We start from the raw sequence: 61,555 nt of genomic DNA, 5'->3' as shown, positions 1-61,555 counted from the left end.
AGTTTTTATTTTTGAAAAGAAAATTATTCTGAATAATTTTTGAGAGAGTTGTCAGTCTGTCAGTGCCAACATAAGCATCCCTGTGCTGAAGCATTCGAGAAATTATATTCTGGAGCTCCAAAGCAGCTAAAGGGAGTAAAACCTCCCCTTTTCTTTGCTACTTGACTGAAAATGGCTTGGGGAAAAAAAAAAAAAAAAAAAAAAAAAAAAGTAGCAGCAATGTTAGTGTTGTTTGGGAATGTGGCTCTTAAATATCTTGGACACAAAGGAAAAGCCAAGCAGATAAACTCAGCAGGGCACAGTGTAAGGCATCAAGAAACAGCTGAAATTATCAAAGTCTTGGGTCACTGAGGAAGCTAATGGGAAAAAAAAAAAAAAAAAAAAAAAAAAAAAGTGTAGGGGAAGGGCCTTTTGTTTCTCACCCAAATCATCTGGTTTTCACTGAAAAAAAAATAATGCAGGACTACAGAGCCATCAAAAGATCCCTGAGAATATTTAGATTACAGAAGTGAGCACACATTTCACCTGCTGGCAGGATCTGATCAAACACAGGATTCCTTCTTCACCCATTGTCTGCACTGCAATGTTGTTATTAGATAATTGTTATTATTCTCTTCCAGGCTGGACTTTCTTCCCCCTTTCTTCTCCAGGACCTGGAAATTCTTTTTATCCTTATTTCCTTTTTTTTTTTTTTAACTGGCTCCTTATACCTGAAGAATCACCTCTAGCCTGAAAATAATCGGATGTGAGATATTTAAGGAGTTGAAAGGAACTTGCTTGAGGCCTGGAACATCAGCATCAATTAACTGCTGCTTAAAACAGCAAAAGAGACTGAGGCCTCATCACAGATTTTTGCTTAAGGACATGGGTGATAAACTTTGGTTGATGAGGGGATTTTTTCAGCAGAGGTATTGCCAAAAATCCAAATGTGGGGGAGAATTAATTTCGTTTGCTTTTCAGACTGATGATGCTGTTCCTGCTCACGTTCTGTGCACTTAGTTCAGCAATCTGGTGGGTGAAATATTAAATGCCACAAGATTTATACCTATTTCAAAAGTCCAGAGTGCAAAACACACTCGTGCTCAGGGATCTGGGCTGAGTTTAATGGCAGGAACATCCCTGAACAGAGCGCCTCAAACAGCCCCTGCATTCCCTGTCCCAGTGAAACCCTTCAGGCACAGCTGATTTCACAGCAGTGGGACACTCCTTCTCATCCTGTTGAGTTTCAGAGCAAGATTAAGAAAGAATTGATGGGATTTTGGTGTGTTTTTCCCACATACCAGACGTGCAAACTGAGCTGAGATTTGTGGTAAAAGCTCTGTTCAGCTTTTTCAGTGGTGGGACTGGAGGTAACTGACCCTGTATTCTGGAAAGGGGATCTCCCTGCTCCAAGTTTGGGTTTATTCATGAGATTAATCAGAAAGGCCACAGAGTTCAAAGGAGAAGAAAAGGAAAAATAATTGTGTTCACTAGGAAACCAGCTGGAACATCCAAAGGAGTGGAGATGATGAGTAAAGCCAAAAAGCAAAGCAAAACCTCAGGAAAAGCACTCTGATCTCACAAAAAATGCTTGGATGACAGTGAAAGGTCCTTAAAGCAGCAAAAAGTGCCACTGAAAGGAGGCAGTGAGCACCACTTAATGGGAAGGGGAAGTCCAGGGATTTCTCTTTCCTCATCCTTTCAGCTGGAGACATCTCGTATCTCAGAGCAGTTCAGGAGATGAGTCCTCATTATAAAGAGCCTGTAAAGCAGAGCTGACAGGTTTTCTGTAGCCATCAGCCCCGAGCAGAGCCCTTTGGCTGGAGCAGAGGAAGGTGCAGGAGCAGCCAAGGCAAACCCTGGGTGATTTCAGAGCTGCTGATTAGAGAGGACAGGGAGCTCTGCTCTCACTGCAGCCTCTGCTCTCCCTGTTAGAGATGCTGTGCCTGTCAGCGTGGAGGGAATGACACCACGAGTGGGGCACTGCAGGACAGCATCAAACCAACAGGAGTTATCAAAACTGATGAGGAAATAAATTGTAAATAACCTCCAGCCAGCTCTACAAAATGTGGGAAGTTTCACTGAATGCAGTGGGCTGGAGACACCAGATGAGGGCAAAGAGATAATCAGATAATGCAGGGAGAGGCTTGCAGCATCTTTTAATGAGTGCACAACTCTCCTCAGAGGAACTGCTGCTTATTTATACCCTCATAGAAGTGACCATGTGATTAATTCAGCTGCCAGCTTGATCAAACTGACTCCAAATTGTTGGTATATCAGCATTCAGTGATAGGAAATAACAGGATTAGCACAGCAGCATTTTCAGCTCCTGAGATTTTATCACAGGTCACACTATATAAAGGGTTTCTTTCAGAACCCAAGGCACTTGATCAGCTTTTATCAGCAACCTGCAGCCTTAAGGACCAGGAGCAGGGCTTGCAAAATGTGAACTTTAATGGTTCAAAATATCAAGCCCATTAAAAAAAATTAAAAAATAAACAATAATCTAAAAATCCTACATTGCTTTGAAGTGCAAATATCAGGGTCTGAGGATGCAATGCAAGAACTGGGAACTGGGGCTGGCAATAATGCAGCAAACACTGTGTGGCTGCACAGCTGGAGATTGCTCAGGACTGTCCAGGCCAGCTCTGCACTCTGACATCTCCTGTGGGTGAAACATTCCCAACAATCCAGCTGGAATTCAGCACAAGGGGATCAGATCTGTCTGCAGTGATAAGGGATCAGGAGTCTGGGCAAACTCTCCTGCAAACATCTGGGCACGTCTGCAAGGCTGGGCCCCACAGCCAGGGTGTAAACACAAAAAGCATCAGTGGGGCAGGAGCAATGGGACTGGAGCTGCTCTCACTGGGGAAAATTAATTAATCACTGGGCAGATACCCAGAGCTGGCTGGTTTATTTCAAAAGCCATGTAGTCACAGCTTTGAAAAGGGCAGCATAAAAATAACAATTTTATCAGTTGTGGACACTGAGTGGAACTCTGCAGTGAGGTAAACTCCTCACCTGGGCTTTCCCAGTGTAGTCTTTTACATCAGACACTAATTAATATCTAATTGATCTCTCCAAGAGCTCAGTGTGGCCATAAAGTTCATGCCCTGCCTCCAACATTTCCAGCTCTTCAAGCAGAAAACAGCAGGGTTCGGCTGAGGGTTTGGCTGATTTTGTCTGTCACCACTCTCCCTAAAGGAGGACCACACCACAGCCCTCAGAGTGCTGAACAATCTCATGCATTTCACAACCCTCCTGCAGCTGCTGTGCAGGAAATTGGTGAAGGTGCTGAAACACCTGCAGCAGGCTGGCCTGAAGGGTTAGCAGAGCGAGGGAAATTCATGGACAGCTCTTTGTCACACTGGGAATACAACAAACAGTGGCCCAAACAGGTGGAACAGAGCAGGGAAATAATCTGGAGCTGGAAATAATTCCACATGCAGCCATTTACACCAGGAAATGGTAAAAATGGAGCTCATTTGGACTATCTTTAGCCTGGTGCAAACACTGAGCCTCCATCAGCACAAATCCCAGGTATTTCCAGAATATTGCAATTTAATTGAATACAAAAGGCAGGCACAGAAAACAGAGAGCAGATCTGCTCTGCCAGCTCCATCCCAGTCCTAAATAAAACATTCCCAGAAATGCAGTGTTGTGCTTGGCCTGCCTGGAGCACTGGATTGTATTTTTAATGACAGTGACTGTGCATAAAGAGCCAGGAAAAGACCAGCTTTTCAACAGAGCAAAGCAAGCAAGGCAGAGAGGGGCACAGAGCCTCCAGTTTGCCCAGCCCAGGGCTGTGAAAATCCAAATTGACCGTGAATATTTTCATTAACAGGCTCAAAACCCTCCGAGTTCCATCAAACCCAAACATGTGCTTTTAGCCCTCTGGTTTAGACAGATCACTAAGTACATTTTGTACCTCGGATTTGTTTATTTTTTTGGAGACAACGGCAAATAATATCCTAAAAAGGAGCAGAATATTTCATTCTTTCAGGCAATTCTTTTGTATTGAGAAATTACAGCTCAAGGGCCGATTCGGGAGGGGATGCTCGAGATTTGAGAGTGAAATAACTTGGATGACACCTAGTGGGAAAATGAGCAACCACTGGGGAAATTCTGAACGGGGAAAACGGCAGAGGGAGGGTCCTCAGAAGAACAGGCGGGTGGAGAGAGAATTTCTTGATAAAATGGGTGGAGTACAGTTTAGAAGGAGAATTTCCTAAATGACAAGACTTTATTTGCCGGTGGAATGATCTGAGGAAACGGGATTTTTGATTTGACAGAGGCAAAACTACTTGAGGCAAAACCCCTTTAGGCAAAACCCCGATAAATGTGCAGCAGAAAAAAATAATGGACAGGAGGAAACTCTGAGTCCTCCCGTGTGGAAATGCTCAGGAGGCTTTGACAGCAACTTCTGCAAAGTGAAGTAGGGAAGAGAAATGTTTTGGCCTTCAGGCAGAAAGATTTGAGAGAAACAACAGTTTTTCTTTAATTCATTTCTGCCAGCAATATTCCTTGATGTGAGAATGAATTTTGTGATTGATTTTTTTTTTAATCCTTCTTCTCACTTATATGTAGAATTCATTAATTACCAGTGAATCACATCCAATTACAGAGATGTATTTTGGTCAGTCTGTTCTCACCAACCTATTTGAAAGTACAAAAGAAAAGAATTAATCAAGGTGAGAGGTTTTAAATGAGAAGCTGTCCATTGGCAATGTGAGGTGGGCAGTTTTTTCAGCACTAGAGATGGAAACAGTGCTTGAGAAAACTTTTGCATTTCTAGGTCAAGAACAGGTCACTGACAGCAATAAATGACTGTAACTCTTTAAAAGTGACTAGAAAAGATAATGGCATCTTCTGCCTGAATTTGTTCTCAGCAGGTCACACGTTTGATCTGCACGTTTATCTCCAGCTTGCAGCTTTTGTTCTGAAGCACAAGGAAAGCAAAAATCTCCCCTCCCTGAATAATCAGGCACCGAACTCACTGGACAAGCCAAGGCCTCCAGAGAAAGCTGATCCAGAGAAAAATGCTTTCAGGGGGTGGAGGGGAAGAGAGAAGGGTTTTTTTGGGAAACAAGAGTCTCCAGAAATCCCTCTCCACTGAGAAGACACAGAGCCTCTCTCATTCACAAAAACTTCAAATGGATTCTCTCTCTGTGGAAAAAAAAAATACTTTCATACTCTAACAAGATTATAGCAGATTATAACTTTTTTTTTTTTCCTCAAATTGGCTCTTAATAAATCCTCTTAAATGAAGAATCCTCGTTTGGCCTACAAAAAGCTATGGCCCTAAAAATCAGAAATGCCAATGCCTGGTGCTTCTGGCAGATCCTCTGGCAGCAAACACAAGACCCACCCCAAGCACTTTATGCCGTGCCATAAATGGCAGCTTGCCCTGGGGTGCTGCCCCATCCTGCACAGGAAAAAGCTGGGGAAAGCTCATCTTCCCTGCCACACTTCCTTGGGGACTCTGAGCACTCAGCCTGCACTGCCATCCCCAATCCAGCCCTTCAGCAGGCAGAGGGAAAAGGATCCAGAGGGATCAAACAGGGTAAGTGGTGTCACCCAGCTGTCCCTTCTGCCTTTTTGCCACAGTTCTTGTTTCTCTTTGAGTTTTAATATAGAGTCTTGGTGTCTCTATATTAAATCAGAAGAGATCAACTTTTCCTTAAATATCACTTCACTTTTTTTAGCCAGCTGTCGTAGTCTGTCCTTCTAAGATGTTCACTTTGGGGAAAAGAGCTCTGGTAGATTTCTTGAAAAAACCATAGATGAGTATCTGGGTTCAGAGCCAAGATATTCAGAATGACTCACTGACAAAGACATAGGAGAGGGTTAAGATGAGCATTTCAGCTTCAGAAAAAAAGATTTTTTGCATTTACAATTATTCAGTCCCTTAAGCTTCATTTTGAAAGCTGGTTTAAATACACAATTTTAACACCAGATCTGTGCAGATATGGAAGCAGAATAGAATCCTTTGCCTAGAACTAAACTGGTTTTTCCCATCATCTCTGGGTGACATTCTGTCCCAGAATTTTGATCAACAATATTTTTTTGTACAGTTATGAAGGGAAAACAATGAACCAGAGAGGAAAGGGAAGAATTGTGCTCCATCTTCAGTGTTTGTGCTGAAACTGGGGAGAGTGGCTCTGTGAGACATACAGAAAGCTAAATATTTTATTGCAGAAACCTAAACCTGGGAGAGAAATAACTGCTGTGCTTCTGAGAGAGGCTACCTGGAACAGAGGCTAGGCAGAGTTAAAGGAATAAAGTAGGGATTTATTAAAAGGTCTTCAAAGGATACACCTTGGGCAGTACAGGAGCCTGGTGAGGGCTATAACCAAGATGGACCCAAGATGGACACAAAATGGACTCTGAGTCACAAGGTTTCACATTTTCATAAGTTCTGGTCCATTTACACATGGGGGTTAATTGTCCAATTACACTTCAGGTTATGCAGTCCCATCCTCCCAGTTTGCTCTCCTCAATTCCCTGTTGTTTGCACTTTTTGGGCCTGAAGCTGCAGTGATGTCCTCGGGCTGGAAAAGGATTGTTTTGTCTGACTGAGCTGTGAGGAGAACTGGCTAACACTTTATATGAACTTCAGAGTTATGTACCAATGCAGTGCAGAGTCTGGAAAGTTAAAACTTAAGTCCTCACTTCTCTTCAAACCATGTTCATAAAACTCATTATTGTTGTTTGTGCAGCTGGAGATGGAGCTGCTGGCCGTGCTGGGCTGTGCCCTGCTGCTCCCCATGGTCCTGGGTGAGGATTGTCCATCTCCCTGCAGCTGCTGGTCCCTGGGAGAGGAGTGGGGGGCACGGGTGGACTGCAGTTCCCGGGGGCTGCTGTCCCTGCCCGCCCTGCCCCGCCTGACCCGCAGCCTGCTCCTGCACAACAACAGCCTGCCCTCCATCCCTGCCGGAGCCCTGGACAGCCTGGGCCACCTGCAGGAGCTGGAGCTCTGGGACAACCCCTGGCACTGTGACTGCCACATCCTGTACCTCAAGCTGTGGCTGGAGGATTTCTCCTTGCCCACGCTTGCCCGGCTCAGGTGCGCCAGCCCCGCTCACCTGAGGATGAAACCCCTGGGGCAGCTCACTGGGAATGATCTGGGCGTTTGCATCAGGCTCCTCCCGACCAAGTGTCTCCAGTTCTTCTGGAGAGACCTCGTTTTAATTGCTGGAGTGGTAATCACCTTCATTTTGGTGGCGTGGGCTCTGAAGGTGGCCAAGAAGCTGGTGTGCCAGCTCATCCTGGGATGCCGGCGGCTGAGGAGGAACATCCCCAAAACCCGCAAGGTCCAGTGAGCTCTGCCCTGTCACCAGCCTGACAGAAACCTCAGACTCCTCCACAACAAAAGCGCAAGAGCACTGGTAACTCTGGTCTGAATGCTGAAAAAGCTCAAAGTCTGGCAAGTTGGATTTAATTTTCATCCATAAAGAAGCTTGGTGAGGTTTGGACAGGCGAGTTTCATCCTGCTGCCATCTACTCATATGAAGAACAGTTTCTACATTTTAAAAAATCATTTAACGTAGCGTTTTCCCACTGAATTCTCTGCTCTTACAGAAAGAAGATTTACATCCCCACATCCTACACTCTTTAATATATGGAGATGAACCCCAGGTGTATTATTTTAACTCTTTTCTCACTGAGGCTCTGTGAGTTTCCAGCCCATCACCATCTCCTGGGGTCCCAGTGGGCTTGGTAGGACCATTCCTGTGTGCAGAACAACTCAGCCATCTCTTCCTCAGGTTCAGGAGCTTCCTGCCACCAAAACCACTGAGATTATATAGACCAGACACTGAATATATCCCTTATTGAATAAAGATGGACTGGTAATGAGAAGATAATCAGCTAGATAATTTTAAATCTTATTGAATTTCCTGGAGGGTAAACAATAATAAAGTGTTCTATGTGAAACTGAAATAATGGTTCTTGAACATCCATATTGACCCAAATTTGATCTCTTTCATGATTCCAAACATTTCTGATTAAATTTCTAAGGTATTTCCAGAACTTGTTCTCTGGAGATAATTCTAGAATATTTCCCCTGCACTGAGCTTTTTTAAAAGACAGTCACCATTCTGTACGAATGCAGAATATTACATGAGAAATGCACTCTGACATCCCTCACGGAATTTCCTACATGATATTTCTTGTTTCCCTAAAATGAAATAAATCATTAACACTAAAAGCTTATCCTTCTCTTCTGTGCCTATAAACCAGACATACATAGAATAGGAAACTGCTTTACTGCATGGCTTCAATATACAAATATTTTTAAGATGAGCAATTAGCAAACATTTCTGCTTACACCAACCAACACATCAAATAAGATGCACAGAATGCAGGGAAAAAAATTATTGAGAGAACTTTTCTGCCCTTATAAGAAGAAAGAGGAGGGAATCTCTTCATGGCAGTAGTTCCCATTCTACCAGAACAGCGTTGTATTTATAACTTTTCATCCATTTGCGTTTTATCTGAAAAAAAAACCCTCTGCAAAGGGAACTAACTGAAGACTCAAAAGCAACACTCAGTGTTTATCTGGCAGGGTCACTGTGTCATGCTTAAGCCACACACTCCATCAAACTGCACAAATAACACCACAGTTGCTAACAATGTGCAAAGGCAGGAAAATACATCAGCTATCAAAATGAAACAGGCAGGCAGCACTCCCAAAACGGGTCTGGAACACCCAGAAACTGTCACTGCATCCTGCAGGGCCAAGCTGCTGGCTGCATCGGCTTGCACAGTCTGGGAGCTCAGGTGTGACTGCTGGGATGACAAATAAAATAAAATAAAATAAAATAAAATAAAATAAAATAAAATAAAATGAGGTTTGCTTCCACACTGGACAGGACAAGTCATCAGAGTCAGCATTATTGACTGCTACAGCAGTGTAGCACACAGAGAAGTTTTGTGTGAACACCAATTCTGTGTAGACTGAAACTCGATTAATGTGAAGAACATTTGCAGGTTTCATTTATTAAATAACACAGTGTGTGAATCACCTTTTTGTCTATAAATTCTCTATATTTTGTTGACACTGGAGCAAAAAGCATTGCTCAAGCTGAAGGACTTCTGTTCAGCTTCCTGCTTGCTTTCTGCCAGGCTTCACTCAGAGTTTATTCCAGGTCTGTTGTTTGAGCTCATGCACCAGAGCAGTTCACATCATCACAAAATGCTGTTCTTCTTTGTGCTACAGGGCCACCATCCTGACAGAATGTGATTATTATGATCAATGTGCTAACACTCAGCTCTGGAGCTCTATAAAACACAGGGCAGCTCATTCCCTAAGAACCACCCTGTCTGAGCTCAGAGCAGGCTGAATAAAACAGCTCAGATCTACCCAGTGAAATAAAACAGCTCAGATCTGCCCAACGAAATAAACCAGCTCAGACCTACACAGGGAAATAAACCAGCTCAGATCTACCCAACAAAATAAACCAGCTCAGATCTACCCAATGAAATAAAACAGCTCAGATCTGCCCAATGAAACAAAACAGATCAGCTCTGCCCAATAAAATAAAACAGTTTGATTCTGCCCAGTAAAAGTGGCTCTGCCTTGTGGAGTCCAACTGTCTGGCTCTGCATCACTGATGTCACTCCTCTGGGTGCAGCCACTCTGGGGCTGATGCTGAAGTCAGCTGCAAATACTCTTTTCTGCACCAGAACGGAGGCACTTCTGCTGGTTTATAAGACAGGAGAATTTCCCAAATCCAGGAAGGAAACAAGAGCAGGATTGCCCTCGGGCAGCAGCTGCTGCTGAGGTGACTGGAGCTCCAGGGGAAGCACAGCAGGAGCAGGGGAGCCTGGCCAGGAGCTGCCCAAAAGATGCCAAGGGTGGAGCTGAGCAAGTGGGGAAAACAGTGGCCTGATTTACACCTGAATTACAGGATTTTACTCTCACTGCCAACAGGTGAAATGTCAGCACTGAAATATTAGCAATTCCCACCTAAGGACTCCTTTGATGGTGCTAGGTTTACTGCAGTGCTCAGGAATACTAAGTTAATTTTCTTAATGCCTTTTCTCTCCAGAGCACAAAACGATTTCCCAAAGTGCTGCGGCTCTGTTGCTGGGACCCACGTAAATATTTTGCCATTACATTGACTCCAATGAAATTCAGATTACACTCAATAAAGGGTGTGTGACGACAAATTGCTCCGGTTGCATAATGGCCACATGGCTGCTATTTATACCCAGCTCCTTCCCAGGGGCGATTTGCTCCTGACGTGGCCTCTCCAGTGCCTTCCCCGGCAGCACTTCCCAATGTTTATCCCAGTGATGTCACAGCTACTGCCTGACCTGGCATCTGCATTTTAGGCAAAAGAAATGGGATGTGACTGACAGAATTTTGCTCGGATTCCATTTGACAGAATTTTGCTCGGATTTCATTTGGCTTGGCTCCTCTGACCAGCAAAGCATCCAGTTCTCCTGCAGTCTAGAGTTGTTAAAATTGCACGGTGCTGTTTTGCATCAGGACATTTCCTGGGAAAAGTGGATTGAAGCCTCTTCCCCCAGAATACTGTTAAGGAATAGGGCTACAGAAATACAGAACATTCATCTTAGTCCAAGGGGGGAAAATTCAAATGAAGCCCTTTCTTAAATGACTTTCATCTCTAGGGGAGGGAGTGCCAGCAGCCTCCATTTTCTCCTTGAATCATCTTTCTTGTCTCCTCTTTAGGGGTCAAAAGGGTTTTACCCCTCAACTAATAATTTATTTTTTGACAAGGATTCATGGACTGCCTCTTACAGCCACGGAGAAGGGCTCTGGATCCTGACACATCCAAATAAAATCGACCTTTGCAACCCTCTCCCACCAGCAGCAGTGGAAAGCAGAGGAAGGCCGTGGTAGAGGCCACACCACCAAAGGTGCCCTCAAGTCAGCAGAGTTAGACCTGAGGGTATTTTTGACTTCCCTGAGTTTGCAAGGACACTGCAAAACTCAGTAATTTAATGTGCAGCTGCACTTCGCAAAAGCTGGAGTACAGAAAGACAAAAACTAAACCAGCAGTGATTTCAACCTGAAGGGAAGGGACAACAAAAGGACACAAATTGTGCACGGCAGAAATTAAGAGCACCCGAAGGGATTCCTTTGCCAGGCACTGCTTTGTCCGACTGCTCTGAAACTAGACCAACATTGGCACCTAGTGGCTGCTAAATTCGACAGGGACAGAAGCTCCCTGAAGTTTGTCACCCTTTCCAAGACCTCAGAGATGGGCTGAGATTTCCCAAACAAGCTACCAATTACTGCCAGCTCTTCCCAGAGCTTCCAAACAACTTTTCTATCCTGAAGTGTCAGAAAGTGCAAGACATAAATTGTTTTCTATTGGCAGAAACCTGGAGTTGTCCTGATTCCGGACACTAGGCAATAAAATCTCCATTTGTTTTCTTCACTGTGATTAATCATTTTTAGACATGCCTGGAATTTTCTGGTGCTACAACTCCCAAAGTCACAGCTCAATATTGATACTGAAACTTGACTGAGGTTTTGTTTCTTCTGTTCTCCTAAAGTCACAATGAACTTTGATGTAAATTCAAATTAGACTAACATCCTATCAAAGTGCAATAAAACAAAAAAGGGAAAAATGTAGATTAAGCAAGACAAAATAATGAAATCAAATCCCTTTGTGGGTCTTTTTCTCTACCATTCCTCTACCTAACTGATGTGCAGCATCATTATTTTTAAAGGCCGAAATATATTAAAACAACTTGAGCTCCCTCAGCAATCTGTACCAGGGAAAAGTTGCCATCAAAAAATCCAACTATTGTGACAATATCAGTGGGCCCCAAACAGACACGAGGAGAATGAAGGCTCAGATTTTAGGATGTCTGAGAAAAAGAATAAGGAGCCAGCAAATGCTGCAGATTTCCAGGTGTTTCTTTACCGAGTCTTTAGCACTTAGTGCAGTATTTCACAGGCACACAGCCTCAGGCCAGTTGGTAAATCCCAGCTCATGTGCTCTGACCCCACTGCTCTGTGGGACTGGCTGCACTGGAAATGTCAGGCAGGAATCCTGGTGGGTGCAAATGCTGTTGAAGGAACCCAAAAACTCCCTGAGCCTGGCCTCCTGAGGGTGCAGCTCCAGCCAAGGTGCTGCAGGTCACCAAGGAGCTCAGGGAACTGCACAGACACCCAAAACAAGGGGACTGGCTGTGAGGATTAGCCAAATAAACCGAGGGGGTTCGTTTCATCAGCCACTCTTCAGTGTCTGAGGCTGATTAGCAGAGGGTTTAAGAAATCATTTCTGTAATTGACGTGGCGCTGGAGGGGGGTGCGTGTGTGTGTGTGTGTGTGTGTGTGTCCTCACACCCCCTGAGATAAAGCCCGTGCCATGACTGTCTTCCATCCTCTACAGAGCACAGACCAGGAAAAAAGGATGGCTGACTAAGATTGATAAAAGCCTTCAGAAGGCAAGCAGAGGAGGATTTGCACTTCATTCATTCAGAAGATGATTAAGCTGTGCATATGAATATAGTATTTCAAAGGACAAAGAGGCCAGTCCCCAAAACTGAGTCATCTGAAAGGAACTGGAAATAGCTGACGGTTTCTAACACTCAAAACGCCTAACTTGGAAAACTTCATGAATACAATTACAATTTTTCTTCTTTGTTCTTCCTAGCTTGTTTTGGAACTTGGCTGATAACAAACACGACACCCGTGTGGGGTGAGGAGCACATCACAAGTGACAAAGTCACACATGACCAAGTCCCACACTTCACTGAACAGCTGCAGAACAGAAACCACTTCATTGCCAGGAGTCACCATGAGGGAGAATATTTTCAGTTTTTCTCACAGCAAGGGTAGGCTCTGCAGGCTTAGAAAGGGGTACTCAATACAAATCCTTGGCTGGAGAAGTTTTGGACCTCGAATTCATCCCTGTTTATGTGTCAGTAATTTGCTTATAACGTGACGGTTCTGCTGCCACCTACAGAAACAGAACGCCTTTGGTCCAGCCTGACTGAGTACTCAAACCTCTGCTCTTGGCTGGAAGGTGACCATGGATCACCAAAAATACATATCCAGACCTGAAAAGGAATAATGATGGAGCCATCCAAAACCAGAGGGATTTCAGAGGCAATTCAAGCCTGGTTGTCTGTGCTGGTTCCTCTCCTCCTGCACAACTACCTACGGGACAATTTCACTCTCAGCCTTTGCTGTAAAACAGTTTCATTTCACATTTTTATAACCTGAAACGATGAGGATGGAATTTAGCTGATCTTTGGTACAAAGAACGGAACGACAAAATGCACTCTGTCGATGTATTTCATTAGTAAGGCTTATTTTCATTAGCATCTTGATCTTCCACATGACCTGAATGAGGGAGTACCTGTTAAAGAGCCCTTTGCTTGGCAGATAACCCAGGTAGCAGCTAAAGCAAGCCATTCCAGACTCTCGAGATGTATTTATCTTCATACACGGACCCGTGTAACAGTCACAGACATCCGTGTGCACAGGGCAGACACTGGATGCGAGCAGCCCCAAGGCCCGCCCTCAGCAGCAGGAGCCCCAGCCCCGGGCCCCGGCCTGTGCCTGCGGGAACACACCGCGCCCCGCCCGGGCCCCAGAGTGAAAACCCGCCGGGGGAGCCAGCTGCGCTCCCTGGCAGGCTGAGCGGAGACTGACCGCACCTGTGTATTTCTGTGAAGGGAACACACAACCCCAGCAACACACAACGCTGTCCCTGCGGCCAGGATCGGGCCCACAGGGCGGGCGGGGGCTCTCCGGCACCACCGGAGCCGCCCCCGCCGGGCCCACACGGGGCGGGTTCGGGGGAGAGACGGTGACACGGGGACCCGCCCGGCCCCGCTGTGCCCGGGGCAGTGCCCGGTCCCCGCCCGGAGCCGTCACAGCCCGGCCGCGGGCGACGCCGGGGAGAGCGGGGCGGTCCCGGGCCATCCCGGGGCGGGCCGGGGCGGTCCCGAGGCGTTCCCGGGCCATCCCGGGGCGGTCCCGAGGCGTTCCCGGGCGGTCCCGGGCGGTCCGGCGGCGGGCGCTGCGCAGAGCCGAGCCGAGCCGGCTGCCCTCGGCCGGAGCCCCGCCATGCCCGGAGCGGCCGCGCCGGGCGCCGGCCCCGAGGCCGAGGAGAGCTACGACTTCCTCTTCAAGCTGGTGCTGATCGGCGACGCCAGCGTGGGCAAGACCTGCCTGGTGCAGCGCTTCAAGACCGGGGCCTTCTCCGAGCGCCAGGGCAGCACCATCGGCGTGGACTTCACCATGAAGAGCCTGGAGATCCAGGGCAAGCGGGTGAAGGTGAGCGGGCCTGCCCTCAGCCGGGCCCCGGGGCCGGGAGAGCCAGCGGGCACCGAGCGCGGCCGGGCCGGGACGCGGCTGTGGGGCCGGGACACGGCTGTGGGGCCGGGCCGGGTCCGCCGAAAGCCCCGGGGCAAGGAAAACCTCCCTCGGGCTGCTTTGGGCTCGCTCTTCCTTCCCTCAGGCTGCTTTGGGCTCGCTCTTCCCTCCCTCGGGCTGCTTTGGGCTTGCCCTTCCTTCCCTCGGGCCGCGGGCCGGCCGCGGTGTGTTTACAGGGCAGAGGAAAGCTCAGCTGGGCTGTGTCGTGTTTCCAGAGAGGGATGTGAAACTGGCAGATTGAGAGAAGGCTCTTAAATTAGGCATGTTATTATCTTAAGACGCGGTTTACAGGGTGCCACAGGAAGTGCCGTTTTTACGGTTCTTCTTTATAGAACCAATATACTCTAAATTTGACATCTGCTTTCTTTATTTATTTATTTTTTTTAATGCTGGAGGAAGTCAGCTGGTTGTTGGGGTTAGAAAGAGCCCAGGACATGTACCCAGTGGATCTGTCCTCAGGTTCTCAGTGGCACAGATCCCCTTCGGCTGGGCTCACCCTCTGAGCACAGGAGTGCGAGTAAACAGTGGGGAGAAAATGTTTAAAACATCTGCAGTTTATAATGGATCCTTTAGACTGGGATCAATCCCTTCTTCACCAGCCCCTCCAGAATGGGGTCGTACCCTTACCCCAGTTAGACGAAAAAGCATTTAATTCAATCACTGCCTGGAGAAAGGTGATGGAATTGTAAAGCTTTTGGTGGCACACAAACACGGGGATGCCGTTAAATTTTGGCCTGTGTTTAGCAGAGTAGGTGTCAAAGTCCTCTGTTGTGTTTTTTTTTCGTATAAATTAACCTCGCTGAGCAAAATATTAAGGCGAGAAAGTTGCAGAAAACAGAAGAAATGAAGCCTCTGTTTTTTAGGAACAGAGAGGGATTAGCAGTCCCACACCCTTGGTTTATTTAGCAGTGTTTGTTTTCTTGTTAGTGTCACACCTTTCCCTGTCACGTCTGGCTGGGGCTGGGGAGCTGAGAAAACTCAGGATTTCTCTTTGGGCTGTCAGTGCCTCTTCCACACTTTGTGGCAAGTGAGGAGTGGGATTCTCCTTTAAGGTTGAAACCTGCCTCCATTTAAACGCCGGGCACATAGAAAGTGACAAACGTGTCTGTTCCTGGTGCCGGGAGTACCCCAGGAAATCATCCAAACTTCCTAGGTGTGCTTTTTCACTACTTACACCTGAATATTCCCGGATTAGGAGCCTGTCTGTAACAAAACCTGTGTGTTATTTCTAAGTATTTTACCAAAAACAAGTAAGAAAGTGCAAGGTCTTGAAGCTTTTTCTTTGGGTTGTTCTGTACTTCCACTTGGGAAAAAATGAGGAATGCACGTATTGAAGAAGAGTGTTTTAAGTATTGTTTTAGGGAAATTAGTCCAACACTCTTGCTGATTTACCTTATAGATACTTTTGTCAGCTGCTGAGTCAGGGACACAGGCTGAATATGAAAGTGTTTGCTTGAAGGGATGTTTTTTTGTTTGGTCTGTAAAGTATGGAGTGTGTGTGAAGTTTAAATCAGACTGTTCCCGTTGGATTGAGATTTCACAGCAGCCCATCTAGCCTGGGTTAGATTTGCCAAACGTGCTCTTGGAAACAGGAAATGAAGAAGTATTTTTTGAGCTCCCTTACCCACACTATTTGCACTTCTTGCCTTACAAAAGCAGGCCAAGTAATTTGTCTCCTGCTTTGATTTCTTTAGGGTTTTATGCTCCTCAAGACAGTATTGTTTCCTATTTAACAAATGGTGCAGGAATGAAAAAAATCCCGTTTTTATAATGTTTTAGAGGCTCATCTTTAGAAGTTCCTTCAGAACAAAGTGTCTACAAGAGAAAAAAAAAAAAAAAAAAAAAAAAGGGAAAGAAACAGGGAACTCTTGAGCGCTACTTGTTCCACCTTCCCAGTGGCCTGAACTTCATTTTCAGTCTGGCTAAGCGTAGTATGGCAACCCAACACTTAGTTTGAGACTGAAGCGAACAATTTAAGTTTAAATGTGGTCTTTTCTGTATCAAACTTCAAATGTTCCCATCACAGTTACATAATGTTTCTGAAACATTTAGAACCCAAGGATTTTAGGTCTCACTTTCCTTTGATGTCTAGGAGTTTTTTTAGATAAGGGAAAAGATGCCTGTTGGAATACTGAAGGTTAAGGTGCTGCAAATAACTTCTTTTTTTAATTATTTATGAAACTTGAGGCTTTCTTTGCATCTTGAAGCTGTATTCTTTCAAGTGTCTCACGTGGTATTCGTGCACTGCTGCTGAAGCTGCCTAAACTTCATATAGAAAGAAATCAGCTTTATGAAATGTCTGCAGGCTGTCTTCATTTCAAGAAATGTACTGGTACATGCTGTTTGAAATTGTGTCTTTTCTCTAAAAGACATTCTTCCTGGCTGGCTAAATCCTGGAGTACAGGCTGTAGTGCCCAAAAGTTGGTTTTGTTAATCGCTTAAAAGTGTTTAAAAGTGGCGTTAATCACTTAATGCATGGTGATTAAAGTCCTATTGATAAAATAATTACTTGTTCTTTGAGTGATAGAAAAATCTGGCAAACAGAACAGAAACGTTTTATAACTGTTATGTCACTGCAAGAAAAGATATTTATAAAATGCTGGAACTAAGATTTTACATAATGATAGGCAAGGACATTTCTAAGTCCAAGTCCATAAATCATGGTTAGTAATAACAACAGTCTTTTTCTTTTGATGAATTACCTCCTGTGAGCTGATTAATTGTCTTTAATGTCTACTTTATGCTGTCATTTCAGAGTGTCTTACATAAAGTATTTTTTCCTCTGTGCCATAGTTTTTTTTCTTCCTCAGCATAACTCTCAGAAAGTAGCAGGAGAGAAGAACAGTTGAAAGCACATTCCTCTTACAACAAACACTTCTTTATGTACCACTGCACTTCTTCATTTACAAGCTTTTTCAGCCCATATGTTATCAAGATTATTGGCTTTGGTTCAGGCCTCCTGGCTGTGAACTGTATTCCTTTCAGAATGGCCCAAAATGTATTTTTGTGTCATGATCTGGCCAAATTTCCAGTAACACAAAGTTGGGACTTGTTAACTGGCCTGTCTCCTGACTGGGGTTTAGTAATTTTGCTACACGGATAAAAGCAGAGCTACTGGAAGCAATATTCTTTGATATCCAGAGGAAAATGTAGTTCTCTGTCTACTCCTGTGACACTCATAACCTGGAGCAAATGGGAATACTGCATTCCCAGGAAAGAGGGATTCCTCATTCTCTAAGAATTGTGTAGGGAAACATTTGAATGGAGCAGTTTATCATGACTCTTCTGTCTATGAATATCACTTTAAATTGAAATACCCTGCCACAGAGATGTTGCTTTTGGCAAAAACTGCGTGGATTAAGTTGCAAGGCTGTTTCAATAAATGTTTTTAGGAGCGAGTGTTGTAATTTGCCAGCCTGCAGGAATGTATATTATTGTTTGCCATTTGAGATGGCAGGATTCAGACACAGTTGGTTAAGATTCATTTGGCACAGTCTTTAGGTCCAGTATGTCACTGCTGGGAAGTTTTTTGGAATGTTGCTGCAGAAGTGACATCTCTGTTTTCTATGTGAAGGAAGGTATCAGCTGGAGAATGTACTTAGTCATTATTTATGCTGCTCTGCAAGCAGAAGGACACCTGAACTCCTGCGATACTTCAGAAGAATCAGGAAAGTACTTAATAAATTATGTAGGAAGTGAGGGAGGGAGAAAGTATTTAATGTGTCTTGGGGCCATCTGTTAAGCATTAACCTCTGATAAACAATATGTTTATCAGTGCAAGAAGCAGCCACATTGGCCCGTTTGGTAATGAACATTTCTTGTGCTCTTTGGCCAACCTGTCACTCACCATCTTCAACATTTTCTCTGTTCCTGTAGTTCAAAGTCTGCTTTCTGAGCAGACATCCCAGAATGATCTTCCAGAGGCCTCCATGAATTTTACCACCTTCTGTTTTCCAACTGAAACACTCCTTGTTTCAGATTTTTTCTGCTATCTCTCTGTTCTTTATGTGCCACCATGAAGAGTGTGGCTGTCCAAAAAGCTCAAAGCTAAGAGGAGATAAAAATAATCAGCTTTTGTGAGGAAATGAGCATTCAGTAGTGAAAACAATTAGCAGGAGAAAGGTGGCTCCTTTATTCTGCCATATTCCTTGTGAACAATGGGTATTTATTCCCTGTTCTTTACCCTGGTCTCTTTTGTTCCTAGCACTGGTTCTCCTGAAGGCCTGCCCCCAATCTCTGATTTCATAAGTGTTTTTAATTAGTGGTTTCAAATGAATTCAGCACAATTCTTCAGCAATCTCAACTTCTCTCTGTCTTTCTCACACCAAAGGAGTTGCCAAAGTAACTACAAAATCAGGAAGTGCTTTAAGAGGTTACTGAGTGACAGACATGGCTGAAGCACTTAAATCAAGGAAATTAATAATTAAGAACTTTGTGTCATTTACAACAGATGTTATACACTTACAATACAGAAGAATACACAAGCATATCTTTTTTAATAAACTGTGGCTAGTACAGTTCTTTTAGTATTTGAATTTTAACTTAAACTGAGGGACTTTGGAATGAGAAATACTAAGACTACATTTTTTTTTCCCAGTGAGTTTTCAATTGTTATTTTTTGTCAAGAGTTACAGTAAATATAGTTTAACAGAAATACTATGTAAAACTTGTACTATGCAGAAGCTGGTTGAAGTTGTAGTTGTGATTGGTATTTTTGTATAGTTGTCATGGTTCTTTTTCAGTAGAATTCTGTGAAATTTATCTCTGTAGACATCCTGGAGAAAATAGTGTTTACTTAGCATCAGAATGGTATTTTTTAATAATTTTTTAGTAATTATAAATTAATTTATAATTTAGTAATTATAAATGAAAAGTAGTTTATAATTATATTTTTAACCATGTATCAGACTGATTAATATTACATGGAAATATTTTTCTTGGCGTGTTCCTAAAGATGCTGTCAAACAAACTGGCTGTATTTTTCCTTTAGAAATACAAATTGCTTTACATTAAGTGATCTGGTTTCTAATACTTGCTGTGTCTGTAGTGTGTATTCTTAAGGATATGGCATTATTCAAATTACAAACGATGTTACAAAGGAAAGTTTTCAAACTTGCAAACTTGGGGGGAGGAGGGGAGTTATTCTTGGCTCAGTCACTTTTATTTACACCACATGAAAAGTGTAAGTGAAAACAATTTTATTTTTTAATTCCAATGTTTCCAATTTGTCTGTATGCACAGAATCCCTCAGGCCCTTCCCAAGAGTTGAGTAATCATCATTAGCCTTTTCTAGCACTTGACCTAATCAGGTACTGAGATTTAACAAACACAAAGGTCTGGTGGGAGACTTGGGTACAGAGATCATCCATAAACCTGCCCCAAATTTCCTTGTCTCTGGTGATTGCTGTTGACTGCTCTGAATCATTATCTGTGTCATTAATAATCATTGCTCTGTGACTTTCTGAGTCCATTACACTCCCTTCCCCTTCTCTGAGAATATTCTTACCAGAACTGAGAGGTCCTTTCTCCTTGCATTGATTCCCTTTAAGCTGTACATACATCAGCTGGGATCTGAATGCTTGCTTAGCACAGGAAATGAGATCTTATCAGCACAGCCTTTTCCAAAATGAAATTTGTTCACTGTTCAAAAATGCAGCAGAGCCAGAAGATACAAAGAAAACACTACTGTGCAAAAGAAGTAAAATGAAAAATGATTCCATATTATTTGGTATAAAATAGCACTGGCACATTGTGTTGAGTTGTCGACAACACTTCAAATAAGGAGGTTCAGAGAAGCCATAAATAAAAGGTCCATGCTAAGGGAGGATTAAAAACCCCAGTAGTGTTTGCTTATGTCCTGTTTCAGTGGAGATGCAGAATATAAGGAATGGCACAAAAAGACAAGCAGTGGTCTCTCATTTATCATTTGGGGATAGAGAAGTGAAAGTGCACCAGAATATAGATTTATAAAAGGAGATTCTTTCGTTTCAGAGTGACTGTATATTGGAGCCAAGAGCTTTGGAAGATTCAGAAAGGATTAGAGATTTATATGGAGGATGAGAACATCCACAGTTACTTTAGATTAAAAGATCCTGGAATATAAGCCATCATGTTCCAGGACATTAGACAACCTATAAAACAGCAGGATTTACAAAGAAATTCCCTACGAGCAGGATGTTGTGTTTGTCCACTCTGAATTATTCTTCCTCTGGACCATCTAGTTCTGGGAAGTCAAACTCTGATACTAAACTCATAACTCTTATGCTGTTGGATTTAGGCAAAAGTACATAAACCAAGCATTTCTTCTTCCTGTCCAGATGTAATGTCTGTTTTACCACCCAGAAAAGGACAGGTGATTAGACTGACCAGATCCTTGACTGACTTTATTGAAACCTAGGCTTGCTGGCATTTTGTTTACACACTCTTTTATCTGTATTCTTTTAATTGTCTCACATTTCCTTCTAACACAGCACCAGTGCTCTCAGATTGTGTGACCACATCCTGCTCCCTTTGTTCCAGCCCGTGACAGAACTGGCAGAACCACAGGTGATGTGGTAGCCAAAACTCACCTGTGCTTTCAGTGACACACCAGCTGACCTTGGCTGCAGGCTGGCACCTTGTTCTGCTGCCTCTGCTGCAGAGGGTGACAAAGGGGTAGGGCTGGGCACACCAGAGAATTCCAAAATCTGCCACAAAATGAGCTGATGCAGGTACAAACTTTGAGCAGCCAAGCACAGATTACACACATATATATATATATATGTAATTATTATGTATCTGCTTATATCAAGGTTCTTAAGCATATATTCTCATCCTTAGATCATGAACAAAAAGCTAGATAAACACAGGGTTAGAATGTACTGCATTGTATACAGGTGTGTTTCTTCATGTTAGAGCCAGGATTAACACACAGGAGTCACAGTTTTGTGTTTGGGCTCAGTGTTTATTAATTCTTACCTATAGCACAACCTCAGGAGTTTGTGAGCTCTAACTAGCAAGTTAGAGAACTGAGGTAAAATGGATGGATCTAACTCTTTCCAAGGTTATTTAAACATAAACTATCAAATAATGAGATGACACCTGTATTATTTATCCTTTTGACCCAATAATTGACCACCCAAGGTCCACAATGCAGACGCTTTCACCCAATTAGAAAAAACCACGCGAAAGCAAGAAGGTGAAGAAGAAGGACTCAGACAACACCCTAAATCCTCCATATTGCCCCATATACATTACTATATACTAAAACCTTAATTTTCAGCCTCCAGAATTCCAACATACAGATTTGGGTCAAGGCCCTTGGACCAAGCCCTCTCTCTCATTTGAGGAGAGCAGCTGCTGTGTGTCACCGTATGTCACTGTGCTGTGTCTGACGCTGTGCTGTGTCCCCTCAGCTGCAGATCTGGGACACAGCAGGCCAGGAGAGGTTCAGGACCATCACACAGAGTTACTACCGCAGCGCCAACGGGGCCATCCTGGCCTATGACATCAGCAAGAGGGGCTCCTTCCAGTCCATCCCTCGCTGGATCGAGGATGTCAGGAAGTACGCCGGCTCCAACATCGTGCAGTTACTCATTGGTGAGTTGGGAATCTCAGGGCTTCTCCAATGTGGGCACAGGTTTTGTTTATGCTCCAAGTTAAGGTGTGGGCCATAGACCCGATTGGAAATTCTACCAAAAGAGCTGATTTGTTTTGCTTTGTTTTGACTTCTGTTAAGGAATTGACAGCTTTGAGTCCTTTGCATCTCATTTAATGGAGAACTGGGGTGCCCAGGATTTCCCAGTTCTGAGGCACAGCTGCTGTGGAGTTATTTCATTGTCTTGCATTTCATCTCACTTAATTTCATTTCATTGCATTTCACGTCACTTTGTTGCATTTTAATTGCATTTTGTTGCATCTCATTGCATTTCATTGCATTTTCCCCTAAAGATCTTCAGGTTTCCAGGGCCCAGGGAAGCTCCATCATAGCAAGCTGTTGTGTTTTGGTGAGTTGGAACACACACACACATAATTCAGCAGACAGGGAATTTGGAAGGACTTTGGAGCAATCAGAGTTTGCCAGTTCTTTGCTAGAAGTTCTACCTTCCAGCTGAAATGTTTTGGACTCAGATGTGGCTCTTGGGGCCTGTAGAGCTGCTGATACAACAGTAGTACCATTCTAGATTTCCCCAGGAATCAGCAGACAGCTGCTGTTTTCACAGGATGGTTTTAACTTCCATTTCTAGCCAGTTCTCCTCTGTTAGGGTCTGCAGCCACCACTGCTCAGTTACTTTTCCTGTTCTTTATGGGTAACACAGAAATACAGGTTGGAAAGGGCTGGGGAGGTTACCCAGTCCAACCAAGGCCAGAGTCAGTTTGGTCAGGGCCTTTTCAGCCACATTTTGAAAATCTACAGGATGGAAATTGTTCAGCTTCCTTGGGCAACCCAAGAACCTCCTGCCAAACACTTCCTGTGACACAAACAAGCCGTGATCAATGGCTCTGTTGTTTCCTCTCCTTCCAGGAAACAAGTCTGACCTAAGTGACCTTAGAGAGGTTCAGCTGGAGGAAGCCCAGAGCCTGGCTGAACACTATGACAACATCATCTGTGCCATAGAGACCTCTGCAAAGGACTCCAGCAACGTGGAGGAGGCTTTTGTGAAGGTGGCCACAGAGCTGATGATGAGGCATGGAGGGCCCATGTTCAGTGAGAAGAACACTGACAGCATCAAGCTCGACAGCAAGGACGTTGTGGAAGGCTGGGGGTGTGGTTGCTGATAAGAGCTAGCTGATATCCCTAACTTTACTGGAATTTAGATGGTGCTTCACCCTAATGCTGAGTAGCATGGTAGCCATATTCTCCTCCTCTTCCTCCTGTGAAACCAGCAATTTTGTAGAAGTTAGACACACAATCCTGTTTGCTTCTGTGTCTTATTTTTAAAAAGGGACTTTGGAGAGGTAGTCCTAAAAGTCAAACCCTCTGAAAAACTTACTCAGCATTTGTCCCCACCATTTTATTCTCTGTGACCTTCATATGAGTTACAAAAAAATGGAGGAAATGAGTCTGAACTTGGTATTTTAGAGTGGGAAGACGTTTGGTTGGAGAAGAGGCTGATGCAAACCCAAAGGTGTGAGCATTTAGCATAGGACTGGTGGCAAAGGAGGTCACTTTTGGAGTAGGCAATCTTGACAGTCTCTTGAAATCCTCAGCACTCCACTAGTGACCAGAAAGTGTCAGTGTCTTTGGTAATGGTATTTCAAGGGTCATAATAGCCAAGATTTGATTCCAGGACCAAATGGCAGTTACCTGTCCTAGGGCACACGAGTTGCTGTTGAAACAGGCCCAGGTGGGGAAGCTGCTCTCAGGTTTTGTTCTCATTTGAAGTTGGTGTTTTAACAGAAAGCAAAACCAGCCTGAGCTCTGTCACAGGCAGGATTGGACCAGGGTGGTGATTTAAAACAGCCTTGAGGAGAGGGAAGATGCATTTCATTTGCCTGTTGTTTGCACAGTGATAGCTCCTTTTTCCAAGTGGGAGCATCACTGAGAATTTGCCCTCAGGTCTCATCATTTCATTCCCCAACTCAAGACCTGCACCACTGGGAACAGGAACTGGAGAAACCTTGAACTGACTGTAGCCAAGATCTCTTGCCATGTGCCTAATGGTCAAATACAGGGTTCATTCTGGTCAGACATTTGATGTTATGGTACCAGAGTGCATAAGTGGCATGAGTGGATTTGAATTTTTATTGGTTTTGTTTTTTAAACCATCTCTTTAAATACTAAGTGGGCATATAATGGGGAAGAAGACCTCAGAAATAGCTGAGAACTGCATGATTGCAACTTCTTGGTTGTGAGAAACCAGTGTAATTTTGAGTGATTCCCTCCCAAATTCCCTTTGTACCCACATGTTCCCCTCTCCCTAGCACAAGTTACCAGTCACTTTTCATTTCTCCAAGACGCTCAGCAGGAAAAAAAATCTTCCATAGTGGATCAGAAGTCTTACATAAAGTGAAATGGATTTTGTAATCCAGTTCTTTCAGATGCAGCTCTGTAGAGTATCTTGCAGATGTAGCTGAGGTACTGATGGATTCCTCTGCATTTACACTCTCAGGCACCTTACAAAAATGGATTTGCAAAGAGAGCAGGAGCAGCAATATTTTATAAAGCAAATGTGTTCAGGGATGGCAATCCTGATAATTTGAAGGAGTTACTTTTCAAAAAGCACTCACTTGAAGTCACTTGTCTCTTTGAAAAATCCAGATCAAAAAGGACTTGAATTGTTTTGCTACTAGGGCTGCACCAGTTTAGTCATCCAACATATCCAGTGTCAGGAAAATTAGGACGATTTAGGAAAGGGCTAATGGATACCAATTTTAATACTCTTCATCTTCCTGTAGCAAATATGAAAGCAGTCTCTCCTCTTTCTGGTTTTTTAAACTGTGAGGTAGATAACGGAGGAGTAATGTGTGCTTTGTAGCCTGTTTGCTTCTATCTAAGGGGTTAGTTTTCAAATTTTATACTTGTGGGAATGAAAAGGCCTTAAATTTTTTCAACTAGTACAGTTTTCACAATTCTGCTATTTTCTACAGAAGGGCAGGCTGAGCTGCAAGGCTTTGTAGTGTTTTTGGATAGTTTTCCAGGATATTCCTGCTTCCAAAGACAGGAGGCAATAAATGGCCAGCTAGACATTTGGGGATTTGAAATTGGGAATGGGGATGAAAATGGGAATTTTCCATACCTTAGAGTTGTTGGGTATTCCCTATATTCTGCTCTCAGGAGAAACTATGAAGACAGTCCAAGCTAAAGCTCAGTGCTGGTGATTGCTTTTCCTCCTGGTGAGATCCCTAAGGTACAGAATATTTGCAAACATTTCGCTTTCTGTCTGTTCCAGTTTGTATCTGTAGGTTATGATCCTGCAGTTCTGCTTGAACAGGGACCCCAGATGAGCTCAGCCCCCCATGACCTGCAGGATTAGTGCCAAATTATTTTAATGCTGAGAAAAATCCACCTGCATTTAAGAACAGTATTGCTACTTTTCAGACTGAAATCCACAGTTTACATAGTAACTCTTCTTAAAACTGGAACAAGAAGCAAAATGAACATAAATCCTGCTTCCAGTGCAGCCAGTGAATGATTGTGTTTTTACAGTAGATGAAGGACAGAGGAATTATTGATCCATTTTCTTTGTTTTGAGGTTTTTTTAGTCAATAAGTAGAACTAGACCAGGCACTACACTTCTCAGTACAATTTGCCTGGATGTATCTCTTAGACTAGGCTTGAAGGGTGGGGCTCTGTCTGCAGGTCAGCCTGGTTCACTCAGAAAATGTTCAATACAGCAGCAGTGATTGGTTTGCTGTACTTTAAATGAAAGCACCAATTCCAATTAGTTTTCAGTTTCCTGCAGAAAACTAAAACCGTGGCTTTAAATCAGTTTTGTCTTTTACCTCTTGGCTCTTCCATGTTGTAACAAGTGGAGTACAAGTTTGCATGCCCTCCTAACTGAACAAAAGAAATAGAAGAAGACCTGGTTCATTTTTTATTCAGAAGAAACCTGAAGACTGGTTGATTTTTTTAGGTTAGCGGCTGGTGGTGCTTGGGCTGTTAGTAGGTAAAGCTTATTTTGATTATCTAACCCTTCCTTTGTTCACTGCCCACTAGGCTGAGAGCTTCTTGACCAGAAACAAACAGTAAATTTAGAGCTTTTCAGTGCCCTGCTGAAGACTTTCTCAAACCTGGGAGCTGTGGGATTCAGGCATTAGGAGGATTGTTGGTTTGACTCCATTAATCCTGTTGCGGCCAAAAGGATGCCTGGGTGAAGAGAGTGAGGAGCAATAAACCTATGATTTATGGTGAAAAACCTGAGTTTCAGCTCCCAGGGTATAAATGGGCACTGATGTACATCAGGTGAATAATTCAGTAGTGCTTGTTCTGAGTTCACAGCATAAACATTTGCCAAGAAATCTGTTTACTGCCAGTTGAACATTAACAAGGCTATGGTGCAGTAATTGCTTTTAAGCAGATCCCCTTGGCTGCTCATGTATTTGCATTAGTATTTATCATTTCTTTTTGGCAGTACCAAAGTGTGCAGAAATATTACAAAAGCACAGGAGGGGACATTGATCTCTGCCTTGTAGCACTTGGGAGTGGAATGCAGAGGCAAATACTGAAATGAAACCATCAGCACAGTGTGGTTCCCAGGAGTCTTTGTTACCCTTTGTATTGATTTTAAGCTAATGTTATCTCCAGCTTCTCATCCAGTTCCATCATCACGGATGGAACTTGGACAAATATTTATAATTATGTAAATATAAAACCAAATAAATGTTGGCCAGAAACCTGCTAATGTTTGCTTCACAAAACAAAATTTGAGAAAAATGAGAATACTTAAGAATAGAGGAAAAGCCCTGATGATTTTCTTACTCTCACTGTACTGAAAAGCAGGTTTTTCAGGGGAAAAATGTAAATGAAGCCCAGCTAAAAGCGCCCATAGCTTTCCTATCAGCTAATACTGACAGATTTCTAAGAACTTCACCAAAAATTGGAGCTCTTGATCATTTTGGGTACCTAGATTATCATGTGTAAAAACAAGGGTTTGGAACATTGTCCTTTGGACATGGCATGCAAACTTGTCTTGAAAGCTTGAAGACATTTTTTAAAAGTGATCCAAGAGCTGAGTTTCCCCAGACAGGAAAGCTGCAGACAGAGGCCTCCCAAAGTCTTCAAAAGCATCTCGGTACCATTGCAAATCAAGCACAAAACTTGTGTGAGAGTGGTTTTGCACTAAAGGGAAATAGTTATCAGAGGAAAAAAAAATCATTAATGTGAAAGGCAGAGCATCCTGATTATTCTGCATTTTTCATGTTCATTTCCTATTTTAATGCTGTGCATAAGTAAGATTTTTTTTTTCCCTTTTTAAATGATACGAAAATAGATAAAGTGTGAAAAGTAGTTTGATACTTGACAAAATAAATGCTTTCTTAAGAGAGTGGTAATATTGATGAGGAGAATAACTTTGCTAATAGGGTTTGGTGGTGCAGTTTCAGGGATTCCCCACAGAGCTGTGTTGGAATGGTGTGAGACACAAAAACCATTCCCAAAACGGGAGGGGACACCAGACCCTGTCCTGCCTGCCAGACAGAAAATAGATACATGTACTGAGCAGGTGGTGAATTTAGTTTTTTGTAACTGTTTTTAAAGATTTCTGGTTTAGATTTCTGATAGGCAGATGTGCTCTGTGCTGTCAGCCAGCTTTTCCCTCTTCTGTGCTTCGCTCGCTGAGATCTGACAGGTGAAAACCCCACAGCTCCAGAGCAGGGAGCATCCCAGCCAGTCTGGCTTACACACACCTCCTGGGGGGAAGGTAAAAATCTCTTAATTCATATTGAATTCATTCACTGCATTCCAAAATTATTTGAAGGGTTTGGGTGAAAACAGTGTTAAAATGGTTCTGCATTTTTCTAGGACAAATCTGTTGCTTTCCAAGGTTTCTTCGAGAGATGCAGGCTGTACATTTCTAATCATCAATAACTGTTTTGCTTTTAAACTTTCTTATCACAATACTGACTTAAATGATTTGGAATATGAGGAGACAAGGGAGCAAGCTTGCATACTACGGTAATTTTTTATACTTTACCTTCATCTATTTATGAATTTATTATGAAAAGTATTTTTAAACATGGAACCTGCTTTTGTTGTGAGTTTTAGCAAAGTAGTGGATACATTGTACTGTGTATCATTAAAAAAGTTTAATTAAAAGTCAAAGTTTGGCAATTAATACCTTTGGTTGTTATTTTATGCATGTACCTTGTCGTGGTAGATTATCAGAAACAAAATCAATTTGAAGAAATTATGTATCATATCCTACAGAGGTGTATGGTCTACTTCTACACAAGATATGACCTAATGTACCCTTAATTAAACAAATGGTGCTGAACTAACTTCCTCTTACCCTCCCAACTGTCCATGACTCCCAGAAAGGCATGCACTTCCAATTGTTCCCAGTTGGCAAACTTTCCAGCAGGGCTGTCTGGAAGACGAAGAATGAAACCCCAAATGCTCATTGTTGGAGAAGTGCAAATAACTTTCTCAGTGTTTGCCAATTAAGTGTGAACAATGTAGTCACAAATGTACCTCCCCAGGGGAACGTTTAGATCCTGGATTTTATTGAAATGCTGTAAATTAAACAAAGCAACACCCCTTTGTTTTTGCTTGGCTCTTTAATTGGAACGTCAGCAGATGGGTATTTGTGATCCACAGGAGCCAAATATTGAATTACTGGGTTTGCACTGTCTGCTGCTCCAGTATCAGCCTCAGGTGTCAGAAGAGGGGTTGTCAGTGCCATGGCCAGGCTCTAGGGCTGCTTCCTCAGAGTGCTGAATTTGTCAGTTCATTCTCTTTAAGGACACATTTTTACTGCTGGGACTTGTGGCTGTAGCTGCCCTGGAGTGCTGGAGAGAACAGGTGAGAGAGGGAAATAGTGCAGGTGTCATCATTAACATCTGCCTGCTCTTGGGAGGGACTGACCTGCATTTCCTCATGTGTTCTACACATTTACACTGCAGTTTCTACACCTGTGTGGGGAAAAATCCCCAACTTTTCCCTTTTAATGGCATTTTATAGGTGCATATGATGAACACTTAGAAATAGTTTCCTATTTCTGGGAACTCCCCCTGGAATTCTCTAAGAATGTGAAGTAGTTTGGATACAAGAGATCTACATACACACGCTACAACCATTTTTGTTTTGCTCTGCTGAAGTGACCTTTCATTATGTAGCTTGTACCTGGGGAAAAAAAAAAAAAAAGCTGTATTTTTTATAGTTTAAGTTCATTGAATATTTTTTTCTCCACATCTATGGGCAGGAAGTTAGCTGTTAAACTATATACAATTCCATAAAACAAGCCACCAATCCCAAATCCTATTGAACATCTGATTCTAAGATTCTTACCTTTACAACAGGTGCTGCTTCTGCTTCAGGAAAAAGGTAAATAAATAAACCAATAAATAAATAAAACCCCTGGTGGGTGTTAAAGTGTAAGGTACGTTTCACATGAGCCCAGATTCCAGGACTGGATTCTGAGCTTGGCACACAAGACCAACACAATGCAAGGAGGAGAACTTTTAATTCAGACCAGCTGGGTCCCAGGTGGTCTGAATTAGACAAATTAAACTAATTTTTACACAAAATAAACCCACCTCTTTGGTTTATTTGCTATTTGGAATAGTCACTCATCTGTTTTATTCACAGAAGTGACCACAGAAACACTTTCCTGAAACTTCTAAGAGTGTAGCCTGTTTCTGTCAAGGCTGAAAACAGGATCTATTTCATCACCCAAGAATTCATCCTGGTCTAGATAAAAGATTTTAATCCAGACTGTGTGAGATATGCTGTGATATCTGTTAGTACCTCTTTCTGTTCAAATTACAGACCATACAAGGACACCTCTGAGTTTCAGAGAAACTCCTGTAAGCCCAGCTTCTCCCCTTTACACTGATGGAAAGAGATTTCCACCTCTTTGGGCCACTGCCTCCTTGTGTAGTGTTATCCAGGTCACTAATTCTAATTTCCTTTACTTCCTTCATCTGTTGGGGTTTTTTTCAGCATTTTGGCTTTTTGAGGTTCTGCCAAGCCCAAACTGCCACTCACCAAGCTGGAGCTCAGTCCATGGAGCTGGAAAATCTGGAATACCCTGAGGCTTGCAGGACTGCACTGGGGGCAAGGCTTGTAGGTTGTACTGGTGATGTGACAGAGAAAAAGGGTCTTCCTTTTCGAGAAACACATTTTATGTTAATGCTTCCATGAGGGATAGATTTAATAGATTCCTTCGTGAACCTTTTGAAGTGTTTGTCCACATTGTAGAGAAAAAAGAGAAACAAATGGAACATTTTCTGTTCTTCAGCAACTGCCAACATTTTTATTCCTTGCTTCACCAATTCTAGTGAAGTTAGAGAGGTCTGGAACATGCTCGAGTACTGAAACAACATGACTTCAAACCATCCTGACCTTAAAAAATTACCACCTTTACTTAGATTTGGCATTCTTTGCAAATACTTGGCATATTACAGGAAAGTACTAAAGAAACAGGTAGGTATCTGTTTACTGTACCAATAAAAAGGCAAGAATGTGCTGCTGTAAATACTTTTCCAGGGAAGAAGCAGGAAATGAACTGTTTAGAGCAGTGTCTTTACACTGGATCCAGTGAGACACTGAAAGCTACTTAGGAAACATTAGAAGAGATGAATCAACAATCCTGACAGTGGAGAGGGGATTACAGTGCTTTGCAAACAGAGGAAACACAACAACAAAATCTGACTTCACAGCAGCTGGGAGCTCTCAGAGTTCTGTTGGGATAAAGAGCAGTGAAGGATTTGGCCACAACGTCATTTTGCCAGCCCTGCAAAGAACCTGGGAGAAACAAACACCCAGTTTTTTGTTTGTACAATTTCTAATTTGAACAAAAAAAAAAGAACTAAAAAAACCCCAGCCCTAAAAACATGATTAGTCCCTGATGTGAATTGATCTTTGTTTGTAAGTTGACTTTGGTTTTAAAACAATTAATTGGGTTATGTTTTCCAAGCTTATGTCACAAGTACAACACATACTGTGTTATAATAAAAACCACAGAAATATTTTCAAAGACATCTTTGGGATGAAAACTTTGGAAGTATTTTACAAAAATAACAAAAAAATAAATTACTTTTTTCTTTTTAAACGAACAGCTATAAAATCCATGAACCAAACAACACATAACATTGACATGAGATGAAATATATTACACTAAAGGCCAGTTAATTACCACAGTGGTATGAGGCTTCAAGTAAATTAGGAGGCACTTTTTGGCCGAGCAGTAGTCCCTGATCCAGTGGTAAAGTCCCAACTCACAGAAACACCTCAAACAAAAATGTTAAAGCTTTCTTTAAAGGATTATAAATTTCTAAAAAAAAAAAAAAAAAAAAAAAAAAAAAAAAGAATAGACAGAAAGGGAAAGAGCAAAAAGGCCACAGAGGGCACCCAGGTCTGCTCCTTCCCTTTCAGGACTATGGAATTCCAACACAATTAAGGCTTCACAGAGCAGAGAGGAACAATCAAACTCCAGGGCCATGGGAAAACAGGCACAAGGAGAGGTTAGATGAGAGCAAATCCAAAGTGGAACAGACTGCACTCCACTCTGAGTGAAGGGAGCATTCAGTATTGCAGAGTGCCAGGCACTAATAGATGTTGTGCTCTGTACCAGCCCACCTGGAATGGACTGAGGGACCCCAGCACCACAATCTGAGATCCTCAAGATCCCAAACACCTAAAAGCTAAATCTTCAGCAAACCAAAGGAGGTACTGTCCTGGAGGGGCTTAAGTACCAGTACATGAGTACTATGAAATATTGCTATTAAAGAACCTAATATAACAAAGAGGAAGACAATAAAGGGCATCTCATACCATAAATTACATATTTAGAAGCAATATAAAAAGCATTGTTGATATTTAATACACCTAAACACGCACACGTACCTACTTGTACTACTAATAAGCATAGCTAATAGAAGACTGTGTTCATTTAGAGGTTAAAAAATGCAGAAGGTAGCAGTTTGTGGCACTCTGGTAAAGCACAGTGTGTTCTGGGGAAGGAAAGCACAGCACCAAGCACTCCTTCAGAGATCCATCACCTCAACGAGGTGCAAAGTTCTCCAGCTGGAAGACCAGGTCCACAGCAGCATCCACATCTGGCACGACGTGGTCTGGCTCCACCAGGCCGGGGTCGAAGCCGAAGTCCCTGTGGCCGTGGAACACGCTGTGGGTGACGCTGTGGGTGACGCTGTCCCCGCCGTCCGCGGCCGCCTCGCCGTGCGGGCTGTACACGCCCGTGCACACCAGCACCGACCTGCACCGGGCTGCAGCTGCTCCTGCCAGCTCGTTCTCCCAGCTCAGGCTGATCTCCTGGTGCTGGGGAAGCGTGGCAGAGCCTCCTCCCCCGGAGAGCTTGGCCTGGAGACGGGATTTGGGGCCGGTCCTGGAGGTCTCCTGCAGGTAGCGGTTGTACAGGTTAGCGCCGTACACGTCCGTCATCAGATTGTCCCTGCAGGGGAGAGAGGCAGTCAGCACTGCAGCTTCAGCTGCCAAAAGACATCCCACAGCTTCATTCTGACAGCTTCCATTGAACAGTCTGCTGTCTGCTTTACACAACTTTATATGGAATTGGGCAGACGGGGAGAAATCCAACCCTGCACCATTTCCATGAGGCATGGCGGGATCAAAATGCATCGCTCTCCATGCTGCAGACTGGAGAGAGAAAATCAAGGTATGAACAGCCCATGAATGAGCTTATTCTATTTCCAAACATCTTGGAGATTCTGGAACAGTCTTTCATACAATAGAGCTTTATCTTCTCTGAGAAGGATTCTGTGATGTGGCAGCACATGAACAACTTAAATAACCTCAGAGATAAAGTGCAGCCCTACAGTCTCCAACTGTCCTTTGCTCAAAGGCAGTTGGTGTTACACCTCTAAACCTAATAGAATAAACACCCAGGCAAACCCTTTCTGTTAGACTGACACAGCCTATCACAGAGAAAGAAAATAAATTAAAAAATCAGAAGAAATCTTATATTCTTATCAGGAGAAATCTTGCATATAAAACACCTTTTGTGCTTCTGTAGAAATTACACACAAAAAGAGCAAAGCAGCATTAAATTTTTTAAAAAAATTTAAAACCCAGGATAAATCTTAGTTGCATATAAAACACCTTTTGTGCTTCTGTAGCAAAAAGAACAAAGCAGCATTAATTTTTAAGATTAGAAACGTCATAAAAAAGATGATAAAAAAAACATAGCACCAATAAAGTTTGATGGTCTTAACGGCAGGAGAAACAAGCTGGTAAGAGCTGTGTGTTTTTCTTGGCTGGCATTTACACCGTGAGTAATTTCCTGCTGTATTTGTCAGATCCAGCACACCTGACCCCACAGCACAGAGGGTTTGGGATTTCCTGCTGTACCTGTGGGGCTCAGCACACCTTACCCCACAGCATAGAGGGTGTGGATGGGCTGGTCCCAGCTCCTCTGCAGGGCCTGGGCCCGGATCAGGTGCTCTGCATACTGGTATGTCAGCCGGCTGGGCTTGCCCATCAGCGCCTCGTACTTCAGGTCTCTGCCAGTGATCTTCTTGTAAATGTTTTCCAAACAAACCATGAACGTTCCGTGCCCAAACCTACAGGGATATAAACCCAAACCATGAACATTCCATGCCCAAACCTACACAGATATAAACCCAAACCATCAATGTTCCATCCTCAAACCTACACAGATATAAATCCAAACCATCAATGTTTCATCCTCAAACCTTTACAGATATAAACCCAAACCATGAACATTCTGAGCCCAAACGTACACAGATATAAATCCAAACCATGAATATTCCATGCCTAAACCTACACAGGTATAAACCCAAACCATCAATGTTCTGTGCAAACAAACCTACACAGATATAAACCCAAATCAAATTACATTGAGCACAGGTTAAAAATTTCAACCAAGGCTTTTTGTTTCATGATTTTTTTTAGGAATAAATCGTGTCTTGCAACTATCAAATTCCCTTCAGCATGCAACACTTCCGCAGCTGGTTCACTGAAAATTAAGTGCTGATTAGCTGAACAACAGACACCACAATAAAGCCACTTTACTGGGATGGCACAACAGATTTATCTAATTTTTAAATTGCTCACTGGAGGTATCCTGGCTGCAGCCAGATCTTTGACCAGGACTCAGGCAGCAATCAAGTCACAGTAACAAGTTTCTATTTCAAATTACAGATTGAGGGGAAGGGAGGGGAAACAAACCTATTAAAGGAATACCTTCTATTGAAAGCAAAATCAAACAAAACCACTCTAAGAGGTCCTGACACCTTGTTCTGCATGTTCTACTTGTTTTTTTCTAGTGTCCCTTAAAGAGCTCACTGCACTGTCCCTCAGCTCAGAGCCACTCACTGCTTTCAACCAGCAGGGTCAGCTCTTTACCCTACCAGGAAAAGAGAAATAACAAAGAGGGACCTAATGAAATGAAACAACTACCTTGATAATTTTTTCATATTTTGCCTCTGAACCGAGGCTCTGAGGCCCTCAGGGAAAAAACCTCTCTTCCTCCTCTGTTCTGGGAGTGAGAAAACAAAAGGGTTTAGAGGTTAAAAGCAGCTTTTCTCTTGAGAAGTGATTTCCTGGCTGCAATAGTGCAGCCAGCAACAAGGCAGCATGAGCTGGAAGCGCATTAGAGATGTTGCATTCAAAGCCAAGCCCTGCTGTGAAACCCCATCAAACATTCTGCATTCAAGTGTTGACTCTGAGTCCTGCTGGAAAACTGAGGAAGCACCAGATAAATTCCAATTAAATGAACAAAGGCCTTACCTCGGGGACTGTGCCTCAGCCACCCACATCAGGTCCATGTTACAGGCCAGCACAGGGATGTGAGGGTAGTTTTCCTGCTGGTAGGGATTCCCGGGGTAGCCACTGGTCAGCAGCACATCGATGATCAGCTGCAGGCTGGTTTCCCATCTCACTGGCTCCCCAAACAGCACCACAGCTGTGAGAACCACGGGCACAGAACAGCCATGGGATTGTTAACACACAATCTCTGACACTGGCTCTGAAACTTGGCTTAAAGAGACTGAACAAGTCATTTAATCTACCCAGGAACTGACCAAACAGTCACATTAATTTGGGGGCTTAATATATCACATTCCCATCCATTCACAGAAAACCTCAGCAACAAAACCCCACTGCAAAATCTACAGGTTTTGGAATTTTATTTTACAGGGGAAGTCTCTCCAGAAGTTACAATATTAACTTCTAAATTGTATTTCTAAGTCTTCCATAACTCATGAGTTCTCTGTTGACACACAGTATTTAAATATAACACCAGAGATGTTGATTTGTTCATCTCAGAACAGAATTTGGACGTTGTTTTTAAAAATTGCTTTGGTCTCCAGCAATAACCTGACATGAATTTTTTAAATCCTGAATTCTAAAGTTCAACTTCTACTTTCCTGTAGTTCAGATAAAATGAGAGTGAACAGCAGACCCTTCTCACACTACAGCTCCATTTTGTACGAACAAGACAATTATTTCTGAATAATGAACATCAGTTCATTCCTCATTTATGAAAGGAGGGCAAGAATGGCCTGTTAAAGGCAGGTGAAAAGGAAAGGAGACCTCACACACCCTTCAAACTTCAAAACCCAGTGGCTGAAAACTGCACCCATCAAAAAACAGCTTTACAACCCATGATAACAGATGTCATTAACAAGAAAATTTTAGGATTGTTTCAGATAAATTTCTAAAGTGCCCAACAAGGTAAAAATAATTCCTGATAATAAAGTAAAAATAAAATAAAGATACTTCATTTATCAATGGATAGATGCAAGTTAAAGAAAGATAACTGACCCTCAATCTTGGGAAGCTCCACAGCAGAGGGGGACTGCAATAAGAATAAAAAAGAAAGTTTTCCACAAGATTAAACATCTATTTTGAACAGAATAAACCCAAGCACGGCTCCTACAGCTGCCCCCTGCCACTCTGACAGGAAATGAACTCTCTCTTGGTAAATACCTGATGTCAGCTCGCTCAGAAATTTGTGTTTCCACTCTGAAGTGACATATCTGGCACAGGGACAGCAGTGACTGTGCTGTACCTGCACCAGCCTCCTGCTCCTCCTCAGCTGCCTCTGGAGCTTTTTAACTGCAGTTGTTAAAAGTACTTGTGTTGTACTTTTAGCTGCTTAAATTACTCATTGAATTGACTGTTTAAATGACCTGTGTACAAAAGTATGGATGTTTATTTTTGCACAGGAGTAAGAGGCCTCCAGTAGTACTGAGACATTTGAAAATCAGTTTTTGAGATGTGTTTCTTCAACACTTCTAATAAAGAATGCACTATATAACATGTAATATATTTGCTAAACAATTAAGAGTTTGCACTCCATTATTTAGTGCCTGTGGTGACAAACACTCCAACAGGTTCTTGACCTTCCCCATCCACTTGGGTGAGAAGCCCAGCAGAAGGTGAGTGATGGATCCTGTGAGCCACAGGGATTGTCCTTACTACAGGTGGGGAAAATCCACTTTGTGGGCTGGCCCTGAACTGTACAGCACACCCAGCTGTTCACTTCTGCTTTAAATTCTGCCCAATTCAGCTGGAACCACTGTACCTGCTGTTAACATTTCAATAGTGCCATAAACAGCAAAGGGAGTCACACCCAGCTGTTCACTTCTGCTTTAAATTCTGCACAATTCAACTGGAACCACTGTACCTGCTGTTAACATTTAAATACTGCTGTAAACAGCAAAGGGAGTCCTTCAAGGGAAGATTATTTTTCTTCAAAACATTCATTTACAATCAAAGCAACCTCCTGGCTTAGAAACAATACCAACACAATCATATTTGCAGGGAAAAGCTGATGTTCTCTTCCACACTTTCTGAGGAAGCTCATCAGCTTTCCAGGACAGATTTTGCATTAGGGATCTGTGTAAGATTGTGAGTTTTCCCACTGCAGTAGCTTAAAAAAAATCAAAGGCTGGGTTAAAGAATTACTGCTGAGAGAAAGGAGTTGTTCTGGAGAATGCTGTAATAAAACAAATAAGGAAGCAGAAAGGCAAAGTCAAAATACAATGTAAGAACAGCAGCATTGGCTTGGCAGTTAAATATTGACCCCCTGCTATAGGGTGTCGTGCAATGAGCAAACAGAGAGGTTTAAAACAAAAAAATCTCCACTCACCAGGACGTTGGGTCTTCTGTCATGGTCAACAGCATCGAGCAGAGGGCGTTTCTCCCTCAGGGTGTCAATGGTGATGGGCTGGCAGAAGCCAAGGCTGGGACACTCCAGCTAAGGACACAGAGCTGCCCGCAGGAAAAGCTTTCCACTCTGCTAATTCCCCACCAACCATTTAAAGGTATTCAATTGGCAAATTAGTTAGGAATGAAAGCAACATCAAAGACAGGTTTTCCTTCTGCGAGACAAAAGGATGATGGCCCCACTGCTGATAAATGAGAGAGCAAAGCTGTTCTATTTTGTTTTCAGTCTTCTCATCTAATTCTCTCTTAGCCAAGCCTAATGAATTTTGACTATTAACTGCAAAGTTCCTTCAATACCGTTTTTTCAGTTTTATACTTCAAATAGAGCTTATGCTTAAAAGTTGCATATATATTTTTACAGCTTGTGATTTACACCAGCTTTAATGAAAATCCCACTAAAGGAAAGAAGTGCAGAAGGGACTTAATGGAAGGCTGAGCAAAGCTTAGGCAAAAGTTAAGGTTATTAAGTCACAGTTTGAAGCTTTGATACCACCATGACATCAATTTAATTCAATATAATCAATATAATTCAAGTTCTTTGGGCACTTAGTATAAAACCACATTCAAAACATAAACTTGGCACCACACTAGGAGCTATCATTACTATTTATTACTGCATTTGGAGGGTCGAAATATTTGATTTTCACTTCATCCATAGGGACCCCTGAACCTGATTAAGGAAAACCCTTTGACAGAAAGTTGTTGGGTTTTTTAACTCTTTTAAAAAAGATACTCTTGGGCAATGTCAAGAAGTGGTCCTTGTCCAGACACCAGGACACATTTTTCATGATAACGCTTGAACATCTGCAGGGGACTGTGTGACATCATCACCTGATCTTGTGAAATCTGTTTGGGATTTAAAAACAAAAGGGGGTTGTTGTTGTTCAGAGAAGTTGTTTATACATAGATTCAATTAACAGAAGTGACAGATTCCAGGAATTACAAAACAATCTGCAGTTTCTCCTTTCACAAATGATGTATTGATGATATGCCAGAAAAAAAGTCCCTTACTGGCACATTATCATACATACCCCTTTGAGCTCCCAGCTCTATTCAACATGAACAAACTTTTCTCTCCCAGTTTTATAAAATCACCAAATTAATTTGGAAATAAACAGAAAAGGAGAATCAGAACTGCCCTGGTTTGTGGGCCCTTTGCTGGACTGATTTAATTGCTGACAGAAGATTTTAGTTCACATATCCCCACCCCTTTCAACAGGACAGGTATTAAGCAGTAAGATTATTATCCTGGAAAGATGCTCCTGTGAATCACTGCTTACCACCTTTCCAAAGAAATACCTTTAGCTTTCATATTGGAAAGATCAGTGCCTTTACCAGTGGAAATTCCATTAGCTTTGGACAGAATTTTTTACTTTCAGCAAAGCTTTAGGGGAAAAGTAGGCCTGATGAACTGAGCAGCGTTTAAAGGAAGATGATACACCTGACACAATCAACATGATGATGAAATAAACGGGATTTAGGTGACTCACTGGAACCCCCAGCAGGTGAGACAACTGGTCGGCTTTTTTCTGTCGCAGGCAGTTCCCTGCATTGGTGACAAAGACCACGGGCACCAGGAACTGCCCCTGAGAATTGACCAGCTTCTGAAAGGCTGTTCTGGCAGCAGGAATGGGGGTCTTCCCTCGCACCAGCACCCCATCAATGTCAAAGAGAAATCCAAAGGATGGCAGCACGCTGAGCTGGAAGGAGAGGGAAATCAAAGGGTGCATTAGTTATGTCTGTCTTTAGACACATTTAATAGAGTTTACAGCAGCTACAGCCCCCTGAGAACCTCCTGTGAGAGCAGGGGATCTATAACTCTGCACATCTCACTGTGCCTCACAGACACATCTTCATCCTACACACACTGACACAAGGAGCACCACAACTCCCTCTGCCTTATGCATGCAGACCCATGAGAGCTATTTTGCCTTACAAATAGTTCCAGACTACTTCAGAAGATAGGGAAAAATAAACTTAAACTGACGCCAAGAGGTACAAAATACATTCTGCTGTGCCAATGAGTCACACTTTAATGACTTGACCCCCACAGAATGCTAACAAAATATACAGAAGTAAAATTTCCAGCAGTAGGCAGGTCTTGGACACAAGTATTGTACTTGGCTCCTCCCTGCCAAGGTGTTTATGTGTTCCACAAGGGTTTGATTACAGCCAAGTGACTGCTGTGCCCCTGCACATGGCTCCAGCCCTCGGTCCACACGGGGCAGATGAATTGGGAAAGTCAGCACCTCCCTACACAAGTGCTGCTCCAGGTACTAAAATCCATCTCCTTGTCTGCCTTTGGGGCAGTGAAGAGCTGGACCTGGTGAGCCCCGGCAAAGAGAGTGAGGAAGATGAGGAGGGTGATAAAGGTCAGGGAACAGAGGCAGAGAGAGGGCTGTTGAGTAATGGAATTGTTACTGGATCAGGCTGGAAATGTACGGAACAAAATCCATCATCTAAAGCTCATTCCTCTCCCGAGCCTAAAACAGAAAGCAGGAGCCTTGGGATTTATGAGCAGGGATGAGAAGGGAGGGGTCCAGGGCCGGGGCTGAGCGTGGAGAGGGACAGGCAGAGGAGGGATTGCAGCCACGGGAGGAGGGAGAGCCTTTTCTCCCAGAGCTGTCCCAGGGCACACACCCGCAGGCACCGTGCCTCCTCTGCAGGAAGGGCACTCTGCCTCCTCAAGCGGCACTTTGTTCCACATCAATTATTCACCCTGCACAGCCCGGGGACAGGCACTGCTGGGAATGGGGATGCAGCTCAAGTGCCAGCGAAAATCTGCTCCCTCTCACAGCCCGAGTTAATAACGCCAGCACTGGAAATATATTGCATTACCACTCCTTTCAGTTCGGCTGGGATTTTGTCCTTCCATGCAAGAACTGCCCCTGAAGCCCTCTCCTCTCTCCTCCGTACAATCATCACCCTTTTACCCTTTTAGTTTAAAGAACAAACCCCTGAGGTCCGTGTCTCCGCACAGCCCGCACCCACTGCGGGGCAGCCGTGTCAGGAATAACAGAGGCGCTGCTGCAGACGCCGCTAACAGCGCACAGCGGTGTCCCCGGGCCACACCGAACTGCCGAAGCTGCAGCGCTATCGGAACAATTCTGAGGCAGACGCGATTCTTTACGTTAATTTTGCGACATGTAAATAACAGATGTACAGATAACAGAGCACAAATGGGAATTTTACAGCCAGTAACGCCAGCGGAAAGAAAAGGAACGTGTTACAGGGGAATAAAGCACTGAGGAAAGAACTGAGGATATGATAGATAGAATGATAGATGGAGATGATGCCACCAGCTTTGTTTCCCTTTTAACCCCAAAGAAACTGCTGGTGACAGGAGCAGCACAAGCGAAGGGACGGAGGAGCCGGCGGCGGTGGGAACGAGTTTCCCCCGTTGGCTCTGAGAGACCAGGAGCACAGGCAGCCCCAGCACAGGGGATCCGGCCGGCAGGGCCCGGAAAATCCGTCCCGGTGTCCCGGGGAAGCGAGGACAGCCCCGGGCATCCCCGGCCCCGGGCAGGGCGGCCCGGCCGCGCTCCGCTCCCCGTTCGCTTCCGCTCCCCCGGCCCCGGCCCCGGCCCCGCTCACCCCGGCCCCGCTCCCCCGGCCCCGCTCCCCCCGGCCCCGCTCACCCCGGCCCCGCTCCCCCGGCCCCGCTCACCCCGGGCCCGCTCCCCCCGGCCCCGGCCCCGCTCCCCCCGGCCCCGCTCCCCCCGGCCCCGCTCCCCCGGCCCCGCTCCCCCCGGCCCCGGCCCCGCTCACCCCGGCCCCGGCCCCGCTCCCCCCGGCCCCGCTCACCCCGGGCCCGCTCCCCCCGGCCCCGGCCCCGCTCCCCCCGGCCCCGCTCCCCCGGCCCCGCTCCCCCCGGCCCCGCTCCCCCGGCCCCGCTCCCCCCGGCCCCGCTCACCCCGGCCCCGCTCACCCCGGGCCCGCTCCCCGCGCTGTGCCCGCTCCGCGGGGCCGGGCGGCCGCACATCCCCCGGGGCACCGGGAGCCGCGCCGGGCGGGCGGCCCCGAGCAGGGCGCGGAGCGGCGGCAGCGCCCGGCACGGCATGGCGAGAGGAGTGCGGGCCCGGGAACACCGCCCCGCCCCGCCCGGCCCCGGGAACACCGCCCCGCCCGGCCCCGGGCAGCGTCACCCGCGTCACCGGCAACGTCAGCCCGGCCCGGCGGGAGCGCCCGGAGAGACCCTCCGAGCCCTGCCGGGATTCCGCGCCCGCCGAGCCCCCCGAGGCCCGGCCCCGCCGGCGCACCGGTGCGAGGAGCGGTCAGTACTACATTCCCACCGAGGAGATCACTGTTTGTTAATTTAGTAACGAAGCAGGAGAAACATTCTGTCCGGTTGTGCCTGGCCAGGAGGCGAAGGGACTGGGTCTCTATCGGGGGGAAAGGCTGAGGGAGCCGGGCACGCCCGGCCCCAGAGGGGAGCCAAGAGGATGGAGCAGGCTCTGCTCGGTGGTGCCAACCGTTTGGACACGAGGAACGGGCAGGGACTGATGCCCAGGAAGAGTTTCTGCCCTGTGCAGTGACTGAGCACTGAACAGACTGCCTGGAGAGGGTGGGGAGTTGTCTCACTGGAGCCACTCCAGAACTGTCGGGATAAATCCTGTGCCCTGTGCTCTGGGATGGTCCTGCTGGAGCAGGAGGCTGGACCACATTCCCCACAGAGGTCCCTTCCAGCCTGACCCCACTCTGTGATTCATTTTTTGGGAAAAAGCCTATCATGCACAAACAGCACAGTCCCTCAGCTCTGCACCCCTCCAGCTACACTTGAAAGTGATATATCCATTAGTTAATGGATACTCTGCAAAGCTGTCTCTGTTTATCTTGCTCATCTGCTAATGCAGATTAGGTAAATCCACTTATTTCCTAGTGCTGCCAACAAATATTCCTCACCCCCCCTCTGACTGTGAGGAGAAACTGATCCTTCAGTGACTGCACTGTGCTCACCAGGACACAGAACAAGGATGTTGGCCTTCCCTCTGCACCACTGACGTGGGTGGCATTAAATGAAACACACAAAGGCATTTCTAAGAGACAAAAGCAGGCCCAGATCGATGCAGCAGACAGAACAGAGTTTATCCCCTTGGTGCTCAAGGCAGGATCACACACAGGGCAGAACTCTGAAGCAGACATGTAAGAGGACATGAAGTACTTGTTTTATACCCTGGATATGTTCAGGGCTGCGGCATCCCAGAGATGGTATTTGGCATAAACCTGGCACCACACACACATCCCAGAGCTGAGGCAGAGCCTGCCCACTGCTCCCTTCTCCAGGACAAACAGGATCAGTTTCCTGGCTGTGGCCACAGCAGCTCCCCCACCCTGACTCCACCAGCAATCCCACAGCCTGGCAGGACATGGGAATTTTGCTACAGGCCACTGTAACAAATCATTACTCTGCAATTTGTTCCCTCAGATGCAGCCAAGAGCACTCAGCTCAAAAATGCTTCACAGAGCTACAGAGAGAGTAACCAGGCTCTACCTTGCCTCTTGTCCCAGGATTCACAAACCAAGAGCAGCAGGGGATGCAGAGATTGAAATCCCTACAGGGACAGCTGTCTATGATCCCAAACTTTGGCTACCATTAGGGAATCATCACAATCCTTTGAGCTAGAATAAAACAGACATCAGGTTGTAAATAAGTTTTAATAAAAAATAATTGAACAATGTATTGCAAAGTTTTTTACAGTAGCTGCTGGAATATCCAGCATTCAAGCAATTCATCCAGGTACAGTTACAAACCACAAAAAGGGTAACAGGTTTTAGACATTGCATGTGGTTTAGAAAGAATCAAATCTCCTCCAAAGTCCCTCACAAGATTTGCCTTCAAGGCATCTCTAGACAGGTTCCAGGTTATTCAGGTAAACTGAGCAGGTGTAACAGTGTGAGTTACTTCTCAGCTCAACGAAACCCAGCACAAGGAGATGTGCACACTTACAGTCAGGACAGAGCAGACAGGATGGCAGGAACACCATGGGCTTTCTCCAGGATTTAAGAGCTCACTGGGTGTGGTTCTACCTGTAAGAGGCCCCACAGCACAGACCCTTTCCCAAACTGAGGACAGCTGTTAAGATGCAGAGACAAGCTCACCAAGGTTTGACCTTTTCCAGCACTGGAGCACAAGAATGATGATTTCTCCTGCACACCACACTGTCATTCCAGCAGTCTCCTCCACATCCAAAGGAACTTTCAGAGCTAAAACCCACTGCTACCAGAACTTAGGAACCTGTTGCTTTCAGAGGGATTACACACAAACCAGAACACTGGTGCAACGTTACAATCCTAAAAGTGTCTTTGCCTCCTCGCTCTGTGCCAGGAGGGTTTCACTGGCATATTTCTGGAGCAGCTCCATCTTCTTCCTTCGTACAAGAGCCTCCTCAATCTGCAGAGATAAAAACAGGGTGGATTCAGCTCAGCTGAGCTGCTGAAAAGCTCAGATGGTCAGCACAACACCTCCCAATTTATGGAATACTTAAGAAAGGTTTTGGAAATTCTCAAGTGAAAAGGGTTATGGCATTTGTAAGAGGATTAAACAGCTGAAGGGTCAAGTCACAGAAATCTCAAATTTTAGAACACTTTTACTGATGACCTGATGTCAATTAAGATGTGTCTTGCAAAAGCCAGAGTGCATCTCTGCAGCTGAGTGCTGTTATGCCTTACCTCCTGTTGAGTTGGCACTGGAACATGTGCAATAAATTTCTGTTGGCCATCTTCACCTTCTCTCTCCTTGCCACCTTCCTCATCAGACTAAAAAGTGAAAAAATAACATCGAGTTTATTTTCTACAGAGGCCTTAGAAAACCCCTTTTTCATTTGCTTTGCCAGAAGGAACAAAGCATCACATGCAGATCCTGCTCCTTGACATTTTCAGCATATGGCCTTTGCTCTGCTGTGGCATGGGCATGAATGTAAAGCTGTATTTCCTCCCCCTCCATAACTCTGGCTGCCACAGCAAAGCTGTGAACAGAAGAGGAGTCAGCTAGGCAGGAATATAGCAAGTGCTTTAAAAATAAAGGTATCAGTTCCCTGTACAGCTCTGTAGGTGTGCTTTGGTGCACACCTAAGAGCTGGGCTCAAGAACCATGGGATAATACATATAAAACAGGTACTGGAGGAGCCACCAGCTCCACCTGATGGATTCCTCTTTTTTATTCTTGTGCTTAACCCACTTAGACACAGAGTGAGAAATGAGAACTTGTCCCCAGTACCCTTCTCCAGATCTCACTGGGAGCAGGGAGAAGAAACAAGAGCAGTGACAGCAGTGACAGCAAAGCCCTGCTGCATCATGATTCAAGTGTGAACTGCAGCCCTTGGGTTCTCACAGTGGCAGTGTGACATTATCCTGTCCCCAAAGCTGCTTGTGCTGTCACTGAGGCAGGTTGTGCTCAGGAGCCAGACTAAGCAGTGTCACCAACACACCCCCTGACAAAACCAGTGCCACTCAAATCACAGCAAGGTGCTTCTCACTGCAGTGAAAGGTCTGTCCCCACCTCCAGCCTCCAGCACTTCCCTACTACTGATTGTTACTGAACTGTGTGGAGGGGCAGGACAGCAGCAGACAGGTCCTTGGCAGGGTGACACCATGGCCAGGAAGGGAGCACAGAAGACACAGGAAAAGTCACATCACCTGAGCCATGCCCTACCTCTTCCTCGTGGACAGCATAGATGTTTTCTTCCTCCTCCTCCTCACCCCTTGCAAGTCGTGCTTCTCTCTCCATCTTCCATTTTTCCACTGCTTCTGCTATAACTGGGGAGCACAGGAAAATGGCAAGTGTGGCTGAGAGCCAGTCAGAGCAGCATGCTCTTATTGCCAGAACTCTTCCAATGGACTTAAACTTCTTGTCTAAACTCTCTACATTGGTAACGCCCCCTTGTAGAACCTTGATGTAGTATGTAATAAAATATATCCATGTATGCTGATACAGTGTCACAGTGTGGAAATTGCTAATGCTTTCATTTGGGTACATTTTAGACTCTAAATGTCACAGATAAACACCAACCTACTTTGTGACCTGAGCAGCCTAAGTGGCTCTCACAGCTCTGCAGCCTGTCAGCAGCTACAGAGATGCTGATCACCCTGTGCTTAATTAAACATGATTATGCTCCTCACACTGACCACTCACAGAAGTCTCCTTTTCCGTCTCAGAGGGCATTTCTCTTATTTTGCAGCACAATCCAAGTTCTGTACCTTGCTGCCAGGCTGCTGCATCTCTATTACAGCAGAGTGACAGTAAGAGCAAGCACTAAAACAAGTTTTAAGAAGCTTAATCAGTGACATGGCAGTGCATAAGATCCCACAGAGGTGCCAGATTAATGCATCCTGGCAGGAGGGAATGCCCACAGCAGCAGGGGCCAGCAGGCATTCCCCAAGCTCTCACAGATCACGCATTTAAAACTGTCCCCCTGGGAGAGCAGGACCTAACCAGTGGCACATGGTTTGTGTGTGACTCCCTAACAGAAAAGGAACCCCAATTTAAGAAGTTTTCTCAATACTTCATTTCACAACAACTTAACAAGGTAAAAACCGCAAGGTCTCAGACGTGCAGGATGTGCAGGATGAGTGGGAGCTGCTGGACTCTCACCACACAACTTCCCTTCCTGCACTATCCAGGGCCTGCAGCCAGCTCCCCTTCCCAGGGTTTGGGGCTCCAGGCTCTGCTGCAGGACACTGGTAAGTGAGAATTTCCTCCAGCCTCCCTTCCCCCATGCCCCACCATCCAACCAACCAGGCATGACCCTGAATTCTGTGAATGCCTCACCCATGGAGAAGGGATAACTGTGAGGATCAGCCAGTGCTCAGCAAAAGAGAACTATTTAGGAAACTTAAAAGTGGTCTGTGCCCTCCTGATTGGAGCTACACAAATCCTAGAAAATGGCACACACTGCTGAATTCTGAAGAGAGTTTCAGGAATTAAGACTCATAATCTTGGTGTCTTCACCAGGGAAGTCAGCAGAAACAATGCTAGAAAACTCTGTGAGCAGACACACGGATAAAGATGTTATATTGCAAAAAACTAAGCTCCAAAGGAAAAAATATTCACAAAGTGTTAAAATTCCAAGAGAGATGACACAGCTAAATTAACAGAGCCCACCTAGGCTGCAGGGTTTCCAGCAGGCCCCTCTAATCTGGCAGAAAAGTAACCAGCTATGTTTATGGATAAATAAATAATGAGGTGAGACAGGAAACAGATGGTAGGGTCAGTTTTCACAAGGGAGGGAGAGAACTGCTTGGGTTCCACAGATTTTGCTGCAACCTACTCTTCTACATTCTTAAGCAGGAAAAAGCAGGGGGAGAAAGAGCTTTGCTTTGGCAGTGAATGACTTGCTAAAATATTAAATAATTTACAGCTGTAAAGATGAAAGTCAAACCTAAAAATGCTTTTTAGCATTTCCTTCCTGAAATGCCTAATTTGAATACCCATGTGACAGACAAAATCCGACAGCTAAGCACAAAGAAAGGCCCAGAGGGGGGAAAAGAAAGGTGCCTTCACCTCAGAGTCCATCATCACCCCTTCCTGGGTGCTCTGTGCAGGTTTTGGGATCTCACATACCTTTCTTCTCATGCTCCTGCTCCAGGGGCTCCAGGATCCCATCATCCTCATCCCTGTAGCCGTAGTACTCGGCATCAATGTCCTTCATCAGCTCGGCCCGAGTCTTCCGTGGGGGTGGCAGGGCTGCAGGAACACCCCTGTCACCCACCAGGCCACCTCCACCTCCTGCTCAGTGTCCCCAGCTTGTCCCCAGCCCCACAGCACCCACAGCTGCCTCACACCAGCCAGCACCCAGCACGATGGAGCTGCTGGTGTCACCCTCTGGCCTGCACACACCAGTTCCAGTACAGGACCCAATGCTTCCTCACATCCTGGAGTACTTCCCATATTTTGTCTGTGCCTCACTTTCAGGCCCAAGCAATTCCCACCCATTCCATGACCAAATTTCACCCCCTCACACCCAGTTTTTCATTATGAATACTCATTCCTCCTTCTAAAATTACGTTCAACACAACTTTCCCTTTCTCTTCATTTTTTTTCTAGTCCAGAACTCTGAGTACTATTTACAACTTCTCAATAAAGTTTATGCTGGAAAGTTTCTGTAGGACATCAGTCCTTACTATTTGGAATTCCCAGTAGAAACCAGTTTACTCCTTTCTGTTTTTTCTATAATTGCAAACAGCCAAAGGTGCTCTTAACATTTAATTAATTACCTGTGCTCAGTGTTTCACTGAGCTGACCTAAGACATTCAGAAATGCTGTTACCAGCACTCCCCACAAATCACAACAGCATTTTACTCAAGATATTCCGCTGCACAGATTCAAGTCTGGGAAAAGCTGCTCTTTACTTACGTTCTTTTTCAAAAAGCTCTCTAACTCCTGGTAAATCCTTTGCAGCTCCAAAGTATTTGTAGCCTCTGTTTCCTGGAACTTCTTTCCCTTCATGATCTAACATTTTTGGGCCAATCCTCTGGAAAATAAACAGAGTTCATAGTTTAGAAGTTTCTTCTAACACAGACAAGCATTTTAGGGGCTGAATAAAAGTAACACTAGCCAAGCCATCCATGGGTAACTAAATGTTACATATTTTTCTCAGCAGGCACTTCACTTGTAACCATGCAGTACAACACATTCCACACTTACAGCATAATCAGGACCTCCCAGCTCCTTTATTCTGTATTCCCAGTGTCCTTTCTCCCTCAGAAGTTTGTTTATTTCATCATTCAGGTCCCGAATTCTGAATTCACCCAATCCAGCTGTTAGAGAGGGATAAAACAATGAATTAGGCAGCTCACAGAAACACCAGAGGGACTTCAGAATTTATGCAATGGAAACAACATAGTTCACATGAAATGGGATTTTTACCATAACTGCTTATGACTGGATATTCAAAAAATAAAATACAGTTAGATAAATCTTACCATTTTGGATCTGTGCCACTTTCTTGGAAATCTCCCCAATGATCTAGTCAAATAAGAACATAGAAATTAATTTTTAAAATAGTGGAAGGAACAGAGAAGACAGAACCAGATTGTTTGAGAAGTGCACAGCAATAGGACAAGTAGCAATAAAATACAAGTTGAAACTAGAGAAATTCTGATTAAATTCAAGGGAAGATAAATCACTAGGAAGAAAATCAAACACTGGAACAGCAGCCTCAAAACCCTGGAATCTAAATCCCTGAAGATGTTCAAGACTCAGCTGGACATGGCCCTGGGCCAACCTGACATGGTAGGAGCTACTTTAAACACTGAGCTGTACAATCTTAGAAAATGCTCTGTGATTTAACTGTCAGGTACTAACAAGTGTGGAAAACCCCTTGTAAGCAGGCTGTCTAAACAGGAAATATAAAGTTCTACCTGCTATAAATCAGAAAACCCACAGGTGGACATTACCTGTCTCCTCCATTTCTCAGCTTTGGGCAGCTCATTACACTCTGATGCGAGGAAAGGCCTTCGCTCCTGTCAGACAGAAAACCACACACAGCAAATTCAGCTGAGCCCTGACACACAGCATTTCACACAGGCTTTACTGCCCATTAATGCCAAATTATGCCACAAGCTCCAGGGCCTTCTGCTCCCACGGATTTTTAGTAAGTGGAGAACAATAATGATTTACAGCCCTGACAAATTAAACTACCACAGGCTTATAAAAACCTACTTAAATCCACTTTATCCAAACCAAAATCTTTCACCTGTTTTTTTTTTTTTTTCAAAGCACCCCATAATCCTCTCCAATACAACAAATGTTCCATTCAGGACAGTTTCACCATTTTCAGCATGCATCACCTCCTTAAGGTTAAGCTTTTCTCAACTGCTACTACTAAAGAATGTAATTTTTTTCAGTTTGTACAGAGTACCTTCTTCTCAACCTTCTTCACATTCCTTGCTTACAAAAACTAATACATCGTCTTGCTTCTAGGGTTTTCTGTGCAGTTATTTTGCCCCTTTCCCCACAGATTTACCTTTTATTAAAAGGCTTTACCTCTTTACTTAAAGCTCCACCTTTTATTAAAAGGTATTAAACCACTTTCATCTGCATAATATGCAGTATGAAACAGAAAAGTATAAAAGGTTTGGAGAAACCGTAGTGGGGAATTTTCCTGTGAGTGTGAAATACAGTCAGCTGAAATATTTTCCTCCTAACTGGAGTCAAGCACAGGACACCTGGGCTCTGAACAAGGCCTGCATTCCTCCCTGACTGGAGCTACCAAACCTCCAGGGCTTTTACATCTCACCTTGACCTTTCCTTCCTCGAGCTGGGCTTGCCGAAATCTTGCCAAGGCCGTCCTAAAGAGAAGAAAGCAGATTTACTTTCATAAATCCACATTCCAACAAGAACAACTTTTGGTCTGGACGTTTATTATAGAGTTAATTACAGTCTGTAGAAAACAAAGAACTGAACACATTCACTGACCACCCCCAGCTCTTCCAGCTAATGACTTCTCGACACTAGAAATCCTCGGTGCATTAACTTCTCAAGTAAAGCAATGCTGACTGGTTCCTCTTATGTGGCCTGGCACCTCTGTTCCCAAAATGGGAACTGCCTAAAACCACAAGAATCCTTTACAACACATTTCAGTGTATTTATCCCCCAGCCTGCAGGGGGACAAGTACCCTGCTGCAGGGTCTCTCGTGCACAGAACCACCCAGCACAGCCACAGGAGCTCCAGAGCACCAGGTATGTGTGTGCCCCCCAACTCCCACTGCCTCTGGGCCAGCACATGTACAGCTGAGTGCCTAAAAGCATCATTAAACTGTCAGTGCTTCACAAGGGTCTGAACAGTGATTTCTATGGGCCAGCCCGGCACAGACGTGAGACCAGGTACAGTCAGGGCCAGCGGCCACGGATGTGTGAGCCCAGGTCCGGCCCGAGCTGAGGTGCCCCCGGGCTGGAGCGGTGCCCGCGCTGCATCCCCCGCCGCACTCACATGGCCTTCTCCGCGTTCCGAGCCTGCAAGACACAAACACAGCGGCCTCGGTCAGCCCCGGCCCCGCCGTGCTCTCGGGTCAGCCCCTCAGCCCCGCACTCACCATGGCCCCGCCGTGCCCCTCAGCCCCGCACTCACCATGGCCCCGCCGTGCCCCTCAGCCCCGCACTCACCATGGCCCCGCCGTGCCCCGCAGCCCCCCGGTCCCAGCCCCGCACTCACCATGGCCCCGCCGTGCCCCGCAGCCCCTCAGCCCCGCCTAACGCGCCGTGCCGCCGCCGCTGCCCGCCCCGGAAGTGAACACGGCCGGCCCCGGTCCCCAGCGCGCCTGCGCGGGCAGGATGCGGTGACCCCGTGTGGCGCATGCGCGCTCCCGGGGCTGGCGGGCAGACGTGAGGGGGCGCGGGAGCGAGGGGACCTCGGAGACACCGCGGTGCCACCCCTGCCATGGCACCGGCACCCGCGGGCCCAGGCTGCTCCCAGCCCCGTCTAACCTGGCCTAGGACACTGCCAGCGATCCAGGACAGGCACAGCTCCTCTGGGCACCCTGTGCCAGGGCCTGCCCACCCTCACAAGCAAAGCTCCTTCTAATATGTCCTGATCGAAATTTGCCCTTTCGGTTTGTACCCATTCCCCTTGTCCTGTCACTCCGTTCCCAACAGTCCTCCTCTGAACCACTTCATGAGTTTGCCGTAACAAGTGAGGAGATACACGCCTTAGTATTAGTGAGGAAGATCAACATGAGACACAAGAAAAAAATTCATCTTTCCCATGTCTCAATGTATGAAATCAGCACTTGCTTGTCCAGCTCTGGTTCACTTGGGAAAAACTCTGAACAGCAGCACCAGTGTTCTCACAAAAAGATGAGCAAGGGAGAGACATCTCCTTTTGAAGTAATTTTCTGCTTCTGGAACTTCCAGCCTGGTTTGTGTTCCTCAGATTTTAGATCTTTTTTACACAAGCCAAGTCCAGCCCCATCCCTGCCCCTAACTGCAGATTCCACAGGAGCTGCCAGAGCCTGAGCACAGGCAGCAGCTCAGAGGCAAAGCCCACCCCCCACACCAGTCAGGACAGCCCTTTTCCAGTCCTGCCTTAGGGTGCAGCACTGGGCAGCCAACAGCTCCTGCACACCAAGACTTTATTCACTGAGGATGTGCAGATCCACTGTTTGTCAGCTCCTTTCTCAGCTGGTCACTGACCCTCAGTGAACCAAAGCAGCACAACCACCGAGGGATGGGCAAGTGCAGATGCCTGCAGTTCTCAGTGACACTGTGAAAGCTCAAATATTGCTGGACAGAACTGACCTAGGCAGAGTTTGGAACTCCCTGCACCTCCAGCAACCCCCTATGGTTTTCCCATTAAATGCTTGAACTGCAGCAGCACAGATAGTAGTCAGCCCCCCATCCAAGCCCAAATCCCACAAACACGTGCAGACAGGACCTTAACATGAGACAGTACAAAAGAAAAGGCCAAGCTGAACCTCCACATACCCCTTTTAATATGTTGTTTTGCACTGTGTACAGGAAAACCAAAAATAAACAAAAGGAACTTTAGCCAAACTCCCCTTCCTCCTCCAGCTTTATTGATAGTTTAAAATTACATTTTCTATGTTCTAGGACTTCAATTGCTCTTACCATCTTACTTTAAAAACCGATTACAAGCAAATGAAACTCAGTTGTCTAAGTGATATAGTATACAAAAATAACATCTTGATTTCTGTGAAAATGCATTTATTTGCAACTCCTGAATAGCTCCAAATTGTTTATGCTATGAGCACTGATGTCTGGGTTTCAGATTGACTTTGAGATATTTATTCAAAAGCTTCCCATTGCGTTCTGTATCTCCAACATTAACATTCACTGACTGAATTACTGTTACTTTTAGATTTATTTCAGATTTCTCTCTCTCTCTCATGGCCATTAACAGGCATGTGCATCTTTGTTTGTTTACTCCCACTCAGCTATATGCTCTAGGTAGGGCCTGATGCAGATATCACTTGGTGTTAACAGCTACTGAGGTCAGACAATCCAAGGCCATTGTAATAAAATAAAAGTTATGAGGAAGTTTAGACACTTCCAGAATTTCTTTCCTCCTGCATAGGATCACTTCCCTGTAACCCAGAGAGGGTTTTTGCTGGTCTGACTCAACTCTTCCCACTCATCAATCCCTATTCACCAGTGGCACGGAAAGGGGGTTCTTTAACAAAGCATTATACATAACACCTCTACCAAACTAAACATAAACATTTTTGTAGTTAAATGCAGAAAGTTGATTTTTCCACCCCTTTCCTCCTTTTACACGGCAAGTAAAGCTCACTGGCCTGGGAGTAGCCTCTATCTGCCAACCTTTGGCCAGTGAAGAGGATTCAGAGAAAAATAATACAACCATCAATCAGAAAAAGGAGGGGCGACAAAGGAAAATAATTAGGCTGTAGCTTCAATTGTGCATTCCCGTGCAAGGTGCCCTGACTCGCCGCAGCGGTAGCAGTTGACTTCGCTGGTCTTGCTGCAGTTGATGGCTACATGGCCAGTTTCACCACACCTGAAAAAGGCAAAAGTTTGTGTCAGAACAACCCTACTCTGTCCAGGACATTGCCTACTTCAGTTTCACGCAATGCTAGTTCTGCATTCAAGGCTTCTGTTCCAGCATTCTCTGACATGAAGCAAGTTTGCCTTCAGCAGAGCCATGAACTGCTCCCAAATGATCAACTCACATTAATCACTGTATATGCCAGAATCACTCTACATCAGCAGCTTTGTGTGTTTGCAGGGTTTTTTTTCCCAATTGTGGCCTGGGTTTTGCCTGTTCCCGATGCTTATGCTTGCAGTTTAGCCTTGTTTTGAGAATAATTAGTTTTAACTCCAATACACCATGTTCCCTCTCCTTCCTCCACAGAAGGGAATGTTGGTGGGGGTGAAGAATCCTGCTCTCAGGAATGAGCTGTTTCTAGTATATGTCTGCATTCAAAAACCAGACAGCACTCTGAAGATGGCATTTCAAACCAATTTAACACCCACTTCTATTGACTGTTCCCATAACCAAAGCATCTTCAGTGTGTTCCTGCAGGGGCTGGCTGTGCCAGTCAGCTGGGCAGGACAGCTGGGGCTTGTTAGCTCTGGCAGAAGACACAGGGTACCCAACTCTGTGCTACAGCCACCAACCTCCTGCTGCCTTCTGCAAAAGGACACGAGCCTTCCTGTACAGCTCAAATAACACCTGGCTGTGTGGTAGCATTGGGTGCCCGTCTAGAGACATCATGGATCTGTACTCCACCTTGCTCATAAGTGTTTAAGCCTTAGTTTTGAACAACAGTGGGGAACTGCTCAAACTGTATTTCCTAACCAAAACCAAACACAGAATGCATCCAGCACATGGATGCTGCTACTACAAAATAATGTAATTTTTTCAGTTTATACAGAGTGCCTTCTCCTCAACCTTCTTCACATTCTATTGGCTCGCTTACACAAACTAACGCATCATCTCACTTCCAGGGTTTTGTGTGCAGTCATTTAGTCCCTTCCCTGAGGTACCTCTGGCAGCTGCCTCCTTACCTATAGCATTTCACTTTGGTGCAGTCTTTTTGAATGTGCCCAAACTCTCCACAAGAATAGCACTTCTGCTCATCTGCGTGGTCGCAGTCACGGGCCAGGTGGCCGGGCTTGCCACAGTTGTAGCAGCACTGCTCCCTCTCCCTCTTGGGCTCCTTGCAGTCCTTCGCAATGTGGCCACCTCTACCGCAGTTATAGCAGGCTTCCACAATAAGAAAAACATACCAAACAAGACTATAAAACCTTGGTAGCCTGAGGGGCAGCGTGCTGAGAACAGGGCACACGCACGGCTTGTTCCCAGGGAATGCCAGCACCCTTCTCTTCAGGCACAGAGCTCTGCCTGTGGCACTGAAGAGATGGAATATTTAGTGATACTTACCATCCTCCTGAAGGTCACAGTCCTTGGCAAGATGGCCAGACTCACCACAGCGGTAACAGATATCCGGCAGAGACGAAGACATGAACTGGAAGCCTGCTTGAAATGGGGAGAAGAGAAAAAGCAGGTGTAAGTATTAAGTTCAGAATACTTTTAAGAATTGATCACAAACTAAACTGACACATCAGCTTCACTCTCAGAGCCAAACTCTTACGTAGAGGTAAATTTCCCTGGTTCTTATTACCAATTTGAGTCTCAACGTTTTCACTTGGGTCTGCCAGAGGCTGTTTCCTCAGTACAGAGAGCAGGCAGAGATGTGCTGTGCAGACAAGCAGAGCAGCACAGGCAGCACTCACCTCTGCCACGGCTCCTCATGCCACGGCCACGGCCCATCCCGGTGGGGCACTCCCGGGCCCAGTGCCCAGTACGGCCACACTTGAAGCACTCGTTGCTGCTCATGGCTGCAGATCACCTGTCTGAACAACAAAGACATTTCTGAGCACCCTCCCCAGACAAAGCCTCATTAAAATGAGAGATTTAAGGGCTTCCCAGCCTCTCAGCAAAGGTAGTGGAAACCATGCAGGACTTCCAGCAAGCCAGTACTTTCTTGTACAGTATCTGATCATGACTACTGAAACCACTGCAGAGGATAAAAGTTTGCCTCCACTTTGCCTTAAGACAGCTTTGAACAGACAGTGTGCTACATAACTTTTCCTCAAATTATTTTGTAGCCACCCTTTACTTCAGGAATTTACAAAATGTTCACAGAAAGCCCCTTTAACTATTGTAGTAGTAGCCTTAATGCCATTATCCCTTTCAGTAAAGCACCTCGTTCCTTACTGCTGAGAGTTAAAAGCCAGTTACTTAATCTCTACAAGTAGTATCCTCCTGGTAGTTTACATTTTCTCTTGAAGGACCTGCCTGGCAGCTACTACCTTTACTGACTGGAAGCCAAGTGTAAGAATAGGCAGTATTAAACCTAAGGCATTCAAAAGCCCTTTAGCTTAACATTTGAAGATTTTAGGTCTTTTATGACCTGAACAGCTTTTTAACTCTGAAAAGCTAAACTACAGCTTGTAATTAACCTATAGCTCAGGATGCATATTCCACTCTGGGTACACATGAAAGAAATTGTTTGAAGATGTTAAGACAGCAGACACTTGCCAACTGGGAAGAACATCCTTAGAATGCTCTGGAAGCATCAGACAGGCAGTTGTGACAGCAGGATCCCTGCTGCGCCCACTGGAATGGAGGTCACACCGCATGAGCAGAGCCAGCCTGCACAGCCCATGGTGGGGCAGGTTCCACACTGTGCTCACACTGCCACTCCTGCCCTCAGCCGCAGAACACTCACACAACACTTCCAGAGCCAGGAAGAACAAGGAAGTTACACATTCAAACTGAGTCTTCTTTAAAGTGTGCTTCAAGACACGATTAAAGTACACTGGTCTAAAAATATGCATGTCAAGCTTTGTTTTGATGAAGTCTCCTGAAGTTTAAATACCTCACATACTCTCTCTCAATTCATTATTTTTTACCCAACAGAAGGAGAATCATTCTCTGGCATGTTTGGCAGCAGTTTACCTGATTCTCCCCTTCAAGGTAATCCCCCTGTAACCCTGCAGTTTATTTATGTTACAGAAGGATTCCCCTCCTCCTAGACCTCCAGCATCCCAGATTACAGGAACATCCCACAAGTTGAGTCTTGAAGAAAGCCACTACAGGAGCAGTAGAACAACACATGACCTCCAGAAGGAACCAGGATCAGCATCCTGACATTTAGCTCTTAAACACAGAGTGTGCATCTAAACATGAATTGTTATTTAGCTATTTCCAAAGTACCTCAGTGTTTCACAAATTTGTTGTGGTTTTTTTATCCACTCCTCCCTCCAAACAGTTCCTCCCTCTGATGGCCTTCTGCACAGAAGTGGTTATTCCAACCACAGTAAATGGCTGAGAATTTAAAACGCCAGAGGTATTTTATACTCTACTCATGTCATTTCTGTAATCCCTTCTCTAACTTCCAGCTGGACCAGATGATGGTTTTTGCCCTCAAAATTAAGTTCTGGAGTGAAAAAGCTCCAAGAAGACTTTAGACACATCTAAAAAAAGTTAAAACAACTGGTTGTTGGAGCACTTGAGTCACTTGATTTCACACATAACTCAGTCTTCTGTGCATCATTTCAGTGTTCAAGATTTCCAGCTTCTTCTGAGGACTCCCAGGGCTGAGCACTGCCCGTGCTGCTGGCAGCAGCTGGCACTCCCTGTGCCATTGTTTATGCCTGTTTTCATAGCAACCCTGTTGACACTGCAGAACAGGAAAAACACAGGCACAGCCAACGGCAGGAACTGGGCTCAGGCACCACAGGGGATGCTGCTTTTCACTTGCTAGAGGGCCAAGATGGGGGGTCTCTGAATTCTAAATAAATATATATATATTCTTTACTTCATTACAACTCTTTTAAACAGCCCTCACATTAAAGCATTATCAAATGGCAACATAAAATCTATTAAAAAGAGCCCAACAGCAGCACCAGCTGTAAGAGAAGTGCAGCCCATGTGAGGAGACTCCAGCAGGAGGGGACAGGAGCGAGTGCTGCTGGCAGTGCCCACAGGCAGCACCGACAGAACCAGCCAGGGTAACACATGGTAAAAGACAAATGTCTGACAGGTGAGCCAGACCTGCTGCAGATACACACTGGGGGAGCTTTTACACCAAGATTAATGGCAACCTACAGCCAGTCTGTCCTTCTGCCAGTCTGGGTCAGGAGCTGCATGAGGGACAGAAGCTCACTCCTCACTGTCCCAAAGGAATGGTAAAAGAGAAGTTCTACATCTGATTCAGAGGGGTTTTTTTTCCTTTTTAATTGCCCCTTCAAAAGGAAAACCCCAAGTTTCTCTTCCTCTGCTATACAGAGAATTGGTAAAGGTTGAAACTGAAGCAGAAATCTAAAGTCAAACACCAGTCTGTGCAAGAATCCTTTTAGACTGAGATTCATTTTAAAAACTCTCTCTTCAGAGGCCCCTTTTCCCCCCGAGCTCAAGAGCAGTGGAAGGTTACAGCTGCCATACAAATGTGATTATAAAGCATGCAGCTCCATCCTCAGACATCTTAAACACACCAAAACTGTTTGCCTGAAGTTTCTCTTCACCAGTATTTCCATGTTAAACTTCTGCATCCTTCCTGTAAAGGATGTGGAACTGCAAACAGGTTCAGCAGCGAGAGGTGGCTGCAGCTGACACTGGTTTTACTTGCTGCATCCCAACAAGCCTAACACAGCATAGAATTCCCCAGCAGGGTGAACCTTGAGGATTCAGTTTTCAGAGAGAGCCAACAGCCACCTTTCAATGAGCAACATCCAGAAAAGGCTGGGTCAGAAGACAAGTCCTTAAATGGAGAGCCTCCAAGCACTCTGGACACCATTACAGTTTTCAGTAACTTCCAAGAGAAAAAAAATGAGCACAGTAAAAACCACCCAAGTTCAAACAGTTCTCTGTTAGTCAATACTCCTCCATTTTGTCATCACAGGCAAGTTTCCAGCAGTTCCTTTTATCTATCAAGGCCACCTTAAGTAAGCCTTCTGCAAGAAAGCTACCTAAGTCTTCTTGGAAAGTTTTCAGTCACAGCTATCAGTGTTTTCCACAGCTCAGATGTGTTACACAAAGCAGCCTGTCCTGTCTGTCCATGTGTCATCGTCCCCTCCCTTCTTACATACCAGAACCAGATTTTTACCTCACCAGGGCAGGAAAAGTAGTAATGGAAAACAAATTACAACTCCAGCCTCATCTAGCATTTCTGAGATAGGTTAAATTCTCTGCCTCCTAGATTAACTCCCATAACTTGTCCAGAAACTCAAGTCTAGCTGTGGTTTCTCACCTTAAACCTCACCTTTCTGGAAAAGGAAGAATGCAGTCATTTACCTCAACTCCTCCTAAAGACCTCTGTAACTGCAGCTGGAAGTTGGAACATTATTAAGAATGAATTTTAGACCTTGTTCTGTGTGATGGCCATACATCAGTCCCTGAACAGCAGGGAGTGATGACAAAGATCTCTGTGCCCCCACAGCACTTTCCTAGGGCACATCTGAAGTTTCTGAGTGAAACTTGAGCTCCAAACCTTCAAGTGGGAGTTTCTTGGTGATCCTCCTAGCTGTAGGAGGCACCTCTAACACAAGACATTTCCTGTCTCATACTCTGAAAGGAAAGGCTGTGTCTTTCTGTGGCTTTGCAGTTAAAACATATTCAAGGCTCTTAGAACAGGAGAGGTGCTATTAATCTCCAGACTTTATGCACAAGATTCAGCAATATTCAACTGTTTTAGTAGCCCTACTAGACCTGATGATGTAAAAAAACTGCCACAGAGCTCCACTGTAACACTCCTCACTTTATGGCTTTAGCCTAAATGCCCTCCAAAGAAGAAGCTGCTTTAACAAACTAAAATACAATTAACCTGGGCTCCTCATAGTTAAAAGCAAACTCAACTTCACCTCTTGAGATAACTCAGGATTCTTCTGGATACCAGCAGTTCCTTAGGATCCAAGAGAACAGGAGCAACTCTCTTCACTCTACTCCAGTGCTTCTTTTGACCTACAAACAGCACTTGCAGGCGGTATCAGCAGGACTTCACTCCTTCAATCAAAGGACAGAGCAGATAAAGGCACTGCTGGAGCCAGCACAGGCAAAGCCCTTCAGCACGGCAGCTCTATCACAGGCACAACGTTGGGAAATCAGCAATCCCAGGCTGCTGGGACCAACCCACAGCACCACACCTGAACCGGACAAGAGCTGAGCATGATGAAACCCCAACGTGACAGGAAGTGCAGCTCTGCTGTCCTCTGAAGCACTGGAGAGGCAGAAAAGCCTGCTAATCATAATCTAGCCTTTTGTTTCAGAAGAGAAGTCAAAGCATTAGTCATTTTACAAGAAATACCATCTGTGAGGAGTTTTTATTACCCAAGCAAGTGTTGTAAGAATTCTTGAGCTCGGGACACGTGAGTGTCACCAAAGCCACTCAGTATTTAGCAGGCCATTTCCACAGTGTAACCTGAAAATCTGCTACAGCAGAGTTAGTGATGCTCCTCTCTCCTTCTGTCCTCACTAGCAAAAAATTACAAAATTAAGTATTCTGACCAGCGGGTAACAACACCCCAATTCTGAAATAAACTAGTTTGAAACTTGGAGGAAACCTGCCCAAGTGAGAAGCCAATCCCTACACTCCACTTGGGACCCCTCAACACATTTCACAGCCAAGCTGACACAGGACTGCTGAACATTAACTAAGACTCAAGAGGGGACAGAAACCAGGACAAAAGGACATCATTACTCCACTCAGACAAGTCATTATTCGATATCTCTGTTGACACAAACAAGAAAGAGAACAAAAGTTCATCAAGAAGTGACTCAGCAGCACTTTCTGCCTATCCGTACTAGTTAATATGGAAAGGGATAAACCCTATTGAACGAACATGCGCATTTTACCATCTTCCCCTTTAATTTTTATGTCTATGTGTATGAAATTTTAAACTTAAACACCATGAGCAACATGTGAGGCTTTAAACATAACATTTAGCCCAGACATGAACAAAGTTAGTTTAAATGGCAGGTTAAACCTGTAACTCTCAGGACTGTTGCACAGCCCTAGTGAACTTATTTAACCTCCTCACTTTGAGGACGTGTGCAGGATTGCTTCTCTAGGCAAGTCTGCACTGAAGAAGGAAACACGGACTAGGCAACCGCAACGCTGCGTGGCAATGGGATCACATTGAGTGCACACAGGAAATCAGAACTCACTATTAGGTTTAATAAACCCTTGTGACAATGCTGGCTCCTAAATTACTAACAGCGGTTACTTGAGAACTACGCCCGACAGGAACTCAAATAAAAGGCCGCCCCACAGCCCGCGATCTGCAGATGGCACAGGCTGTTTTTCCTATCCATTTATAGGTCACATTTGGATTTAGAGCAGGCCACCATCCGTGCCTGTGGTCGGAGCGAACAGTTGCGACACCTCGACCCTCTCGTCTCCGGCAGCGCCTCACACGTGGGGAACCACGTGGTGTGCGGGCCGCGGCCCCGCTCGGCCCCGCCGACGGAGTTTAGCGGGCACTCACAATCAAATTAAAAGAAAAAAAAAAAGAAAAAATAATTTAATGAAGAAATTATTTTAATTCTAGTCCGTTCTCCGCAGTCCCCAGACTCTCAGAATGTTCTTTACCCCAAACTCGTTGGCTCGCGGGCGGGCGGGCCGGGCTCCCCCTCCCTACGCCCAGGCGGCCACGTGCAGCGCTGCCCCGGCCCCGCCGCCCGCCACCCCCGGCCGAGAGACCGAGCGTGAGCCCCTCCGGGCGGCGCCCGGGCCGAGCGGAGCGGCTCCCCCCTCGCCCAGCGCCCCGGCCTCCCTCCCCCGAGCGGCGCAGGCTCCCTGGGCGCTCCCGGAACCCAGACCTGACTCACCCGCCGCCGCCCGCCGCCCTCTCCAGGCCCGCGGCCCTCAGAGCTCTAGCAGCCTTCAGGCCCCCCCAGCGCGCCGCAGGGCCAGGAATGGCGCCGGCGCCCGCCCGGCCGGACTTTCCCGCGCGCTAGGCCGGAGTGCGCCAGCGCCATCACCGTCCCGTGCAGTGCCCTCGCTGCCGCCTCGGGGCCCCGCAGGGCCCCCGGCCTCTCCCCTGCGGTCCCCTCGCGGCCTCCCGGCGGTACCTGCGGTCCGGTTCCCCGCGGCCGCGGCCCCCGCACGTCTCAGCCCGCTCCGCTCGCTCGGCCCCGCCGATCCCGCTGCCTGCGCCACACGCGGTGTGCACACGGCCCCACGGCTCACCCCGCCCCGCCGCTGTGCGCACGGCTCACCGGAGCCCGCCTCGGCCAATGAGCGCGGAGCGGCGCCGAGGGGCGGCCAATGGGAGCGGCGGACGGGGACACCCAACCGCGGCGGCCGGAGGGTGGGCGGGGCGCGCCTCCCGCGCGCTGGCCGGGGGCGGGCGGGGCGGCCATGGCGGCGCTCGGTTCGCGCTGTTTCCCCGTGACTCACCGCCCGCTTCTTCCCGCGGCACGTACCGCGCAGCCCGGGCACGGCGCTGCAGTGACGCCGCGGTACCGCACACACCGGGCGGCTGGCGGGAGAGTCACAGCCCTTCCCCGCCTTACTTCGTGCCTGTCGCTGCCCGGCCCGGCCTAGCCTACTCCGCTCCGGTGACTCCATGTCGTACCGAGGAGCCGCGCTCAGCCCCGCTCCTCTGTCCCACACGGATCCTCGCGCCGAGCCGGGCGGCCCAAAGCCTCCGGGGCGCAACCCCGCACGCCCCAGCGAGACCTGCTCGGGACTTGCCGCCGTCCCGTCCCCCGGCAGCCTCCGCCAGGCGGGACTGCCTTAACCTCCGTCCCGCTCCCCGCCGTGCCGGACACCGCCAGGCGCTCGGCACAGCCCGCGGTGGGGCCGGGGCTGGCACGGCCCGGGGGTCGGGCGGGGGCCGCATCCCGCCCTCAGGCGGCCCTCAGGCGGCCCTCAGGCGCCGCCGCCATCTTGGCAGGGCGCGGGCGCCGCCGCCGCGCAGG

General features: G+C 45.7%; 5 protein-coding genes across 11 annotated transcripts; 2 read left to right on the top strand and 3 right to left on the bottom strand.

Moving 5' to 3' along the window:
- The first annotated feature begins 5,462 nt into the window (after positions 1-5,462).
- GP9 (glycoprotein IX platelet) lies at positions 5,463-8,131 on the top strand. The gene is made up of 2 exons (XM_083869645.1): positions 5,463-5,542; positions 6,699-8,131. Exon 2 carries the CDS (start codon positions 6,705-6,707, stop codon positions 7,299-7,301), a length of 597 nt encoding a protein of 198 aa, XP_083725771.1. The 5' UTR covers positions 5,463-5,542; positions 6,699-6,704; the 3' UTR covers positions 7,302-8,131.
- Positions 8,132-14,037: 5,906 nt separating this feature from the next.
- Positions 14,038-28,101, top strand: RAB43 (RAB43, member RAS oncogene family). The gene is made up of 3 exons (XM_083869720.1): positions 14,038-14,248; positions 21,742-21,925; positions 22,851-28,101. The coding sequence occupies exons 1-3, from the start codon at positions 14,039-14,041 to the stop codon at positions 23,102-23,104; spliced, it is 648 nt and encodes a 215-aa protein (XP_083725846.1). The 5' UTR covers position 14,038; the 3' UTR covers positions 23,105-28,101.
- Positions 28,102-30,187: 2,086 nt separating this feature from the next.
- LOC310913780 (haloacid dehalogenase-like hydrolase domain-containing 5) lies at positions 30,188-39,183 on the bottom strand. The gene is made up of 7 exons (XM_083869470.1): positions 38,645-39,183; positions 37,888-38,000; positions 37,078-37,171; positions 35,748-35,781; positions 34,713-34,887; positions 33,335-33,523; positions 30,188-32,397 (listed from the first exon to the last, which is right to left on the bottom strand). The coding sequence occupies exons 1-7, from the start codon at positions 38,882-38,884 to the stop codon at positions 31,989-31,991; spliced, it is 1,254 nt and encodes a 417-aa protein (XP_083725596.1). The 5' UTR covers positions 38,885-39,183; the 3' UTR covers positions 30,188-31,988.
- A 3,615-nt stretch (positions 39,184-42,798) lies between these two features.
- On the bottom strand, positions 42,799-50,361 carry ISY1 (ISY1 splicing factor homolog). 3 transcript variants are annotated; one of them, XM_083869388.1, is made up of 11 exons: positions 50,306-50,361; positions 50,084-50,106; positions 49,391-49,442; positions 48,549-48,614; positions 48,075-48,117; positions 47,797-47,909; positions 47,506-47,623; positions 46,714-46,836; positions 44,806-44,909; positions 43,824-43,910; positions 42,799-43,545 (listed from the first exon to the last, which is right to left on the bottom strand). In XM_083869388.1, exons 1-11 carry the CDS (start codon positions 50,306-50,308, stop codon positions 43,438-43,440), a joined length of 840 nt encoding a protein of 279 aa, XP_083725514.1. In that variant the 5' UTR covers positions 50,309-50,361; the 3' UTR covers positions 42,799-43,437. The 3 variants fall into 3 exon arrangements, with proteins under 3 accessions (XP_083725514.1, XP_083725516.1, XP_083725515.1); XM_083869390.1 differs by lacking the exon at positions 50,306-50,361 and adding an exon at positions 50,257-50,276; XM_083869389.1 differs by lacking the exon at positions 50,306-50,361 and adding an exon at positions 50,187-50,195.
- Positions 50,362-51,558: 1,197 nt separating this feature from the next.
- On the bottom strand, positions 51,559-60,814 carry CNBP (CCHC-type zinc finger nucleic acid binding protein). 5 transcript variants are annotated; one of them, XM_083869191.1, is made up of 5 exons: positions 60,704-60,814; positions 54,364-54,483; positions 54,011-54,106; positions 53,635-53,833; positions 51,559-52,624 (listed from the first exon to the last, which is right to left on the bottom strand). In XM_083869191.1, the coding sequence occupies exons 2-5, from the start codon at positions 54,464-54,466 to the stop codon at positions 52,507-52,509; spliced, it is 516 nt and encodes a 171-aa protein (XP_083725317.1). In that variant the 5' UTR covers positions 54,467-54,483; positions 60,704-60,814; the 3' UTR covers positions 51,559-52,506. The 5 variants fall into 5 exon arrangements, with proteins under 5 accessions (XP_083725317.1, XP_083725315.1, XP_083725319.1 ...); XM_083869189.1 differs by having other exon boundaries at positions 53,635-53,837; positions 54,012-54,106; XM_083869193.1 differs by having other exon boundaries at positions 54,011-54,103.
- Positions 60,815-61,555: the final 741 nt, after the last annotated feature.

This window comes from Zosterops lateralis, assembly GCF_965231275.1.
Source record: "Zosterops lateralis genome assembly, chromosome: 11".
In the NCBI taxonomy this organism is placed as follows: Eukaryota; Metazoa; Chordata; class Aves; order Passeriformes; family Zosteropidae; genus Zosterops; species Zosterops lateralis.
Note: the sequence above shows the minus strand (reverse complement) of the source record. Positions and strands in the feature narration are given on the sequence as shown.

Coding starts and splice junctions, on each gene's coding strand:
- GP9 (XM_083869645.1), top strand. CDS start 6,705: ATGGAGCTGCTGGCCGTGCTGGGCTGTGCCCTGCTGCTCCCCATGGTC.
- CNBP (XM_083869189.1), bottom strand. CDS start 54,466: ATGAGCAGCAACGAGTGCTTCAAGTGTGGCCGTACTGGGCACTGGGCC. Junction 53,838..54,011: donor ACTGTGACCTTCAGGAGGAT/GGTAAGTATCAC, acceptor TTTCTTATTGTG/GAAGCCTGCTATAACTGCGG. Junction 52,625..53,634: donor ACCAAAGTGAAATGCTATAG/GTAAGGAGGCAG, acceptor TGCCTTTTTCAG/GTGTGGTGAAACTGGCCATG.
- RAB43 (XM_083869720.1), top strand. CDS start 14,039: ATGCCCGGAGCGGCCGCGCCGGGCGCCGGCCCCGAGGCCGAGGAGAGC. Junction 14,249..21,741: donor TCCAGGGCAAGCGGGTGAAG/GTGAGCGGGCCT, acceptor GTGTCCCCTCAG/CTGCAGATCTGGGACACAGC. Junction 21,926..22,850: donor CATCGTGCAGTTACTCATTG/GTGAGTTGGGAA, acceptor CTCTCCTTCCAG/GAAACAAGTCTGACCTAAGT.
- LOC310913780 (XM_083869470.1), bottom strand. CDS start 38,884: ATGCACCCTTTGATTTCCCTCTCCTTCCAGCTCAGCGTGCTGCCATCC. Junction 35,782..37,077: donor ACAGAAGACCCAACGTCCTG/GTGAGTGGAGAT, acceptor TTCTTATTGCAG/TCCCCCTCTGCTGTGGAGCT. Junction 34,888..35,747: donor GGAGCTTCCCAAGATTGAGG/GTCAGTTATCTT, acceptor TGGTTCTCACAG/CTGTGGTGCTGTTTGGGGAG.
- ISY1 (XM_083869388.1), bottom strand. Junction 46,837..47,505: donor AGAGCTTTTTGAAAAAGAAC/GTAAGTAAAGAG, acceptor GTGTTCCTGCAG/CCCTGCCACCCCCACGGAAG. Junction 43,546..43,823: donor CAGTGCCAACTCAACAGGAG/GTAAGGCATAAC, acceptor TTATCTCTGCAG/ATTGAGGAGGCTCTTGTACG.